Source organism: Trachemys scripta, chromosome 1 (genome assembly GCF_013100865.1).
Source record: "Trachemys scripta elegans isolate TJP31775 chromosome 1, CAS_Tse_1.0, whole genome shotgun sequence".
Classification (NCBI taxonomy): domain Eukaryota; kingdom Metazoa; phylum Chordata; order Testudines; family Emydidae; genus Trachemys; species Trachemys scripta.
This window is the reverse complement of record NC_048298.1, coordinates 265,647,195-265,719,283: the sequence shown is the minus strand read 5'-3', so window position 1 is coordinate 265,719,283 and position 72,089 is coordinate 265,647,195. Positions and strand designations below refer to the sequence as shown.

At 41.4% G+C, this 72,089-nt stretch overlaps 1 long non-coding RNA gene across 1 annotated transcript; it reads left to right on the top strand.

Annotated features, from left to right (window-relative positions):
- The first annotated feature begins 11,904 nt into the window (after window positions 1-11,904).
- LOC117871521 lies at window positions 11,905-29,230 on the top strand. Its single transcript, XR_004644262.1, has 4 exons — window positions 11,905-11,987; window positions 15,330-15,473; window positions 17,080-17,194; window positions 29,067-29,230. It is a non-coding gene; the product is annotated as an uncharacterized LOC117871521 (long non-coding RNA).
- Window positions 29,231-72,089: the final 42,859 nt, after the last annotated feature.

The window sequence follows — 72,089 nt, the reverse complement described above, 5'->3', positions numbered from 1 at the left end:
CTCCTTCTCTCTTCTATCCATTCAAGTGGCACTTGATATTTTACCCAAAAATAGAGAAAGAATAAAAATTCAAGAACTGGGATTCACTTTTTGTCACAAAATGTACAGATCACACACTTTAGTGGAGATCACTCCATTTTAAGAACCAAAAGGGATACCCAATCCCTAGCTAATATGCTCTCCTTTAACCCTCCACCCACCCCATCCCACCCCACCCACTGGATACATCACAAGAAAGCTGTTCTACTGCCAGCACAAGACAAGGGACACTTGCCTGCCAGCACTACTGCTGAGAGGAATGACGGCCAGCTAGAGGAGAATCCTAAAGGAGCCTCTATGACCGGGGTGGGCAAACTTTTTGGCCTGAGGGCCACATTGGGGTTCCAAAACTGTATGGAGGGCCGGGTAGGGAAGGCTGTGCCTCCCCAAACAGCCTGGCCCCTTCCCCCTATCCAGCCCCTCCCACTTCCCACCCTGCCGAGAACCCCCGACCCATCCAACCCCCCTGCTCCTTGTCCCCTGACCGCCCCCTCCTGGGACCCCAACCCCTATCCAGCCCCCCCTGCTCCCAGTCCCCTGACTGCCCCACCCCTTATCCATGCCCCCACCCCCTGACAAGCCCCCCAAGACTCCCATGCCTATCCAACTCCCCCTGTTCCCCACCCCCTGACCACCACCCCCGAACTTCCGCTCCATCCAACCACCCCCTGCTCCCTGTCCCCTGACTGCCCCCCAGAACCCCCTGCCCCTTATCCAACCCCCCACTCCCTTACCATGCCACTCAGAGCAGCATGTCTGGCAGCCATGCCATCTGGCTGGAGCCAGCCACACCGCCATGCTGCCCAGCAGGAGCTCACAGCCCCACTACCCAGAGCACTGGTGGCACAGTGAGTTGAGGCTGCAGGGGAGGGGGGATAGCAGGGGAGGGGCTGGGGGCTAGCCTCCCCAGCCGGGAGCTCAAGGGCCGGGCAGGATGGTCCCCCAGGCCGGATGTGGCCCGCAGGCCGTAGTTTGCCCACCTCTGCTCTATGAGGTAGTGGGGAGAAGGACGCAAGGTGGGTAGAAGGGTTGTCCTGGGCTAGGGATTAATGAATTTTGAAAGGGAATAAGAGTATAGAATTGACAGATATGTGTGTACACAGGGCAGGGGAAACCTTGAGTCTAGGAATGTCCCATCAACTGAGGTGTAATTTTTTTTGAGAGAGAGAACCCCTTTATTAAATTTTGGCTGCACAGCTTTGACAAAGCATCTTTGTTTTCCTTAGCGCCTAAAGAGTAGATCTGTTTGTGCATCACATTTATTTGAATTTCAACTTTCAAACGTTAAAAGAACTCCCACTCCAGATCTAGGTACCTGTGACAGAAAATTAAAAACACAAACCAACAAAGGCAAAATACAGTTGGAGCATAATAACCTTTTTTTGCACAAGAAGCTGTTCCACAGAACCAAAATTTCCCCACCTCAGCTTCTGCAAGACCCTAATTTCTACCTCCATATAAGAATCCATAGGCCAGTCCCAGTTCCACAAATCTTAGCCCTATCCCCAAATGCCTTCCCAGACAAATGGCCTGTACAGCATGTCTGTCAGGTCAACAAATTCATGCTGTTTTAAACCACTCAGGGAGTGAATTCCAAAGCTGAGAGTCTCGTGGAGAATGCTCTGCCAGAAGCTCCCTTTTGTACACAGTGCCAAAAGAATGACAGCTTAAGCTCAACTGTTATTATAAATAGCAATAAGCAAATATCAGCTTGCCTGGTACTTTTGTCATCAATAGGAAGAATATGAAATCTCCAGTCATACACATGGTGTGAGGAAATGGTAGTTCTCAGTGTTTTATGAAACTGAACTGTCGTGTCATATTGTCAAGAAAATCTGCTCTGCAGTAAGTTAGCTGTCAGTCAAAGTTCAACATTTGTCTCCCCACAGTGATTGTGGTGCTGCAGTCTAGGAAGGTACCACAGTTACTGCAGATTCCAGATGAAGTGAACATTGAGTTTTTAATTGTGCCATTATACAAAAAAAAGCATATTTCTTTTTAAATACACCTCTACCTCGATATAACGCTGTCCTCGGGAGCCAAAAAATCTTACCACGTTATAGGTGAAACTGCGTTATATCGAACTTGTTTGATCCACCAGAGTGCGCAGCGCCCCCCCAGAGCACTGCTTTACCACGTTATATCCGAATTCATGTTATATTGGGTCACGTTATATCGGGGTAGAGAGGTATATAAGCAGTATGGAGGATACCTCTCCCTAGTATATCACCTGGTTCTGGAAGCTGACAGATCATGTTTACCTTGATGCAAAGGTCTCCAGCAACATCCAATAAAATTTCACCAATTTAACCAATATGCTGCTATAATTGCCACAGTTCTTGATATATATTTATACCTCCTGGATTCTCACATTGCAGTAGAAACTGAAACATCTCTTAAGAAATTTGCTACCAATATTAATCCTTGCCCATTTCAACATAGACTTTGCCTTCATCTAATATAATTTTATCTGGCTAGCTGAAAAGGATGTTGCCTGGACACACAAATTAACCAAGAATCACTGCTTTTCTTTTAAGAGTGATAGATCAAGTTACACAGTAAAATGGAACAAATGGAAATGGAGCATCCCTAATAGATTCCATTAGACAAGGTGTTCTTTCAAAAATGACTCTGAAATTCTCAATATAGATGCAATTTATTTATTCTACTTTTGCTGACCAGCACAGAGGTAATGAACAGTTGCATATGGAATTCTCTGATTCCATACCATTTATGATAAAAGGCATTGATCTAGTGGTTAGAGCAGGGCATTGGCAAATAAAAATCCTAGTTCTGCCACTGACTTTTTGTGTGAATTTGGGTAAGTCACTTAATATCTTTGGGCCTCAATTTACCCATGTATAAAATTAGTATAACTCTTAATACACCTACCACACAGCGGCATAGCGAGAATAAATCTTTATTATTATAAAGCACATTGTGATCCTCAAATAAGAGGTTATACAAGCACAAGTTCATTATTTTTATCTTTAAAATTTAAAAATGAATAAGACTAATACCCTTCATCAGACTCAAACAGGACCAGTTCTCAAACCAACATAAGAAACAAAGGCATTTCTCAGCTGCAATGCAGAAATATTGATCCTGAATACTTCCTCATTCCAAAGAGAGATTTATTCTTTCTGCCTGTAATAGTCACATTGAGGGAAGAAGCTGCTAAAAGGGGAGTGACTTTTGCTACAAAGAGTTGTTTTCTGGGGGGTGGGATTAGGCTTAACACAGCAAACATTTGGTTTCTTCTGCCCTGACACTTATTGAAAGGGTCTCCTTTTCAGCTGGTTGGAAAATGGGTTCCCCACCCCCATGGAAAATTTACCCTTTTCATCAAAAATAAAAGAAAACTATCCAGAAGCAAATAATTTCAGTCAAAAACTGACAAACAAAATTCAAGGAAGGCATTTTTTGCAAAAATATTTGTTTAGCTGAAAACCCAATTTTCCGCGAAAAAGAGTGTTGACAGAAAATTTTCACCCTGCCCTAGTTAGCAGCCTTCTCAGAGGCAAAGCCACTGTATGGCTATATATATACAGGGATCGGCAACCTTTGGCACGTGGCCCACTAGGGTAAGGCCCCTGGTGGGCCGGGCTGGTTTGTTTACCTGCCGCATCCGCAGGTTTGGCCGATCGCGGCTCCCACTGGCCGTGACTCGCCACTCCAGGCTAATGGGGGCGGCGGGAAGCCGATCCCTGATATACTTTATATCCACATATATTGTAAGCAATTGGAAGCTACTTATACAGAAAGGAAAATGGTGAAAAACCACTTGCATGCATAGTATAGTTATAAGCAAGCAGAATTTAATTTACATAATCCTTCCAATCCAATGTCTTTTGCTATGGAGTGAGATACTGGGGCTAGCCAGGAGAATACTCAGTCCCTCAACACAAATGTGAGATTTCCCGTTATCCAGTAAACTGTTGGAGGGTCAAAGAAGAGAGGATAAAGATTCAGAAGAGCTCTGTACAGAAAGTAGAGCCCTGCCCTCTGAAGATAAGGATGCACCTGGAAAAGTTACTTTAAGTAACTATTTCACATCAGCAAAATCAAATTCTGTCCTACTTCTCAATTGAGTGCCTCTATGCGCCTCCCAACTCTCCCTTCTGTTGAAAGAGAAGCATTGTCTCTTTCTTTGAATCCCTCCAGGGGCTCCCATTTCTCCATTATATAAGATTCAAAGTTCCCTTCCCACCAAACCCCACAATATTTATCTGCCCTATTATTTAGTCTCTCTCACACGCCCTCCACTCTGCCATGATGAAAGCCCCAATGCCTTATTTATCTATTTCTCCCACAACCGAATTTATACTTTCTTCCACACTGCCCCTAAAGGAACCACCTTCCTGAGCTAGTTGAAAAAGAACCTTTGCTCCATCACACTTTATACTAGCCTTCACTGAAGAGCTGCATAATCTTATTGATGTCAGCTCTGTCCTTCACCACCCCCACACAATCACCTTTCTGTTCCTTCTCCCTGTACCTCCAGTTGTGCTATGTCCACATTTAGTTTGTAAGCTCATTAGAGCAGGGATCACATCATCTTATCTGCTCTATTGTGAGGCAGCTATTACATTTTGAGTACTATAAAAAATAAAAATAATCTAAACATTTGTGGCAAGTAGAGCCAGATATAATACTTTCCCCAATATTCTTAAATAACCCTAAAGGGCAACTTAGCTCAGGTCAACCAGAACTTTCAAGAGATAAGAAACACCTCACTATGTGAACACACACAATTTTATAGATGTGTGGGAACATCCATTTGTCATAATCTTTTGAAGTTCTCTAGTTTTAGAGTGGACAAATTGGGCAAAGCTTTATATATATATATATATATATATATATATATACACACATATATATATATATACACACACATATATATATATATACACACACATATATATATATATACACACACACACACACACGGATGGAAATTATTTATTCAGATATGAGAGGCTGACACATTTTGTTACATATGTGTATCAGTGCAATTATAGGCATGCTACACACTTGTTCATTAGCTGTTATATTACACCCATGCCACAAGGCAGCAGCAACAAAAGAAAGCCATCAGGACCTCAACGATCTTGATAAATTCTAGTTGAAAACTTTACACTTGCGTTTTGATCCTGCTGTCCTCACACCAGAGAAAACTCCCATTGATGACAGCCTAAATAGGGACTGCAAAATTGGACCCTAAATAAGACTATTTCCTGCTAAAAAAGAAAATCCCATCTTTTTTGCAAGGGAATTTTGTTCAGAGTCATTGATAAAAGTGAATGCTAGAAGCTTTATTTGAGTTAGTGACTAAAAAATTGGCCTATTTTAATCTGTCACAGAGCAGCCCAAGGCTGTCAATAAATGCCTCCTTGTCTGAAGAGGTAGCCTTAGGATGTCTTTTGTCTGGGCAGTTATTAGGATGTTCTACATGTACGGTACATCCTTATTCCTAATCCTATAGATCCCATGATTAAAGAAAATGCTCGGAGAACTATTGGCAACCTGAATTATCATTCCTTGCCAGGGATAAATAAATCCCTATTTAAATTTGAAACACAGAGGAGTGAAGAGGTTAAGACGACTGAGCATTTCTTTGGACAAAAAAACCAACAACTCATTTTTTAAATTGTTACTCTCAGGCCTTTAGATGGTAGTTGAAAGATTTTGTGTTCAAGACGACATTTAGAGGTTACAAGTTCACCACTGGCTGTAAACCTCCTGAGGCTTTTCAGATTGCAAAGTACTTAGCCATCCCCTGAAGATTCCTTTTTTCTTATATAGTTTTCAAAGCATCTGATATAAAATTCTCTAATATTTCTTTTTCTAAAGTCAAAGTAACCCCTTTGTTTAGAAGAGATGGGTTTGGTAAATTTCTTTGAACTTGATTTTGAAAGACATAGTAAACAGTGGTCTTAGCGCTATTGAAACTCAAATTAAACTGGAAAGAGTCATGTAACTTTCCTACACATCTACAGCCTTCCCTTCTGTTTTAAAGCATCATCTGGTGAGAGCAGAGTTCAGTTCTCATGGTGTAACATCACACAAGCCTGCTTGAAAGGATTCACATTTTCAATCTTTTCCTCAGACTTTCACAAATTTTGGTTTTGCCTTTAGTGACATGGGCCAACACCATCTCTTTCCCTGGGAATTCAGTAAAGGGTTTGTAATTATATAGGACAGTGCCTCTCAACTTTTCCACCACTCTACCCGTTTCAGGAGCCTGATTTATCTTGCATACCCCCAAGTTTCAACTCACTTAAAAACTACTTGCTTACAAAATCAGACATAAACATACAAAAGTATCACAGCACACTATTACTGAAAAATTGCTTACTTTCTCATTTTTATCATATACTTATAAAATAAATCTATTGGAATATAAATATTGTACTTATATTTCAGTGTATAGTAAATAGAGCAGTATAAACAAGTCATTGCCTGTATGAAATTTTAGTTTGTAGCTTGTGCTTTTTATGTAGCTTGTTGTAAAACTTGGCAACTATCTAGATGAATTGATGTACTCCCTGGAAAATCTCTGTGCATTCCCAGGGGTACATGTACCCCTGGTTGAGAACCACTGATATAGGACACAATTATTCTCTCATTTTACATCACTTTCACACCAATGTAACTCCATAAACTTCAGTGGAGCTACTCCTCACTTACACTTATGTAAATGAGAAGAGAATCCGCCCCAACATTATCGAAAAGCCATTTTTCTATCTAGTGTAACTTCAGCACCTGGAATCAGTGGATACTGATCCCTTCCTGTACACAGTATAACTTTGATCCATGTTATCTGACTAGCTCTAGGCAATGAAGATCAGTCTCTTACCAGGTCTTCTGTGACACATCTGGTGATTACTATCCTAGATACTGGGTCTGATAGGTCTCCCTTTTCTTCTACTTCTTAAAGGGTCCTGAAAGGTCTGTTCCATCCATCCTCATTCTCACTCACACTAAGGTCACTTAAAGTGGGAGTAAATTACATTTATGGCTGCTTAAATTCTCCTTTACATTGCTAGAGTGATGTAAACTGGCCTTAGTTTAATAAACATCAGTCCCACTGTTAACCAAAAGTTGCTTATTTTTCTTCCCATACTTAAAAATAAGTCAAGAAAAATAGCACACACATCAAACTGCATATATAATACACATCTAATTAGCAAACCTGAGCATCTAAATACCCATTTTATGCATCTAAGTAATGATTTAGGCACTCAAGTTTGAAAATTGGGCTCCGTGAGATTCCCACAGAAGGAGTTGGTGATGCAAGAAATAATGAGAGTGAAGCTTGAGTGAGTTGTGACATCATCAGAATCGTGAGATGGCCTTTCCATTCTATCAATACCATTTCCCCATACATGTATGTGTATAATAGATGGAGACAAGGTGGGAGAGGTAATATCTTTTATTGGACCAACTTCAAGACGTTACCTCACCCACCTTGTCTCTCTAATATCCTGGGACCAACATGACTACAATAACACTGCAAACAACATATAATGGATGGAAGTAGTCAAAGTGGAAGCTTTCATTTCGCCCAAGTGTAACATCTCACTTTCATGTTCATTACTGCTAGATAATGTTCTAAACCACTCTTACCTAGATTACAAGAGTCAAATAAATATTTTATTTTTAGTCTTACCATTCTCCACTGTCACACTCATTCCTCATGCATTTTTGCATTACAAGATTTCTATTGCTTCTATCACTTGCCCTTTGCTGCTACTAATTCGTCCAACAGTGGATGAGCTGCTCTCCCAATGAATTTCTGTTTCTGATTTCCAGTGTCTGATATATTAGAATGCTTTGACATATACAGTTATATATACACTATATATGCACTTTGACATATTTGAGCCCAATTATAAAATCCATGCATCAGATTATTCGACACGTGTCCTTTTATAAGCTAGTAATCAATCATGAATTACAAGGCATTTATAAGAACACCATGTAATGTATGAGAAGGGGATTAGATAGATACACAGACAGATGGAGATAGGAAGGAGCGCATAGAATTTCTGGTGGAAAAAACCTATGAATTTTGTCCATCTCAGACAAGCAACATTTTAACTAATACTTGTTCAAACATGTTCACTATATAAAATAACATCTCTCATCATCATGCAACTAAATTCAGTTTTCCTTTTTAAAAGTACACTAATGTCTGCTTCTCAGAAACCTCTTTTAGGAAATATTCTGTAAATATTCCAAGGTATAACTTATCTATTGTATCTTTATAAAAATGGTAATACAAGCCTATACAAGTGGACCTATCTTATTGTGCTTGTCATATTCAGATATCCTTCCTTTAACTGATCCACATATTTTTAGTATTTTGAAGCACAGTTAACTTCAAGCTGAAAGTCCACAGACCTATCCTAGGAAGAAACTATCTGTTATATATGAAAGGTAGGTCTGGATTACTGTTAGCAAAAGTTGTACCAAGAACACAAATCCTAAATTTACATACGGTAGGATATGTAATATGTGTGGAGCTATGTTCCAGTAAATGATGAATGTTTCATGTCCTTTAACCTGGCCTTCTAATTCTTGTGTCTGTATAACTCATAAAACAGTCAGTCAATCTCATTACAGCCTATACTGGAAAGAATTATTACCTAAGCAGGATTCAGAAACTTCTATTCCCACATTTTCCTATCAGTTTTGTTTTTCCATAAGGGAAATGTAAATTAATTTCATTTCTGAGGATAATATGTCAACGTTGTACTTCTGTGTGTACAGTATAGCTAGATTATTGTAGAAAAACACCATTAAAAAGTCTGCATTTGCTAGTAGTTATGATAGTTGTTCCCAATCCTATGTATACAGTCTGCATCTATCAGTCCAAGATCTCAGCATAGCTCAAACACATCCTTTTTTAAAACAGGTCTGTAAGTCTGTTGGGGGGAGTGGCTCCTCCCCATCTGGGTCTGTGGGTAGCCAATCCGCCCCACTGTGTCTCTGGGGGTCACCTGACGTGGGGAATCAGTGGGGCGACGAGAGACGCGAGTTCGGGTCTGTGATCAGGGCTGAACAACAAACACAGTTTTGGAGCCCCAGCCCCTGGTCGGGGTGGGACAGCAAAAAGTCTCTGCCGCAGGCCTATACTCAGGCTGAGCAGCAAACAGTCAGTTAGCCCAGGCCCTTGATCAGGGCGGGGCAGTAGAGAGTCTGAGAGCTCAGGTCTGCACTCAGGCTGAGCAGCAAACAGTCGGGCTGCCTAGCTCTCGCAGAGGGGCCGACAAGCGCAAGCTTCTTGCCTAAGAGAGGGGGAGACTGCCACCCACGGATTGGGGTGGCAAGGAGGACGCAGGCCCACCCACTCCACTGTGTCTGGCCCAGGGCCCTAGCATGGCAGAGTGGTCTGCCACTGGGTCAGCAGGGATCCTGACCACAACACGCTGACTCATTTGCTGTCAGACAGGGGTCGGCTATCCCTGGACCACTTCCTAACTCCCCCTCAGGGTGTACCTGGCTCTGTAGAAGGTTGTCCTGGTCATCGGAGAAGCCCACCTCTGTCAGTGCTTGTAGCTCCTCCGTGCTCGGGTCTGTAAATGGCCCTGGAGGTCCTGGCCAGTCTTCGGCTCCCTCAGGGTCTGCAGTGGCCTCCCAGGTCGGGAGCTCACAGGAGGCATCTGGCTTCTCCGGTGGCTGCCTCCCAACTGAGTTTTCCGATCCACCCTTTATACTTCCGGTCACGCCCACTAACATCTGGTGGGAGGGTTGAGCGTGGTGTGACTCCACCCACCAGGGTTCAATGAGGGGCTCCTCCGCCTCTGGGTCTGTGGGCGGCTAATCCACCCCACATAAAAAAGGATTATTTCCCTAAAATAATTTCAGGTACAGTGCTGTTGTAGATTACAAGATGCAAGATCTTTCATTTTCCTTTCATCCCTGTCCCCATTTTTCGTCAAACAACAAAAACAGAAACCTTCCCAGTCATTCCAAACACCTCAGAAAAAAATCTTCCCACACTGATCAGCCTTACAATATGCCATGAAGGTCAACAAATCTAGCCCCTCTTGAGACTGGTCTTGCTGTGACAGACCTGAGGTGCCTGGAAGTCCAAGGAGATTGCTTAGTACCTTGTCTCTTCACTCCCCACTTCATGTTTGTTTTTGGATGAGGAAATAGCCTCTAGTGACTGGGTTGGCTCTCTGGCACACCGAGGGTGAGAAGCATGCATATGCACACCAGACTCACTGTTGTCTAGGATATAAAGACAAAATGGCAAAAGATGAGGCCATTTGTAGTCTCTCACTGTCAGCCTGAAGTCACTCACCTTGCCTCAGTTATACCAAAGAAGAGTCGGTGCCCTTGGGCAGTACAGATCAGAAGGGGGACTCCTATGGTGGAGCCTTCAACTCCCTTCATCCAGATCCTGGTACTGGTTATTCCTAAGTGACAAACTGAATAGCTTCCTGGCAAAGTACTCACTGCCCCTTTACAGAGTGCTGCTCAAACAACTACTGTGGCACGTGTACCAGTGATCACATCTGCTCCATCATTGCAGCCAAGGATGGACATGGAACAAGGTTATTCTGAGCATCAAAATCAGGCCAAATTTGACACATATTGGTACTGGCAGCTGATCTACAAGGGAAACAAATTGCTGTAGGGCCTGTGGTGCTGATGTACAACAGGTCCAACCATGAGAGTCTAGGCCTATTTGGGAACATTCCTATGACCTTTTCTGAGACGCACACATATCCCATACGCCCTCTAGTGGGGCTGTATCATGGATTTTCAGGGGGAATGAATCCATCATCTAGGGGGTGTTTTCCATCTTTGTTTTTTATTATCATACTTTTTACATGCAAATATCCCATGTAAAGGAAGATAAAATATCAGCAGATTTGTTTTCCAATGTTTTCTATGATGCATCAGTGAGTGCTGTATAAATGTAGCACAGTTTCAAACTATTTAGTTCTAATGTGACTATCACCATAAAAATAAAAAAACAAAATACAAGTGAAATCATAAATCAGCACTGTTCTTGGACATAAAAAGACAGACAAGGTCCCTACAAATATGATCTTCCTTTTATTTCTAAGCTACTCTATCTCTAGTTTGGGAAGAAGATGAAGATGCAGTTTAGATCTTCACCTCAGAAACATAAGTCTGTACAACTTAAAACATTACAAAGTGAAATAAATGGATCTGTTCCAAATGAATCCCAGATGATGCCAGGTGAAAGAAGATTTATGTATATATCGTATACATATTTAATGATATGGCCAAAACCCCACTGCCACTTAGCAAAAAGACATATATCACTCTTGTGAAATATGACTTTTTAGCCAATAAGGCTGTAATATGTAAATGACCTTGAGTGAATTGTATTGTTATACATTAAACATTTTCTGTCTTATGATTGGCTGAGTCACCTCTGATATTATAGTCCTACCATCCAGCCATGAGTTATTCCATAACAATCTGGAAATTAGAGCCTTAAGTGTTTTAAAAAAAAATCTACAAAATTTACTGTAATATGTGGAAGGATAAAAGGATATCTTGCATGTGAATTTCATGAGTGCCATTCTCTTGAAATCTTATGCAATACCTAAGATCTGTAAACCATGAAATATAAAGTTATGTGTGCATCATGAGATCCTAGCACCATTACAAATCACTCCAGCTACTGTCTTTCTTAACCAGGACATAAACAATATTACCTGACAAAGTGTGCATATTTCTATATTAAAAACTGCAGCAAGCTTCATGTGCATTTTGAGACACAAGTTTGAAAGCCAGTTCCCTTCGTCCATCTGAAAAGTTTAGCTTTTCCTTTATTGACCTCTCTTCTTCCAATGTGCTGTACTCTTTTCATAAAGGGCTTGGATCCTGTGCGTCTTCAAATCAATGGGAGAATATCCACTGACTTCAATGGATCATGGATCAGGCCCCAAATGAAGGTAATGCAGCTACTGAGTTCTATCCCTACTGTTCCACTGGAGATCTTTAAAGTTGAAACTTGTGCTGGCAACTCAGCTTGCTCCTTAAAAATTATGTAGGGCCAAAGTCCTGGAACCAATGCCCAGTTTGGGTGAGCTGGCTATTTACTGGAGATATCTGGAAGGAGAAGGAATCATCCCTTTCCCCTGCCCATGAAGCAGCAGCAGATTCACTGCAGTCCCAATCCAACAAAGCATCCTTGGGACTAGTAAAATGCTAATAGTTAAGCATGTGTTGAAGCGCTCTGCTGGGTCAAGGCATCTGTGAATGCTAGCATAGCCTTGTGGCTGCAGCAGCTCCTGCAGCTATTGTACTCCTCCCTGCACAGATTCTCCTCCCTACTCAGTTCCGTGGACTCTATGGTACTACTGGGTTGGAGCCATCTGCAGCTTCAGTCGGAAAAGGATTTGGCCCAAAGAAAGCCAAGAGATTAGCTAGAATTTGAATTATACTTACATTGGTTTGGATACTAACCCCAGACCCTGAGTAGGAAAGTTTTTGCTAACTTAGTTTTACACTATGTAAATATTTTTTTTAATTTACTCATTGTTGGTGCCAACTTTACATTTAGTACTTCTTTCCTTGTCATCCCATCATAAAACATCTATTTTTGCCTGTTACCTTTTTAAGTCTATTGCACTTGCACTCTACAGTAACTCACAAGTTGTCTGAAACACATGGGATATTAACAAATCCTAATTGGTTGTGTAATGTGAGCAGACAGCATGTACAGTATTAAACCACTTCTAAACCACCTATTTTCTGTATGCAAATCAGACAGAAACAAATGTTTGGCCCCAGCTGGGCAAAATGTCCCATTTAGAATTCTTTTCCTCTTCTTTGTTCTTTGATGTTCTGCAAATGAGCTTTAGAACTCCGCTCTTCACACAATTCAATTTTACAGGCCCATTATCTGAGATATAATGTGGAGGTTAAATATATCAGGGCAGCCATTATGTGAAAATAATTAACAGTAATGAATAATGCACTAATTCCACTGATGAGAGATGGTTATATGTGTAATGAAGTGTTGGGGCAGCCTTGACAAATGAAATTAAAATATTTAAACACTGTTTTATGATATTACTTTGCTCATATAATTTCCTTTACTTACAATGAGCCACTTCGATTATCGTCATTATCTTGACAGCTCTGAAGGATGAAATAGTGCAGGTTAATGTGACAGCGATTAGTCAGAGAGAAAATCCATCACATAAAGCAGAACACAGTGAGGGAGAAAGGCCCTCTATACTTTCTTGTTTCAAACATGAAAAGAATGATACTATCAACATCACTTCAATATTAAATGGATAGAATTATCTTGTCATTCCTTTAAAGCCTCTGAAGAACTACCTATTTGTACCTGCAAAGGAAAGGTCAGCCCTTCTTAATCATCCATAAAAATATGTTGATGGATTCCTAATATCAATAACAGTGACAGGAACAGAGACAGGAAGCAAGCCAGGAAATTTAAAAGAAAAGTGCTCTAAATTTCAGATTGAAATCCTTGCTGTTTTATATTTTTTAAGCTGTGAACTCTACAAAAGCACAATTAATTTAAAAATGCAAATGTACACAGCTCCAAATTCAAACGGCACATATTTATGTATACTCCATGAAAATTGCTCCAAATTCCGCTTAAAGAGCAAAGTAACAGCATATTTCATGGGTATTCTTTGCATCATTTTTGTATTAACTGACCATCTTTAAACACACAGGGCAATTTTTTTCAGATCTGGATGCCAAAAGTTAGGCTCCTAAAGTCAGATTCAGGTACTTTCAATTACAGTGGCCTGATGTTCAGACATACTGAGCACCTCACCTTTCATGGAAGTCAGAGGGAGCTTCAGCTGCTCAGCACCTTTGACAATCTGACTACTTTTATTCAGATGGCTTTCGGAACTCAACTTCAGACATCAGGTTTGAAAATTGTAGCCTTGGTTCAAAATAAAAGTGTGATTTCGGTGAAAAGGGGTACAGTGGGTTCATGAAAACCCATTGCCAAGATATGTAAACACTGATCAACACCATTTGCTATGGAGGGGAGGCAACCAAATCTTGAATGCATAGCACTACACTGGGACAATGGAGAGGCACAGTGTCTCCTGGGGAGCTCATGAAGGCACTTTGCCTCAGACAAGTGCAATGCATACACCAGAGCTGTTGAGGAGGGCAGCTGCTGCCAGTGGGGAGGGAGGCAGGGCCATAAACAACTCCTCCCTCTTTCTCCACCCTCATATTTGGCAGGAGCAGACCAGTCCTAGCACTCAGTCTGCAACTGTGGCAGTCACTTGTGCAGGGCCCGCAAACAGAGAGGTTCTTTGCATCCATCCTCTATGTGCCCCTAGGTATTTTGAAACGGCAGTTACCTTTTGAATCAAGAAAAAAAAATAGTTCTGAGATGGCCCCTCCCCTCTTTGGACACACATACATCAAGGCGAATTGTGTCCTCAGTTACACCTGTTCCTTTCCACTGAACAGCTGAGGGTTGGTTTGGTTGGAGGTGGGGATTTAATGCATTTAAGATTGCTGTTTTTGTCTATTTTTCACTTTTACTATTTTTATGCAGCATAGAAAACTCCTGATTCTGTTGTTTACTGTAATTTTCTGGCACCCGTGGGGATGAAAACCCATTGCAGGAGGTGGAGTACTAAGACTGGAAAGCTACAAAATCTTGGCACAAGACAGATTCCTTACTCTTTCAGCTATTTGAATGGATAGCTGTCTATTTTATAAGCTTTTCTATGATGCTCATTATGATAGTCCCCAACAGGACTGAATTTATCCTCACAACCTCCCTGCAATGTGAGGCTCGGAGAGATTAAGTGATTAAGATCATATAGGAAGTCTGTGGCAGAGAGGGGAGCAGAACCCAGATCTACTGATCTCAGTCCAGTGCTTTAACTATCTTTCTCTCTATCAAATACCACAGCAGAAGTGTTCAGAAGACTGCTCAGTGGCCATTACCAATCATTTGAAGAGATGTCTCTCTCTTAATTTCAGTAAATCATAGACATTTCCGTACATAGAAGAGCGCTCTCATATGTTTGAGGTTCCAGAAACAAAGTTGTGTTTTTCCTCACATTCCAGGGCCCGCTCTAACAAAAAATAAAAATTATTTTAACAACACACGCAAACTATTGTATCTGAATTGCTGACAGCACATAGCATGGTGAACCTTGTTGTTTTAATCTAGAGCATAATGAAGACTTATGGAGGGAGACCCTCTGTCATCCTGAACTAGAAAGCTGACTTTTAACTACATGTGAAATGTAAAACTAATAACTCATTGTGATTTACAGCTCTCCGGAACATCTGCTATGTCTTTATACTGAGCAATTGAACCAGAGGAGGAGGAGAGGTCTAAAAGATGGGCAAGCCATAACTCCATTTCTCTCTGCTGCTGGCTAGAAACAGAATCAAGAAGTTTAAAAACTGAGAAAAGTGTGAGTAGACGGGGGAGAAGGTCACTACCTTTTGGGTCTGATTTTCATTCACACTGAGTAGCATCCTTTTCTGCTAGCCGTCCCACTGAAGTAACTAGGGCTATTCACAGAGTAGGGTACTACACTAATCAGGAATAAATATGGCAAATCTGGCCCTCTGGGAAAATGGTATCGCTGCAGTACCACTGTTTATAACACTCCTATTCTTTACATGCTACTGTATAATATGGTCTTATGCTTTTAGAAATTTAGAAGGTGCACACGCACAGGCATCCAGGCTCTTCCTACAACTTTTTATGTGCAAACTAGCCCTTACATAAGGAATCCTTTAGCTAATATGCTTTTAAAAACGAATTCAACTAGCAGTAGTTCTCTCATTTTGTTAGCTTTAAAAAATACAATTGAGTTCATTTATCTGACAATGAAGTGCCTCTGTAATAAATCTAACATTAAAAAATCATTTCCGGCAAATTACTCCAATAAAATCAATGAAGGTCAGGCTCAGCTGAAGAAACAAATAAATTACATGCTATTGATAGGCTAGGCAGACTGAATTGTCATTTAGAAAGGCTAAGAGGGATAAAGGAATGTAATGTAAGGAGGGTATTTATACAACCAAAATGGGGGAAAGGCAAAAGTTTAAGCTGACAGCTCCCGTCCATAGGATTCCCTTGACTCAGTCCCTGTGTAGCAATAGCAGTTATTCTATCTTTCAGTAGCATACTGTTGTGTGCTTTGGATCTGTCAATATTGACTTGCTCCAATGCTGCTTCATGATCTTTTTACCTTTCCTATATTGAAGCCCCAAAACAGGATTTCTGCTAATAGAAAATGAAGAATAGATAGAATTGAATCATACCACCCATTGGTTTTTCAGCCAGGTTAAACGCAGTTTGACCCAGTTCAAGTTTTTCAGTACCTGCAACTACTGAAGAAATATAAAGCTTGTCATTCACTCGTGGGACTTGCCATCCTTTGATAACAGCGTAACAGTTTTATAGTTAAACTATTCTAACAACATTCTATTTGTTTATTTAAAAATCTGTCAAACTTTTCCTGTGAGAGGCCTAAGAAATGGCAATACCCTGGTGTATTTCAACTCTAGCAATATAATCCAGTGGCTGAGTTTCCAGCATCTTTGTTTTTAAAATATATAGGTTATTTATTGCCTCTTTTTGCTTTCCTCTTCTCTGTGGGGAAAGCAAAGGAAGTATTGGATTATCCATGTGTACTTGTGAGTACAACATTCAATTTAATCCTTTTGGAAGCTCAGATGCTTTTGTGGATCAACAGCCCAATAATACTATTGTGCACTTAGGATTCAAGCCCACAAAGCATGCCTGTGAGGTTCAGAGAATGTGAACTCATGTTGACTCCAAGTGGAATGGAGGGCATACTGTATCTTACCTTGTAGAATCAAGCTCTTTGACAATCTGGGACCTGTTTAAATTAGGGGATCTCAAATGATCAGATCCCCACGGTATTGGGGCTCCTAAATCCCTCTACCTTTGAGCGCTCTACAAATATCAACCCTCAGTATTAATTCTTAACATTAATTAAGATTCTCAACAATTTCTAATGTGGGAAATGTTAAATCATTTTGCAGATAAGTGAATAATGTGAGTTACCCCTAGGATGCACAGCAAGTCATCCTGATTATACTGGTTGGAGTGAGGTGAGAGGAGCTACAAGGTGGGTGGTTACAGCCCCCTGATCCTGGGGTAAGTACGCTACTAGACCTGGCATACCCAGTCCCAGGCTTCTCTAACCTGTGCTGGCTGGTAATGGCCTCCAAGGAGCCATCGGCTAGCAAGGAAATGCTGAAGTGCAGCAGCACTCTGGTCATGTCCCTGACATAACTTGCCCTTGATACACACCATCTGCAGGGGCCACAGGGAGAGGGTGGGATGTACAAGCTATGAGAACTCTGTGCTTGCTGGGGACTCCCCTACATGAAAGGAATCCTCAGAGGGAAGATCCAGCCAATTTTTGGCCACTTTGCACTGCTGGAGTAGCCCAAATTGGCCAATGCTGGCTAGACAATCTGGTCCACTGACTTCGCATGTTGGTGAGCCATTCATGGACACACATGGCCAATTGTTGAATGGAAGAAGACCTAAAGGCTGAGCTCCATACTTATTCTCTTAGGATTACTTTTTTGTTTTTACTTTATAGAAACAGACCAGTTTCTATAGTGTTAAGATGATGAGCCTCTCACTGCTAGTCTATTATACACCAATCTTTCTTCATACCTTGTAAATTCAATGGAAATTTGCATTTTTTTCTCATGGAACTCCATTAATGCATGCCTATTCCCTGAAGTTGCTATGCTCCATAACATTAAACAATTCTGCCACTATTAACTGATGTCTGCTGTAAGTTTGAAAAATGATTTTGTGTTCATTTGTATTTCCAAAAAGTCAGTGCTCAGACTATAGTTACCATTTGCCTTGTAACCCTCAGGTGAATTAAAATTTGTCTGAGGGTGAGCTTTCTAACCTGCATTCTAAATCTAATGTGATCTGCGGCAGAACAACAGGTGTTGTAAGCAGAGGTTATTAGAACACCTTGAAAGCTACTTCCTCTTGACTAAATGACTTTGACTGGATCAGTTCTTGCATAAGACAAAGCAAAAGATACTGAATAAGGCTTTGGTCTCGCATCAGATCTGCTAGCACAGACACCTGTGAAATCCAGTTGACCTAAATAGGGACAGTGATACTGACCTCCTTTCTATAGTACTTTGAGATCTACAGATGAAAAGTGCTATAAAAGAGCTAGGCATTATTGTTATGAATTATTATTAATAGTAGTGGTAGTAGTATTTATTATTATATGGGTTTCTGTATCAGGAAGGGTTCTGTGGTAGTGGATCCCAGTGTAGGACCAGGGCCTGACCTCACAAAAAAATTAAATACAAATAATGTAATCAGTTCTATCATCAGCCACAAAGTCACCTAGTTGCTCCTTTGTTTCAATCACAGGATTATACCCCACCGTATATTTTCCAGTGCTTTATCCAATCCAGTTTTAAATTAAATTGTGTCAAGCAATGGAGTTTCCACCACTTCACTTGGAAAATTATTCCAACCCTGAAAAGGTCTCACTATTATCAGGTCTTTCCTTATATTCTGCCTATATTTCCCTTTTCTTAACTTCATCCCATCGCTCCAAGTTATGCCCACATAGGCCACCCTAAATCATTTAGCAGCTTCTTTAAGGCCTGATTCTGCATCCCTTCCAGTTGTGACTCTACGATCAACATACCAGATACCCAGCTGGTGTAAATCAGTGTAGTTCAATTGAAGTAAATGGAACTAGGTCCATTGACACCAGCAGAGGAGCTGGCAAAAAGGGCTGCATCCTTCAAATACTTTCAGACAGTTACCATTCCTCCCTTATTGATTTCAACATGGTTATTTTTCTTTCCCTCACTTTCAACGAGTAACTACAAAATAACAACATCAGTGCATCTTTGTCCCCAATGACTGACAAAGGATTTGATCCAAAGCCCACTTAAGTCAATGGAAAAACTCTCACTGACCTCAAAAAGCTTGGACTAAGGCCCTTAGTTGGTGTATCTGTATGATGATATGGGCTCTCTTTGCTTTACTTTTTTCCTCCGTTATATCTCTAAATGCATTGTTTATACAGTGCTCCCAGGACTGAAGATATCTGAGGCATAATTTAGAGAGGTCAAGGGGGATTAGTGAATAAAAATTAGAGCTGTGACTGCTTAAGAAAAGTCAAATTGTGAGGCAACAGGCTCGTTGAAAATAAACTCACACAGTTTATAAGCCTAAGGAGGATTTTGCTGTAGACAATGAAAAAGGTAAAGTAGATTCTTCTTCTGAAATTAGGTCAGCAAGCACTACATTAATAAAATGAAGCACCACATCTAGAATCTAAGCAAAGAAAAACAGAAGAGCCTGATATCAGTCTTCGTTTATACAAGCAACTGGATGTGTCAAGCATAGGAAATGTTATAGAGGTATTAAAACAAGGCAATACTCCAGGCCACCAAACCTCCCTCAGCAGCTACAACAGCTTAATTATTATATGTATTGGACAAGGTTTATCACTTACTCATGGCTTTTCTGGCAAGGATGCCAAAATATTTTAACTCACAGAATTGTACCTCAACCACCCTGACCATACTTCCTCCTGATCTTTCCAGAAACACTTTGAGTCAGAATCCATATGCCAAACTAAAAGTCACATAGGGCCAAATGCTAAGACCCATTTATATTAAGGTCCTTACTGCTGGAAAGGGTATATTTTATATGGGGAAGACACCATCTTTATTCAGTGGCGATATGATGGCTGAGCTATTGACCGAGATAGTCAACACCAGGAGTGATAAGCATGGAAAGAGAAAGGGACTGAAGATCCAATAAGATCTAAGACAATAATCAGTCAAGCTGAAGGAGGAAAAACTTGCCCTGAGAATCAACTTGCCCAGGAGAAAAAAACAACTTTGTGTCAACTGTTTGAAATGGGCCATCCTGATTATCACTATAAAAGGTTTTTTTTTCTCCTGCTGATAATAGCCCACCTTAATTGATTAGTCTCATTAGAGTTGGTATGGCAACACCCATTTTTTCATGTTCTCTGTCTATATACATCTTCCTACTGTATTTTCCGCTGCATGCATCCGACGAAGTGGGTTTTAGCCCACAAAAGCTTATGCCCAAATAAATGTGTTAGTCTCTAAGGTGCCACAAGTACTCTTCAGAGTAGAGTGCAACTGCAACACAATAGTACAATGTTAGTGCAGATCTGGCTAACATCCTGGCTAGTGCATTAGCCCACTGGTTCAATTTCCCATGATTTAGTTCTCTAGCGTACACAAGGATAAAAGCGGGTAGGTATACTGGATCCAGCTTTCAACTAAATTACAGAAAATATTCTACATACATTTTAATTCATATCTAAAGAAATATAGGCAGAATCAGGTTTAACCCTAAGATATTTATATTTGTGGTTCAAATGAGGCTCTGTCTAGTTAAGGTACTTGTATGGCCTACATTACTGTAGTATCTGAATGCCTTATAGTCTTTAATCTCTGTGAAACAGGGAATTACTATTAGCTCCCTTTGACAGATGGAGAACTGAGGCACAGAGAGACTAAGGCCAAGATCTTCAGAGGTAACCAGGCACCTAATTCCCATGGATTTCAATGGGAACTAGGCACCTAAATACCTATGAGGATCTGGGGCTAAGTCACACAGGAGCTCTGTAGTGGAGCAGAGAATTGAAGCCCCACCTAATCATGATCTATAAAGTTTGAAGCAGAAAACCTGTCCTAATTTGTAAGCATGTATATGGGTACTAAATTCTGTGCAAGCTGATTCTGATTCCAGGTGTAACACTCTGCTGCACTGTTTTCTTCTCTTCTGATCTATCACAATTTGCACCTGCAATCCTGAATTCTCTCTCAACTTTGCTATTTCTTTACTCACTATTTGTGTATCTAATATTTTCCCTTTCAATTTTGGGGTTGGAACAGGAGCTCTTGGATTTTACCAAAATCCATTTAATGAACTAATTTCCACCACAACTTGAAGATGTACTTAGGGTGGTGCTTCACAAGTATTTATGCCCCCACAAGTCCACCAGAGGCCAAACACACCAGAAATACTATAAAGCTGCTGTTACGGGCAAGAACATTGCAAGGATTGATTTGCGTGCTCATAGCCAACAGCATGGTATCATCATCAGTAAAAACAATGGACCCTTATTTAGCAACAGTCAAATGTCTTCCACTTATTAAACATAAATAACCAGTACAGCCATATATTACTATGGCTAGCAAAATACCACTGCGTCTGCTGGCTGTGATGGCTTATGGATGCAGCATTAAGGAGATGAGACCTGGTCTGCAAAGTGTCCTCTACAATATTATATATAATCAGTGTGCACACTATATATACTGCTTACTTTAAAAGGGCATTAACTACAGGGATTATTTCAATCAACGATAAGATAATAAGAGACATATAGTCCTTCGTGATAAGAAGGATCTTATATCTAGTGGTGGATTTCATCACTGCCTGATAAGAAAGAAAAGCCACAAGGAAAAACCTTTATTTTTCCAATCCCCATACAGGGAGTCCTCAGCCTTACGACACAATTCATTCCTCAGCCCTGGTCTACTCTACCAGTTTGGGTTGAATTTAGCAGCATTAGATCGATTTAACCCTGCACCCGTCCACACAACAAAGCCATTTTTGTCAACTTAAAGGGCTCTTAAAATGGATTTCTGTATTCCTCCCCGACGAGGGGATTAGCGCTGAAATTGACCTTGCTGGGTCGAATTTGGGGTAGTGTGGATGCAATTCAACGGTATTGGCTTCCGGGAGCTATCCCAGAGTGTTCCATTGTGACCGCTTTGGGCAGCACTCTCAACTCAGATGCACTGGCCAGGTAGACAGGAAAAGCCCCGCAAACTTTTGAATTTCATTTCCTGTTTGGCCAGCGTGGCAAACTGATCAGCACAGGTGACCGTGCAGAGCTCATCAGCAGAGGTGACCATGGAGTCCCAGAATTGCAAAAGAGGTCCAGCAGGGACCGAACGGGAGGTACTGCAGCTGATCGCTGTATGGGGAGAGGAATCCGTACTATCAGAACTCCATTCCAAAAGATGAAATGCCGGAATATTTGAAAAAATCTCCCAGGGCATGAAGGACAGAGGTTATAACAGGGACCCGTAGCAGTGCTGCGTGAAACTTAAGGAGCTCAGGCAAGCCTACCAAAGAACCAGAGAGGCAAACGGCTGCTCTGGGTCAGAGCCCCAGACAAGCCGCTTCTATGATGAGCTGCATGCCATTCTAGGGAGTGCCCCTACAACTATCCCACCCCTGTGCTTCCCTCCTCCCCACCCCTCCCGGGCTACCTTGGCAGTTATCGCCCCATTTGTGTGACGAATTAATAAAGAATGCATGAATTTGAAACAACAATGATTTTATTGCCTCTGCAAGCGAAGATCAAAAGGGGGAGGGGAGGACGGTTGGCTTAAAGAGAAGTAGAGTGAACCAAGGGGGTGGGTTTTCATCAAGGAGAAACTAACAGAACTTTCACACCATAGCCTGGCCAGTCATGAAACTGGTTTACAAAGCTTCTCTGATGCACAGCGTGCCCTGTTGTGCGCTTCTAACCACCCTGGTGTCTGGCAGCAAGTAATCAGCAGCCAGGCGATTTGCCTCAACCTCCCACCCGCCATAAACATCTCCCCCTTACTCTCACAGATATTGTGGAGCACTCAGCAAGCAGTAATAACGATGGGAATATTGGTTTCGCTGAGGTCTGAGTCAGGAAACTGCGCCAGCGAGCTTTTAAACGTCCAAAGGCACATTCTACCACCACTATGCACTTGTTCAGCCTACAGTTGAACTGCTCTTTACTACAGTCCAGGCTTCATGAGCCATGGGAGCAAGGGGTAGGCTGGGAGAGCAGCCTGAGGCAGAAGCCTCCAGCTGGCATGATATTCCAGGCAGGACTGAATCTCCATTAGACAAAACTTAAGGAAGAGAATGACCTGGAGTCATTACCATTTTTGTCCAGGCGCCCCCGACCGACCTCACCGAGGCCGGCCAGAATCACCCATGGGATGACGACGATGGTTAGCAGTCATATTGCACCGTCTGCCATGCGCAAGGCAAAACAAGGAGATGCTGCTGTGTAGCACTGCAATACTGCATCTGCCAGCAGCACCCAGGAGATATACAGTGACAGTGAGCTGAGCGGGCTCCATGCTTGTCATGGTATGTCGTCTGCACGGGTAACCCAGGAAAAAAGGCGAGAAACGATTTTTTGCTGTTGCTTTCACGGAGGGAGGGAGGGAGGGGGGCCTGACGACATGTACCCAGAACCACCCGCGACAATGTTTTTGCCCCATCAGGCATTGGGAGCTCAACCCAGAATTCCAATAGGCGGCAGAGACTGCGGGAACTGTGGGATAGCTACCACAGTGCAATGCTCCAAAAGTCGACGCTAGCTTTGGTACTGTGGACACACACCGCCAACTTAATGCGCTTAGTGGGACACACACAATCGTCTGTGTCAAATCGATTTCTAAAAAATCAACTTCTATGAAATCGACCTAATTTCATAGTGTAGACATACCCTCAGAATTGCCTTGTAAGTCGAAACATTGTAAGTTGAAACCCGTTTTCCCATAGGAATCAATGATATGAAGGGGGGTTGGTTCCTGAACCAAGGCTTGATACACTATTTTCACCACACAAACCCAGATTTTTGCACTAAATGAATTATAGATGACTAATGTTGCAACATGAATGTATTTATTGTACACTGTATTTTGTAAACAGCATTCAAATAAACATATAAACTCACATATGCTGCTCAGAATGCTGGCAACACATGCTCAGAAAGCCAGGGAGAACGGCACACATGCTGAGCCTCAGCCAATCACTGTTCAAGCTTTCTGATTGGCTGAGCCCAGGACTGGGAGCCAATCAAAAACAAGCAGCAACCCTACCTAGCAACAAGCTACCCTGCTGTCTCGAAGCCAATCAGAAGCGACCCCTTCTAGCTCCATACCAGTATAATGCAAACCGGAAGTGATTTCAAGCAAACTTTATGCAAATCGAGTGTCATAAAGGAAAAACAAGCATCACTGGGGGGAAACAGGCAGTCAATTGAAAAGCATTGTAAGTGGCATCCGACGTAAGTCAGGCGTCGTAAGTCCAAGGACTCCTTGTACCTGTATTTTGGGAGAAACTGGCTAATCTTCCTTTCCTCAGTGGAAAGGGAAGTCCCAACAGAAAATGTACAGTCTCACATTTTTTTCCTTGAACGCCCCTTCCCCCCCCCAAAAAAAAACCTTCTGTAACTGACAATTCTTGCCTACCACTGACAAAACAAGAGGACAATTGGACAAGAGGACAAACTGCAACAATTAACCAATAGGAAAATTTTGCTGGGAACCAGTCCTATCTCACTGACTACAACAGGGGTGGGCAAACTACGGCCTGTGGACCACATCCAGCCCAACAGGGCTTTGGATCCGGCCCACAGGATTGCCACCCCCGTGGCACTGTGGGGCTGAGGCAGGCTCCCTGCCTGCCCTGGTCCCGCACTACTCCCAGAAGCGGCCAGCACCACATCCCTGCAGCCCCTGCGGTAGGGAGGGGCACAAGGCTCCGCACGCTGCCCTCACCTGCAGATACCTCCCCCGAAGCTCCCATTGGCTGGGAATGAGGAACCTGCCCCTCCCCCCCCCCTGCAGGGATGTGGAGCCGGCCGCTTCCAAGAGCAGCATGGGGCCAGGGCAGGCAGGGAGCCTGCTTTAGCCCCGCTGCATGCTGCTGCCACCCCGAAGCCGCTCAAGGTAAGAGTCCATACCCTGAACCCCTCCTGCACCCCAACTCCCTACCCTGAGTCCCCGCCACACCCCACATCCCTCCTGCTCCCAAACCTCCTGCCGCACCTCTCCTGCATCTCAACCCCCTGCCCTGAGGCCCTTGCCACACCCTGCACCCCAATCCTGACCTGAGCCTCCTCCCACACTCCGCACCCCTCCTGCACCCCAACCCCCTGCCCTGAGCCCCCTCGTAAACCCCACACCCCTCCAGCACCCCAACCCCTTGCCCTGAGCCCCTTCCTGCGCACCGCACCCCCTCCCACACACCGCACTCCCTCCTGCACCCAACCCCCTGCCCCCGCCCTACATTCATGGCCCTGCATGTAATTTCCCCACCCAGATGTGGCCCTTGGGCCTAAAAGTTTGCCCACCCCTGGACTATAATGTTAATGGGATTTGGATCGTAGCAATAGCTGAGCATAGCGTTGACCTATTCCACATTCTCTCAACACTCACTCATTACTGGGGTACCATGAGCCCAGGGCTCCAATGATCAGAGTGTGAGTTTGAACCTTGTAGCCCCTAACTCTCAACACCTCAGCCAGAGGGGCATATTTCTCCAGTTTTCATGACTGGGCATCACAGAAGGCCAGGGTCCTGTTTTCAAAGGGAACTGTGACATCCACCATGATGATCTTCTTCCATTCCGCGTTGGTGAGGATGATATCTGGTTGCAGTCAGCTGTCCATTCCGCAGATGATGGAGTTCATGGCCACCTTCCCCTAACTAGGCGATCTTGGATGGCATTGTGTCACAACTGCCAGGATCTGTAATGGAGTAGTGTGTCGTTGGCATAGCTGCACTTCCTGCATCGCTTGTCCTGATTCCCATGGTGGATGGCTCCATTCAGCAGGACACAGTTGATCCAGGCCATGTGGATGAACGTCCAGTTGGCAAATTGGGTGAAGCTGCCCCCAGGAAGGAAGTGGTTCCTGTTGTCCCACTTACACATCACCTCGAAGGTCCAGCTTCCGTTTCAGGTTTTCCACGTATTGGCAGCGGATGTCATCCTTCAGGGTTCTCTCCAGCATGGTTTTGGCTCTTGGAGTGATGACTGTGTGCTCTGCAGTCTTCATATGGCACCAGGACTCCCAGCTCCTGACATTCCTCGCACCACATCCTATGGCAGCCAATATGCTTCTCCAGTCATCGCGTAGCACTGCAGGCATGAGTTCAGAGCAAAGCAAAGTCTCCCCCCTCTCTCTTCCAAATTCGCCTTCCAGGGAGATGCTCAGGTAGGTGGTGACATCTTGGTTGGAGAGGGTACTGGTGATTTGCTTCCTCATGACGTCCTGCAGAGCACTCTCCGTGATGTTCCTCACTATGGCATCCAGGCACATCAGAAGGCAGAAGGTGTGGGTGATCACCACGTCACACAGATCACACATTTGAGGGAAGTTGACACTGCCCTGCATGTGAGAAATGTACACCAGTTAGTTGCTGGCCCTCTGGGGAAGAAACCCACTTCTTCACTAGCTGCCTGATGGTGTTGTCCACCTTGTTAAGAGGTACCTTTGCCACAGCAGATCCCCTCAGGATGAATGAAATATGGAGGTCAGAAAGGTGTTCAAGACTGTGATCTTCTGTCATGGTGCCCATAGGAAGGAGTTGATCCTGGCCACATCATGTAGGATCTCCACAACGGTATCCTCAGGTGTCTGCTGGACGCAGAAACCCATGGGCATGCTGAGATGTTGGTATGCTTGCCCATCCTCAAGGAAGATCATAGGTTCACCCTGGATCTGAAATGGCATTACCTGGACTGAGTCCCTTTTACTGCCATCAATATGCAGGGATGTGCACTTCCTGGCTTTGAAACGGAATCCCATCCAGTTGGCAGCTTGGCTTGTGACATGGAGCATTTGTTGGAGACTCTCAGGGTTGTCTGCGATCAGGACCAGATCATCTGTGTAGGCCAGGATATTCACCCTGTTGCCATACAGGTCGAAACTGACGCTCGGATGATCGACTCCATGGCTAAGCTGAAAATGATGGGGCTAAGGGGACAGCCTGCTTCACACCCCTATAGATAGGAATTTCAGGCATCTCTCCTTCCATGGGGTGGATGGTGGTGATCGTGCAGCCTTCATAAAGTTCCTGGACTAGTTGGAGAAAGTTTTCAAGCATCCCGAACTCTCACAGCATGGCAAAAATGTGTTGGTGGGGTAAGGTCCAAGCCCATGGGTTGGCTGGGGGACCTGGATGGAAAATGAAGGGGGACTGATAGAAGCCCTGGGTAGTTATTTGAATGAACATGGATTTGCCTGTCCTATACACTTTTATCTGCCAGGTAGTCCCAGACATCTAATAATAAAGTTGCGGCCTGATTAAATCCATATCAAGTGTCCCCTGTCCTTCTGGTATAGCTGGACAAAAGCCTTTAAATGCTTCTTCCAGATGAGTGAAGAGTTCAGCCTCACCTCCTATTTCAGTACTAAGGAGGAAAAACATAGTGTTCTAGGCAAGGTTGCAATCACATAATTTCTATTTGATATTATTGAATTATTTCCTACTTCTCTGCAATTTCAAGCCTGCATTTGGCAGAACAACATTTTTACTGTTTCTCAAAGGGCTAAAATCATCCATGCCACTTGTAGAGTTCAAACAATGAAAAATAATGGTGAAAAGTAAGGAATGAGTGAATGACTCATTACAAATAATTTAAATGATGAATTTAACCTTTGCTTCTGTTTAAGTAATCCCCTCAAACCTATCACAAATGTTCATGAATGTGTTAATTATTCAGTAATATTTGAGGCTCTATTTTTAACTATATGGCTTAATATTCACAATGGAATGTGTTGTTTAGATGGGTTGGTGAAATAGGTAGCAGGCTGTTTCTGTTCTCAGAATGCATGAATGTAATTTTTAAAGAGCCTCAACCTGCAAGAGACCAGGCAATAGAAAGTCAAAATGAGTCGAGTGGGCTCAGCATTTAAGGAAGTGAGCAGCTCTTTGCAAGACTGGCTGCCAAACAAATTCTGATGTAAACGCTTCACTTTCCAAAAGGATTCAAAGATATGAGTTTAAATTTCAGCTTCTGAGATCACTCATGATAATTCAATTTGATCACACAAATGTACCCAGAGAATAAACACAAAATGCGGTGCATATATGACCGATGTAAATTTGTTCAAAATTGGGAACAAATATCCACCAAATATTCTTTACAGGACTTTGATTTATCTGTACTGCAGCTTTAAATTTCAAAGAGGCCTGCCTACCTTCCTGCTGTGAGGGTCTCCAAACCAGAGAGTAGTTTCAGTTTAAGATGGCTGCTATTATCTTGATCACCCTGATCGATCGACCCTTCAGCCCTCATATAGATTGCGCTGATCACAACACATCTTCCATTCTTCTCATATCCTGGCCTTCCTTCTCCATGTGCAGCCATGTCTTTTCATGATAAAATCTTCCCATCTCTTTGGAGGTTGGACGAGTGGTCATTTCAGTTCCCGGGGGTACCACTTGGTGACAGTTGCGGTCCATCAATTGTCAGTGAGCCTCGCTCTAAGCCCGGCCCGTCGCATTTTACACTGCTATTACAGTGAGTCAAAACTGTGTTCTCTCACTTGTGGATACATTCCATCTTTGTCTAAATCTACAATATCTTCTAAACTAAAGTACATGTCTCCTTGTCTATGGAAATAACTCAACTGTCAGTATTCTGGGATCAGTCCAGTGTTACCAAATATAACCATTTTATTGGGAGTCTCACAAGAGCTGATGTTGTCTTAAAATCCCAAGTCCTGGAGTCATGAGAATCTTGGCTTCCATTTTTAAAAATAAGTTCTTAGCATTTATGGTTGCAGAGAAAAACTTGAGAACATGAACCCTAATGGTTCAAAAGCCAGAAGGCAAAGAAAAAGAAATTAAGTAAAAAGAAACCCAAAAGTACTTAAGATATCATGAATTTTAAAAGGAATCTCAAGATTTGGGGGGGCTTGATTCATGATTTTGGAATACTTGAGGTAATCAGCACCATCCGCATGTGATATTAGCATTTAGCATACTCTATATTGCTGAATTCCCCTCAAAATGGTCATAATTGAAGAGACTGTAATTATCAAAATTTGCCAAGCAGTGGTATCTGGGAAGAATAGTACACTGAAATATCTCAGATACCACCAGTGATTTCCCTTTGCTTGATCTGCTGCTAAATGCTCACTATAGTCTGATCAGTCTCTCTCTCTCTCTTTTTTCTTCAGGTGGACATTAAGGCCTTATCTACGCTGGCAAGTGTGTGCGCAGTAAAGTAGCTTTCTGCGTTGTAACTCCCAAGGTGTACACACTGCCAAGCCACTTAGTGCACAGAAACTGTGCAGTTGTAGCTCTGTAAAAAATCCACCCTGAAGAGAGGTGTACAGCTTTCTGCGCCGGGGCTACAGTGCCAGTGTAGACACCCTGGTTGATTACAGTGCTGCAATTGGCCTCCGGGAGGTGTCCCACAGTGCCTGTTCTCGCCTCTCTGGTCATCGGTTTGAACTCTACTGCCCTGACCTCAGGTGACCAACCATGAGCCCCATCCTTTAAATTCCTTGCGAATTTTGAAAGTCCCCTTCCTGTTTGCTTGGTGATACATGCAGTGGTCTCAGCGCATCTTTCCAGGTGACCAGGCCTGCTCCACACACCAGGCAATCCCCTGCTTGGGGGAATGCCAACCTGCTGGAGCTCATCAGCATTTGAGGAGAGGAGGCTGTCCAGTCCCAGCTGTGCTCTAGCCATAGGAATTATGATACCAATGGACAGATTTCACGATGAATGACAGAAAGTGGCAATGATCGGGACACACTGCAGTGCAGGGTCAAAGTGAAGGAGATGTGGAATGCCTACCACAAGGTGCAGGAGGCAAACTGCCACTCCAGTGCTGCACCCATGAGCTGCCAGTTCTACAAAGAGCTGGACGTGATACTCGATGGTGACCCCGCCACAACTGTGAAGGTCACTGTGGATACTTTGGTGGCTCGCATGCCAGTCGAGAATGGACTGAGCCAGGAGGAGGAAATCTTGGATGAGGATGTGGAGGGGAGAGGGACCCAGAGGCAGACGATGACTCAGAGGTCAGAGATGCATGCAGCCAGGAACTCTTCTCTACCCCGGAGGCCAGCCAGTCACAGTTGTTGGAGCTTGGCAAAGTGCACACAGGAGAGGAGGCCCCTAGTAAGTGGCTTTGATTTTGGGAATCGCTGAAGCGAGTTGTTGGGGGCAGGAGAGTTGCAGAAAGCAGGCTTGTGTCTGTATGATGCACGTACCATCACATGCCTAGTCTGAGCAGAAGAACAGGGTGTTGATTGACTCCCTCACTTCTTGGGAATCTGCCTCAGAGATCTCCATGAAACTCTCATGGAGATATTGGGCAATCCACTGCCCCAGGTTCTTTGGCAGAACTGCTTTGTTTCTTGCCCCATTAAGGGTAAATTTCCCACGCCACTCTGCCATCACAGGGCTGGGGGGGGGACGGGGAAGGAGAGGACCATTGCTGCACACAGGTGAGCCACATAAGGGCCAGGGCAGAAGCCACAGTCTTGGAGAAGACCCTCCCTTGATTCTCTGCTCACCCTCAGCAGCAACTTATCTTCCATATTGAACACAGCCTGTAGAAAATGTGGGGACAGTAATGATTTTAAGGCCCACCCTACAGTGCTGGCTCTCCCTAAGAGCCGTGTGCCCAGTGGACAGTACTGTCCTGGAACACTGATTTCCCCTGCCCTTGCACTTACTCACCATTTTGGGGGTCTTGTGGCTTATGTGTGCTTGCCTGGGGTCAGCCAGTTAGTGGCAGGTATGTGAATAGTGGCTGTGGTTTAAATCACTGAATCGGTGGTCTGTGTGTTGCAAACAATACTGCTTCTGTAAAATGTTGCATTTTGGCTTCACAGATATGATGTTGGGAGCCCAGCCTCCCTCTTTGTTATCTCTGGCTAAACGGCTTTGCAGAATTAGAAAGCGGCCATGAAGAACTAAAGAGGACTTTCTGTGTGATGTCATGATGCACTCTGCGGCTGAAAAACAAGAATTGAAGGAATGGCAGGACAGCGAGAAGAGGAACCCAAAGGAGAAGCAATGGAGCGGCTCTTAAAGGTTATGGAGCGCCAAGCGGACACGCTCCAGGCGCTACTAGCACTGCAAATTGAGCAGCTCCGTGCCCGCCCCTCCCTGAAGCCACTGTCTCAAAACTCTTTCCCATGCGCCTCCCCAGACACCACAAACACACTCTTATCAACATCCTGTCTCTGTCTATACCTGCTGCATTCCACTCCTCCCCATCACAGTTCAGCACTGCAGATTCCCAGTACCCACTGCACTCAACACCCGTCCCTCTGCAGTTTAGCCCTGCTGAAGTACAGTACCCACTGCATAGTACTCCAAAGGAGAAGGTTGGATATGATACCTGGACATACACAAATCTTTAACAGTCCCGGTACCTCATCTCCTCCTGGGACCCTCCCTTCCCCGATTCCCCTGAGTGCTGATGTGTTTTTTTGTTTGTCTCTCTCCTCCAGTTGTTGTTTTTTAATAAAAGAATTGTTTTGGTTTGAAAACAATCTTTATTCCATTAACTGAAAGCAAACAGAGCCCTTCAAAGCAACAGGCAATTTTCTTAAACCTTCATAATGCATCGTCTGCACCAGTCACAATCACCTCCTAGCATTACAAGCACTGCACTCTTGAGCATGGTAACAAATATTAGTGGCTTTCAGCTTCAAATTGCTGCCTCAAGTCATCCCTGATCCTTATTTCCCCATGCTGCGCCCCTCTAATAGCCCAGATCTCTAGTTGTTCAAATTCAGCCTCCAGGCACTGAGGCTCAGCAGTCCAGCCCTGAGTGAAGCTTTCACCCTTCCCTTCACAAATATTATGGAGCATACAGCACATGGATATAAGCATAGGAATATTGTCATCGGCCAGGTCCAGCCTCTCATATGGGCAGCACCAGCGGGCCTTTAAACAGCCAAAAGTACACTCAACAGTCATTCTGAACTTGCTCAGCCTATTGTTGAACCGCTCCTTGTTGCTGTCAAGGTGGCCCGTGTATGGCTTCATAAGCCACAGCATTAAGGGGTAGGCAGGGTCTCCCAGGATCACAATGAGCATTTCGACTTCCCCTATGGTGATCTTCTGGTCTGAGAAGAAAGTCCCTGCTTGTAGCTTCCTGAACAGGCCAGTGTTCCGAAAGATGCGTGTGTCATGCACCTTTCCGGACCAGCCTGTGTTAATGTTTATGAAACACCCACAATGATCCACAAGTGCCTGGAGAACCATTGAGAAATACCAATTCCAATTAATGTACTCGGTGGCTAGGTGATCTGGTGTCAGAATTGGAATATGCGTGCCATCTACAGTTAGGGAAACCCATTTGTGCAAAGCCATCCACAATGTCACACGCGTTGCCCAGAGTCATGGTCTTCTGGAGCAGGATACGATTAATGGCCCTGCACACTTCTGTCAGCATGAGTCCAATGGTCGACTTTCCTACTCTGAACTGCTTAGCGACCAATCTGTAGCAGTCTGGAGTAGACAGCTTCCACAATGCAATCACAATGCGCTTCTCCAATACCAGGGCAGCTCTCAATGCAGGGCTGGAGCGAGCTCATCACACATGCCCATAAATATGGCTTTCCTCATCTGAAAGTTCTGCAGCCACTGCTCATCATCCCAGACGTCCATGACGATGTGATCCCACCACTCAGTGCTTGTTTCCTGAGCCCCAAAACAGCATTCCATTGTGGTCAGCACCTCTATGAATGCCACAAGCAATCTCATGTCATAGCTACTACGCATGGCGAGATCAATGTCAAATTGGTCTTGCCTTTGTAGTTTAAGGAATAACTCCACTGTGACATATTGGTGAGAGCAAACAACATATTGGTCAACAGTGCGGGATCCATTCCTGCAAATCGAAAAGGCAGAGCAGAGCGCGCAGTACACAAACCATGTGATGGCACCAAATGCAGACAGAAGCACAGGGATTGCTGGGATGAGAAGCAATGCATCATGGGGCATTGGGACACGACCCAGGATACCCCGTGACCTCCTCCGCCTTCCCACAAGTCTTAGCGGCAGAAGAGAAAGAGATGCTCTGTGGGATAGCTGCCCAGAGTGCACCACTCTGAATACCGCTGCAAGTGCCGCAAGTGTGAACACACTATTGCGCAGGCAGCTGACAGTGTGAACACACAACAGCGGTTTCCCTTCAGCATTCTCTGAGTGGCGCTGTAACTGCCAGTGCTGTAACTCTGCCACTGTAGACATACTCCAAGAGTTGATGCTGAGATGTCTTAAACTGAGACCAAAACATTCATCCCTGCTCCCACATTTTTCATTAGTCTCTCCAGTGGTTGCAATTTTTTGGTTTCCTTGCATGGGATTAGTCTTGGTCTTAACCCCTTCATTGTCAATACATTGTGCACATTCGGGGTGTCCATGAAGCTTACTGCTGTGTAATGTAATTCATGCCCACAGAATCATACAGGCTGTGCACAGATAGATGAACAGTCATAAGCCAAAAGAAAGTTAGTCAAATGTAAAAAGTTGATTATTTCCTGCCCTTAGTCATATCTCATAATAATTATCACTACCACCATTCCAGCTCACAACATACACCCTATATAAAGACATTAGTCTTGAAATTATGAACCACACTCCACTAGTAAGATTCTAATGCCACTTTACACAATTCGCAAGGAAAATGACCCCCAAATTCCCTGTTTTGGCTCCTTCCATTTGTATTACATCTATAACGTTGTTATAACTTAAAAAAAAATAGAAATCTGCCTCTAAAGTAATTAGTAGGCTTATTTCACCCAAAAAATCAGTAAGATACACAAAGCTGTACCACAGGCAGAATTAAATAGTAGGCAGGATATTAAGAAGCAAAGAATATTATTGATCCCCCAACAACAGCTACGTAAATGACTTACACTGAATCTAATCAGTATTACTAAACATAATTGTTTCCTTGAAAGTAGGAGGAACTTGTAACCAAGAAGTGGAAGAGGAGTTAGGTGAACAGAAGGACAACTGTGACATCTAAAGGCAGACGTATTTCAACATAACCTTGGTTGGAATAAAACAATAACCTGACATGCATGCAGTGCAGACAGCTACAACACATCAAAATCTATGTACTAAATGATCTTTCCTAAACATACAGCTTATTACATTTCTGCTGTCATGTGCAGCAAAGCTTGGGATCTCTTCTCATAAGTAAATGTGACTTTTCATTAGAGCAGCCCTATATCTGTTTTCACCACTTAAATATCATGAAGTCTGAAGCACCGCAATCCTCTCCATAGTATTACCTTGATTAAGGCACAAAACGTTAAAAGCAAATTACTATTAAAGTATGAAACAATTTGCCCTTAATGTTTCAGTCATATCTGTAAAAAATATGACTTAAATATAGTTTTATTAATAATACATATTTTAATTAAACGGCTGGAGGTGCATCTGGCAGGAAAAATTGAATCTTCACTGGATTTCACATACTTGTATGATTCATGGGCAGTAAATATGCAAAGCTTTGTGCCCATAAGGCAATCAAACTGCAATGCTGATATGCATGTTTTTATCTAAAAGAATGAAGTCTAGTAAGAGCAGAAATAATAATAATAAAAAGACTGCAAAAGCAAAAATATCCTAACTAATTAATATGTTTTAACAGACACTATCCTTTTTCTACTTAAAATCATCAATCTTGCACAATTACATCCTCTTGAACTAGTATTTATTATTGCTTCCATTATTCTCATTACATAAGGTTCTCCTGTATGTATACACATGTATAAAAATCATACCACAAAAATTAGCAATAAAACCATAGGATAAGAATTATCATGCTACAGTAGCAGAGTTTGAAATGCTTTTACTGCAAACTGTTTGGGGGCTGAACCATTCTAAAATCTGCTGATTTGCTAACATAGTTTTCTCCTCATTTGCATTAAGACCATTTTTAAAAGTCTAACTCCACATGTTTAGTTTGCTTATCTTTTCTTCATCTATTGCACCATACTTCATCAACCATTCAGCTCAGTTATTTTTAATCACAATAACACTGGGCAAATCAACAGCCCCTGTCATCCAACCAGGTCAAACGACAAAAGAAAACAGTAAGTGATTAAACTTTTCAGAGTAGCAGCCGTGTTAGTCTGTATCCGCAAAAAGAAGAACAGGAGTACTTGTGGCACCTTAGAGACTAACAAATTTATTAGAGCATAAGCTTTCGTGGACTACAGCCCACTTCTTCGGATGCATCAGCCCACTTCTTTGGATGCACATTCTATATGCATTCGAAGAAGTGGGCTGTAGTCCACGAAAGCTTATGCTCTAATAAATTTGTTAGTCTCTAAGGTGCCACAAGTACTCCTGTTCTTCTTTTTTTGATTAAACTTTACAACACTCACTCTTCGATAACTACATTGCAGTGAAATGCAGCCTTCTCTGGGGTGGAATGCAGCTAATGCTTAACAATACACCACAATACTATGAAGTAGTACAGAACATGATGTTGAGAAGGATACTGCATGCTGTTGAAAGCACTTGGTATTTATTATTTTTTTAATTGTTTCTAGGGGGCAGTCTTGGACCAGGACCCCATTGTGCCAGGCATTGCACAAACACAGAACAAAAAGACAGTCCCTGTCCCAAAGAGATTACAATTTAAATAGTTTTAGTTCAGCAAATGTAATGACCTACAGGGCCAGGACACACCTTCTCATTAAAATATGGGAATGGATCTTTAATAACCCCAAGTGATTAAACTTTTATTTTAGGCCCACTTTAAAATAAATGTATAACCAGAAAGTTGCCTTCTGATCTTGGTGATAAGGGTGTGATCCCCTACTCACTTCAGAGCAGAATTTTACCCAAGCACTTGTTTTTAGGACACCCGTTAAATATTAGGATCCCAGTTCTGTTTTGTTACACTTCTACAACCGCTCTGAAGTTAACAAAGTGTACCATTTCTTTAAACTAAAGAAGATAGAGAGGGATTTAAATAATTGGCGATATCATTGTAAATGTTACATGGAATGTGATTGTCATAAAGGATCCCATTACAAAATGTGATACACTCCTCCAAATCATCTGCTAAACTTATTAGTAAACTATAGTATATGACAGAGTATGCAAAAAATGTATATTTCAATTGCACAATAACTGTGGGTTCTGGTATGCCCACACTACTAAGTTATTCCCTGTATAAAGTATTTTGTAAACATTTTCAAATTAAGAAGATTTAAAAGCATTTTTTTATTTTAAGTACACTATGACAACATAGATGTAGTTCCTTTTTATCAAATAAAATTGTACTTATAGCTAGAAGGTACCATTGGCTGGATTAATCTATAGCCATAATACCCAAGCTGTTTTGATTTTTAAGAGCATTGATCACTGCTAAGAAATTGATCCTACATTCCATGCACCCCCAAGACTCCCATCAGATCTTTGGGGCAGGTTTGGCTTTGTATTCCTGGAGCAATATTATAACGTTTGGGGGATATCCTGCATTGTTATCAGGGCCGGCTCCAGGCACCAGCCCAGCAAGCAGGTGCTTGGGGTGGCCAACGGAGAGGGGCCGCAGGTCCGGCTCTTTGGCGGCGGGTCCCTCACTCACTCTGGGAGCGAAGGACCAGCCGCCAAATTGCCGCCGAAGACTGAAGCGGCGGCGGTAGAGCAGCCGCAGATCCCGATTGCGGCTTTTTTTTTCTTTTCTTTTCTTTTCTTTTCTTTCCCCTGGTTGGGGCAGCAAAAACCCTGGAGTCGGCCCTGATTGTCATTGCATCCTGCATGGATGAGCAGATGTTTCAAACTGCATGGCTTCTTGTCCTTTGGTAGATTTTGCTTGTATGGAAGAAAATGAGCTATGTCACTCTGCTTGTTAGTACATCTTGAGTGTAAATTCTTTGAAAGTTGCGGATATTAAAAATCTGACACCAAATGCATTGTGGTTGGCAGCTGGTTCATTTTCTCATTCAGATAGAATGCCCCTGAAAAGCTCCATGTTTCGCTTTAGACTCCTTCTGATTTTGCTTGAACTTACATGGCAGTTACACCAAGATTCCACTGGATGCAAATATCAGAGGCGGGACCTGACACCTCCTGTTATAACAAACAGTTTTGAGTTGCTTATAACTTTGCCAAACTTCAACTGTTTGTACTAAAATTTTCTATACAGCTTATGTGTCTTAAGCTGAATATTTCTGGAAAATTTCAGCCAAAATAGTTCTGCTGTTTCCAAGACCAAGGATAGGGAATAATACTTTCATTTCACTCATGTTAAAAAATTCAGGCAGGAGTCCTGTTGAAAATTAATTAATTAAAGACTGCCTCAGAATACAAATGCACAAGAGGACCAAATTAAGGTTGCACAGGGAACCTTAATTCTGGCATTTCCTAACTTTTGAGTTCTCAACTTTACAATTGTATTAATGTTCTTGTAATATAGTGTGTGTGTGTGTGTGTGTGTGTGTGTGTGTGTGTGTGTGTGTGTGTGTGTGTGTGTGTGTGTGTGAAAATACAATGTACTGTTTGGGAGTTGTACTGTAGTATAACTATATTTGTAGTATCCATTTCAGTATCCATTTCAATTACCTTTATATGTACAGTATTTGTTAATGTTTTATTTGTGTGTGATCTTTGTATCTATTTTTGTAACATTTTAATAAATAAATGAAAAATATCCTTTTTTTCAAATCAAAGTACTACAGGCTTCAAGAGCCTTTTGACCCCAATGGGTGGGTTCTAGAAATTAGCAATCTGAAAGTGAAATCCTAGCCCCATTGAAGTCAATGAGAGTTTTGCTATTGACTTCAATGGGACTAGGATTTCACCATTAGAATTTAGTGTTGAAGAGCATAACTGAAAGTTCTGACTCTCAATGACGAAGTATCTTTCTGTTCCTGTGAAAGATGGAGGTCAGAACTCATGAAGACACAGCAAAGTGACATGAGATATGAAGTTTGGATAAAGTCAAGATTTTAACGTGTTTTCTTTGTTTTCACTGATCCCTCTTTTTCATGAAAACAGGAGCAAATGTGAGTGACAACAGAAGGCAGTCAGAGCTATTGTCAATACGAACTGTTTGCTCAGCTACTGAAAATGCCATCTGCCAAACAACATTCACCATTACAAAGGTCTGTAGTTCTAAAAATAAAATTGAGCCTCTCAATGTAAAAGCAGTAGCCAGAAAACAGTGGATAAAACAGAGATCACATTGAGACTGAATAATGTGTGGATTAGGCATTCCAGAAAATGCCTAGCATGGAGATTTTTCTATTTTCCTGAATAACTGGCCAGATGATCCTTAGGGAAATTCACCTTCATTGTTTCACTGTAGCATCATGCCAGCAAAACTTCCCTCACAGTCTCAGAGCCAGCTCCACCAAGAACTGCATACTTATTGTTTTGTTGTACCCATGTTGGTCCCAGGATATTAGAGAGACAAGGTGGGTAAGGTAATATCTTTTATTGGACCAACTTCTGTTGGTGAGAGAGACAAGCTTTCAAGCTTACATAGAGCTGTTCTTCAGGTCTGGGAAATGTACTGAGTGTGTCACAGCTAAATAGTATGTGGAACAGATTGTTTAGCATAAGTATTTAACAATATTTCAAGGGGCCATTCAAGGTGAAGTAGACCTCTCCAGTCATGGTAGGGGGGGGCAGGAGTTGGGGGGAAAAGTGGGTTAGAGATTGTTGTAATAAGCCATAAATCCATTGTCTCTATTCAGTCCGTGATTTTTAGTGTCTAGCAAAGTTATGAAGTTAAATTCATAGGCTTGTCTTTCTGACCAACAAAAGTTGTTCCAATAAAAGATATTACCTCGCCCACTTTGTCTCTCTAGTTAAAGTTTGTAAATATCTGAATCAGAGATATGAGAGATATGGCTCTAAAAACTCATGGACCAATGCTGTTTTGGAACTGGATGCAGCTCATAGCAACGCCTGTCTTCCTGACTGTACTGTGATTGTGTTAGAAAGGTACAAACACAGGTCAATGAAAACAGAGAAATGAAAAACCTAAATCTACTTCATCTCCAGGAGAGTCTCACAAGAACAGAGTGGATTAAACTTTGAACCTTCCACCTCCCCATGGACTGTGTGACATTTGTGCAGTCCAGAAGGCTGGACAGATAGGCAGCCTGTGTAGTGCTCTCCACTGGAGCAGGGAAATGACTCACTGAATTATGCCTAATTAAAAATTATTTCTCTACTCCAGTTTGGCAGGTGGGCCTTGAACGCAGCTCAGGAGCTCTTCTTCCCAAGAGAAAGAAGCCTCTCTCTTCTGGGAAGATTAGTGGCTCCACATAAGGATGCAGGTAGACTCCATCTCTCCCTCCCACTTCAATGTTTAGGAGCTTTATAGGCAAAAGGAGCCGCTTTCACCAACTCCAAACCCCCTAAGGTGCACTAATGGCAAGAAGGGTACATTTTCCAGTTGGTGACCTGCTGGATGATTTTTCAAGGGGTCAAGTATCGGGGGTAGCCATGTTAGTCTGTATCTACAAAAACAACAAAGAGTCTGGTGGCACCTTAAAGACTAACAGATTTATTTGGGCATAAGCTTTCGTGGGTAAAAACCTCACTTCTTCGGATGCATAGAGTGAAAGTTACAGATGCAGGCATTATATATTGACACATGGAGAACACTGTCAACACTGGTTCTCCACTTGCGAAGTAACTCCCTGATCTCCATGTGTCAGTATATAATGCCTGCATCTGTAACTTTCACTCTATGCATCCGAAGAAGTGAGGTTTTTACCCACGAAAGCTTATGCCCAAATAAATCTGTTAGTCTTTAAGGTGCCACCAGACTCCTTGTTGTTTTTATCAAGGGGTGTTATATTTATGTGCATGTGATTCCTGTTGATATCCACAAGCTCTGTGCATACAGACTGAGGGGAGAATAGAGAATATGGAATAGTAATTTATATGGCATGGACAGAATATAAATAGTCTTGTAGTATGTTTAAATATTGTTGAACAAGGTATCCATTGACTTATAAAACAGTCAATCGGTCTAAAACTCTTAAAGGCAATGGCCCAATTTGGCTCTGGTGTAAGTGCACTCAAGAGGTGAATTTGACACTGTTTACATTTTTAAATTATACTTTTAATTGTTTCATTAAAAGGAAGTGGCTAATGTAGTTCCCATGGTTTACGCAGTGTGATTCTCTACATGCATGTAGAATTCTGAGAATAGTTGCAGTACTGCTAATACTTTATCCAATATTATATTTTGTGTTTTGTGATCTTTGACCCACCCTCTTTATATTACCAAAACCCTCAAACATTGCTCATGGCAATGACCCTTGGAGCAGGAGCTGGGATTGAAATGGAAGTTAAGTCTTCTATGGCTAGATTCAGTTAAAGGATGGTTTAGGTCAGCAGTCAGTTTTTTCCTCCATTTGTTTCTTTGCTTAAAGAATGTTTCTTAAATATTTGATTCATCGAGGTTGAATATATATCATTTCCAAATATATCACTAGTAAGCACTCTACAGCGTGGAGTTCATTATATCAATATATATCCTTACAAACTCCAGGGACCAACAAAATGGAACAACAGCATGGAAGAAAATTATGAGACAATACAGCTTTTAAGAGATACCAAAGGTAATTTATAGACTGAAGCAGAGGTAAAAAAAGGAAAGGCCATTATCTTTTTAAACACCTTTTCTCTTAATGTTTACTAAGGATGTTAGATATTCTTTTCCCAGTGGAGAAAGAAGTAATATCAAGGGAAATCAGATTAATGTCAGAACAATCAATCAAGAAATTAAAAACATATAAGGTGGGATTTTCAAAAGCGCTCAGCTTTGGCATGAACTCTGTTCCCCCTGTAGTCAATTGACTTTAATGGGTGCAGTCAAGACAACACTGAGGACTTCTGAAAATTCCATCTGCAAAGTCTAAAATATATTTGGGGCCAGATGAGTTACATCCAGTGGTTCTGGTCCAAGGGGAAACATGGGTTAAGCATCTGTTACATATATAAAAAGTCATTGGAAAAAGAGGTATGAATGAAATAGAGAGAAGCTAAAGGCAACATCTCTTATGAAGATGGGATCTACTGCATAGAAGATACAAGAAACTAAGGCTAGGTCTATACTACCCGCCTGAATCGGCAGGTAGAAATCGACCTCTCAACAATCGATCCCCGAATCGGCGCTCTAACTCCACCAGCGGAGGTGGTAGTAAGCGCCGCCGACAAAAAGCCCCAGAAGTCGATTTTGCCGCCGTCCTCACAACGGGGTAAGTCGGCTGCTATACGTCGAATTCAGCTACACTATTCACGTAGCTGAATTTGCGTATCTTAAATCGACTCCCCCCGGTAGTGTAGATGTACCCTAAGGATGTAAGATATCCAGACATTGGAAATGTTAATCAAGGACACAGAGAAAGTGGTGATTTTCTCCTATGGTTTTACTGGATAGCCAGACCATATCCAGTCATGTGCAGTTGGAACCTATTTCCAATGCCTGGATTTCAGTTTCAGGCCAGAACTGGTTCTAAAATCTCCAGATCACTATAGGGTACATTTTCTAAATTCTAGAATGCTCTAAATGTTTATCTGGAAATGTTCTTTTCTTCTCCATTCACAGAATGAACAGGAGAGGTGAAAGGTGCTAAAGCAGGCACTTTTAGAATCTGGCCCTACTATTGACGACCTTCCAAATTGTCCAAAATCCATTTAAGCAGTAGGCTCACAGTCTGTCTTGCTTAGAACACTTTGTGTACAAAATACATTATATTTAATGTATACTGGCAAATAGGTATAGAAATACATATATAAAGCTAAGTTTCGTTTTTATTTATATCTTCCTGCTATGATGCGGTCTCCGATGATCAAGGATTTATGTCCACAAATCAAGAGAGGCTGCAGTCTGTTTGCTTTTAGTATTTTCACTGACACTGGGCTCATATATTCAAAAGAAATTCCAACTTGGAATCCCAAGCTTCCTGACGATGACCTGGCTTGCTTATTGTAATACAATTTATTTGGCCTTGAAAGCACCAGGCTTGAAAAAGATTACAATTGGTGGAAAATGCAGCAGCAAGCAACCTCCCAGCACTGAGATCACACTCTCCTCATACTCCACTGACTCCCCCTAGAATTTCAAATTTAAACTTTGTTTAATGTCTCAGTGCCCAGTTTCAAGGCTCTAAATGGTCTGAGCTTAGGATACCTAAATGACTGCCTCATGTGACAGCTTGACTACCCTTGACAGCTCCACTCCTCAGAAGAACAGAACTGGCTCCCTTAAGGGTGAAGCTCATGTATGTAGCAACCACGACTTTCTCCAGTGCCCAAAGCTGTGGCATTCACCCTGGCAGGATATAAAAAAGACCACAAACCTCAGCACTTCCTGTTGCAAATGCAAAACTCACTTTTTTCTCCTTGATTTCCCACTAAAGTGTTTCATATAAGTCTTAAATATGATAAATAAAAACAAAACCCATCCGAACCCCCTTTTCTCCAGGAAGGGAGAGGAAAGGAAACATAATTCCCATATGTCACCTAACCTAGCTTATTTTTAACCTGAAAGGTGCTCTGATACTCCAGTAAGGGGTGTAGTATGAGAACCTAGACACGAAAGTACTCAGTGAAACTACTTACTTAATGCCAATCAGAAATTATGAAGCAGGGCGAGTTGGCTGAGGCTCAGACCAGATCATATTAATGTGAGAAGTCTTGTTTCTAGAACATACTATCCCTCACCCTCTTCCTGGACCAGAGCCTAGATTTAAGGACTTCTGTGGCATTCTGCAAGGCTCCCCTGTTTCCCTCTTTGTGGCATGTATATTTACATGCAAGTAATTTTATTATTACTATGCATTTGTCTCCTGTGTATAAAAAATAGTTTTAAAACATTTATCTGATCTCATGCATCACAGAACCCAGTCCAAGTTTTAGATAGATAATTTTTTACTTGTTTTAGTGAACAACAAACCGGAGGCGGCTTGGTTTGGGATAAGCATTTGAAAGTTAGGATAATTTTGCATTTTTTTTCCTGAATGTTGAGAGTCCCTTTCTTCACATCCCCAAACAGCCACTTCTATCCCTCAGTTGGGCTTTGACACGCTTTGTAGCAATGCTTGGTACCTTTCAGATTATCTAGCTCTTGCTGTGCCACAATGACCCAGGTCTTCAGGAGAAATGTACACAGTGATTTTCACACCCTGCAAATGAATCATAGAATCATAGAATATTAGGGTTGGAAGAGACCTCAGGAGGTCAACTAGTCCAATCCCATGCTCAAAGTAGGACCAACACCAACTAAAATCATTCCAGCCAGGCCTTAAAAACCTCTAAGGATGGAGATTCCACCAACTCCCTAGGTAACCCATTCCAGTGCTTCACCACCGTCCTAGTGAAATAGTGTTTCCTAATAGCCAACCTAGACCTCCCCCACTGCAACTTGAGACTCTTGCTTCTTGTTCTGTCATCTGCCACCACTGAGAACAGCCCAGCTCCATCCTCTTTAGAACCCCCTTTCAGGTAGTTGAAGGCTGCTATCAAATCCCCCCTCACTCTTCTCAGTTCCCTCAGCCTCTCCTCATAAGTCATGTGCCCCCGCCCCCTAATCATTTTCATTGCCCCCTGCTGGACTCTCTCCAATTTGTCCATTTCCCTTTTCGGGGGGTGGGGGTGGGAGGAGGCAAAACCAAAACTGGACGCAATATTCCAGGTATGGCCTCACCAGTGCCAAATAAAGGGGAATAATCCCTTCCCTCGATCTGCTGGCAATGCTCCTACTAATACAGCCCAATATGCCGTTGTGCTTCTTGGCAATGAGGGCCAACTGCTGACTCATACCCAGCTTCTCGTCCACTGTAATCCCCAGGTCCTTTTCTCCAGAACTGCTGCTCAGCCAGTCGGTCCCCAGCCTGTAACGGTACATGAGATTCTTCCTTCCTAAGTGTAGGACTCTGCACTTGTCCTTGTTGAATCTCATAAGATTTCTTTTGGCCCAATCCTCCAATTTGTCTAGGTCACTCTGGACCCTATCCCTACACTCCAGCGTATCTACCTCTCCCCACAGCTTAATGTCATCTGCAAATTTGAGGAGGGTGCAATTAATCCCATCATCCAGATCATTAATATGGCAGCAAGAGAGTCCAGGAGATCTGACAGGCTTTTTGTTGGGCTCTGTTTCCACTACATTTAAAACTCACATTGCTTTTGGGGCTACTTTGACCCCAGCATGCTTGGCTCACTTGTAAAGCCCTATAGCTACTGAGATTTGAATGCGTCTGGGGCTTGTCAAAGGTTGCATACTCTGGGATTAGATAGGAGGAGAAGCAAGCAGGGCTCAGCATCTCAGTTCAGCCTCTCTGCTGTGCAACCTATCAGACCAGCAGCTGAGCCCTCCAAAAGATGAAGTGAAAGAGCAGTTTCAAGGGGGAGGACTAGAAGCCTATTTGGAGATGGTGTTTAATATTATCCTTTTCAAACCTTAAAACAGTGTGGATTCCTTTTTGTTTTGGAGGATGGTGAATGTTCACAAGGGGTTCTAGGTTTGTCTGGTCCACTTTGGAAAGGGCTTTCATGGTTGCAATTCGATGGTGCAGAAACAGATGCAAGTTTTACTAAATCTGGTCTATATTAAGTAGCCTGGTCTGCAAAATACCTGTGTAATATCAAATATGGTAACTATCACTTACCTTTTCCTTAGATTGTGAGGTCTTCATAGGAGGAACGGTCTCTCTGTTCTTTGTTTTTACATCACCTAGTACAACAGGGTCCTGGTCCTTAACTGGAGCTCCTATGCACTACAGTAATACAAATAAATATCAGCAACTGAGCATGAAGCTTTTATCTTGATAACAGCTCCACTGCTCACCAGATTTTATTGTTATAGGTAGATAAATGCCAAAAAAAAGTATTTAGAAAGATTTCTTCTCATCTTGTCTTCATTTTTATTTTACAGATGTGTGACTTAGCCTTGGGTCCTATTCTCTCCAGGAACATCCACTAAGTAACATCTGATGGAGTCAACATGTTCCACTCCTGATGCCAGAGTGACTCTGCATGCCCCAGGTTCAGAACATTGAGGAAAAGGGACAGTCTAAGCTGTGGTGCTCAGCATAGCATCCTCTTACCTTGACATAAAATAACCAAAGTAAAGCAATGGCCATTTCAAATTTGATGTCACCTGGGAGTTTAGCCATTGTGTCTTACTACTCTGAGAGATCTGGCTTTTGCCCCCTGATGACAGTGGAATAAATTCTGTTTCTTGTACCAAGTCACAGCACAGGAGTATAAAGAAAGGAACTCTACAAGGGCTGGAGGGGAAGAATCTTCCTTCCCCAATGGCAGCACTCCCTGCATGGATGGAGAGAAGGCCTGGTAGATTCATTTGGTATTCACTGATCCCTTGGTCCCACCCCATTCCAACCTCCCTATCACATGGAAATAGGTTGGCAACATAGAGTGCAGGAGAGCCAACACATGGCAGGCTTCCTGAAACTGCTTTCACACACACCCATAGTGGAACCACATGAGTTCCACAAGGCATGGCACTCCCTCTGCTTCTGGGATGGGATGCTTTTGGCCCACTGGGACCTACTGAGAATACAGCACTGAGAAGTCCATATTATAATGGTTTAAGCGACACGTAAGATAAGGATTTTCCCTAAGACATTTTTGTATCTTGTAATTCAACCATATTAAAATGAAGATTTAGGGAAAACACATTAACTTTTTAAAATACTTATCGACTAATTTAGCATTTAACAAGTAACATTTAACATGTATCAAATCAAATTTTAAAAAATAGAAACAAACATCTTTAAAGAGTCAAAAAATAGTTACCAGATGCAACCAAACAGAATGCAATGAAATGCTGTTTTAGTTGATAATGACTATATTGTTTTGTTAAATAGAAGGAAAGAAAAAAGAAGAGTGAAGGATATTTTATAAAAAGGAGCGGGGGGGGGGATGAGAATCGCTAAATGCATGTGTTACATAAATTTGTCATATATTGAATACAAAGCACCAAATATTGAATGATCTTTTGTTTCTTTTAATTAAAGTAATTATTCAATGGACTTTGGAAGCTAAGGAAAGACCACGTCTTGCTATGTTTGAAAGCACAACTCCTCATGTCTGTACATCATAACAATGGTCTGTACCTCATGATCAATGTCTAGCGGCAAAGAAGAGTCTTTGACTATCATTGAAATGGGTGTTCCTAACCAAAGAGCTATGTTGCCAAGTGTTCATTGCAATTCTCTCTTTCCAACAAAAATTTTTAAAAGTGTATGCAAAGTTTTATTCATTTTGAGGATGAACTGTAGCTTTCACTTAATAACACGGAGCAAATGGATGAAAGGGTATAGGATGCACAAATGTGCCCAGTGGTATGGAATCCATCCAGAAAATTCCAATTCTGAGAAACCTAGGACACATTTAAACTGGTGTCTACATAGATCCATGAATTAAGAAATTAGAGGCGTAAATAACTGTTGAAGTAGTGAAGCTTCTCCCACTTTCTCCCAGGTAGGACATGACAGACATGGCTGTGTGTTCACCTCCCAGGTCATTTGTAAGCCTCATAATGTTGATAAATTCCAGAGCTTATGTGGAGATTTGATAGGTTAGAGCTAGAATGCGGCAACCTACATGGTGATCACTTACACAACTGGTCCTGTTGAATTAAAAATATTTTAAAGAAAAAAGGATTGGAGATGGATTTAAAGTTGCTCACAGTTGGCTCTGTGCAATCTATAAAAGAAAACTACATCCATAAAGGCTCCTTAACACACTGCTCTCTCTCTCTGAGGTATGCTGCAGAAAAGAAATGCAAATGACCATGTGAACTTGAAGTATGTCCACATTATAAGAATCTGAGCTGCAGTATAATAATACCAAGGAGTAAAGAAATGGCTGCAAGTTTATAGATTTTAAAACATTCTCCACACAAGATTTTTTGTGTCAATGTTATAATAAATTATTTACATTGACTACGAAAGTCTTTAAATCTACTTGGTCTAATTTTTTTTTCTCAAGGACCAATGTGATGGCTACCAGTATTTTTTTCAAAGCCTTTTTTATTATAAAAACTTAAAAAAAATACTGGTAGCCAGCCACATTGGTTATTATCACATTGATTCTTGAGAAAAATTAGACCACGTAGACTTTAAGAGTTTCATAGTCAAACCTAAAAGTTGGCAAAACTTACCCAGTATCAGGTTTCATTATAAACCCAAAACTGAGACCAAGTGCAAAATCCTGACTCTACTGAAGTTGGCAAAATTTTCAGCAACCAGTCCATGCTTCAGTACTACAAACCAAACAGATGGGGATGCTTTGGCTAATTTTATGCTGGATTCAGACAAAACCTGGTGATTTCCCTTGTTTTATTTTGTGCTTCATTTGAAAGCAAAGTCACACAGAGACTGTAAACCTGACACAAACTGAAATCAAAGTTGCACGGTCCCCAGGGAACAAAAATTGCTGTGTTTCAGACAGCTCTATGTTCACTGGCTCATTCAAAATATCACATACACTCCGTTCTCTACTGCTCTTGATAATTCTTATCTCACCGTGAGCAGAGTTTATGACATGGCTTCATGGTAAGTTTGGCCATGCCACACACTCAGTTCTCACAAAGGTAAAAACAAATCCATAATCCTTTTGCAGAAACTGACAGAGCACTGCCCACAATAATCAAATTTACACCAAGTTTACAGGCAGCTTATTAACTACCCAAATCAAGTGCATAATTTAAATAATGCATAACGATGTGATCAAGATGAGAAGGTTGGTGAATTGATGCCATTTGTTTGCTTCATACAAAAATTGGGTTCCATCAACTTAATGCCTTTTTTCCCCATCTAAATTTAATATGTTTAATTTCGGAGAGAGTTTTGATCAATGTGTCCAAATGACTTTTAAATGCTTAGATAAGGCTTTATCAGTCTTCATTTTTGTCATTGGAACTTGGGTAATAAGTTTAGCAATATATAAAAGCTGTAGCTCATTTCTAGATATATTATATATAAAGATGAAGATGATTTTATTTAAGTTATCTGTGCTTTGGAGATTAAAAAAGGATCCTAAAAATAATATTACATGCATGTTTTCCCTCATCAGACTTATAACATGCTATTATCGGTTGTGTGGCATATTCCACTTTATTATGCATTTTCCTTATTGAATGGCTCTTTGCCATTAAATTTTTTAATATTGTTAGTGTTGAGAGATAAACGCTTTGGTACATATTGGAGAGTAATAAATTGTGTTGAACATTGATAAACTAACGCAATTACCAGCAAGGTCACAGAGTCAGCTAATTTAGAAATATCAGTACTAGGATTTTGAGTTGTCCCCTGGAGAACTGTGGCCACTTTATTAAAGCAGGAGAGTGAGGATAAAATGGTACATTAGGATTGATCTTTTGATCTAATTGTGAAACTCTGCCATTCCTCGTTTGACCAAAAGTGCTTAGCAAGCAAGAGGAAACACAACTCAACTAACTGAGGAATGTCCCTTACAAACTAAAGGGATTGTGGGAAATAAAAACATATAGCAGTTTGTACAGTTTTATGGTGTTTGTTATCAATAAAAGTTGTAAATACAGTGCAATTAATCTTTGTTTCACTGCACTGAAACTTCGGAGGTATGCAGTCGTATATAACAGCCTTACTTTTCCTATCTTCCAGTAATTGAATTTCTGAAAATGCTTAAGTCACAATTAAGCAATGCTATTAGCATAATGTAACTAAAGGATATATTTTAGAAAATCATAACTGGAAGATGTGCTTATAATTTTAAACCTTTTATTTTATAAACTAATTTGTAACTGTTTAAAGTGACCACTCTGCAATAAGTCAACCTCAAAAAAAGTAATGTTAACCTAGTGGTTGACAATATGATACAAAACAATTTCATAACATGTTATTCTTATATCGCTCTGTGCAGAGCACCAAAACAAGACCCATGTACTACTTAAATGCATTCCATTCTGTGAGAGATCCTTCCATTCAGCTTCCTTGAAATCTCCACAGAGTCCAACTGATATCTATAAGCCTATCATGTCATATGGCATATAGCACATGGCCACTAGGGTGATGTGGCTTTAAAGGCTGTACACTTATAAGTGGAATAGAATGCAAGAACTCAAGGGAGTGTTAATGGGAGATGGAACCAATTATCTTTGTCATTTGTTTTAATCTGACCCTCATCAATAGCAAATAGAAGTCATTGCCCCCTAAAAGCTATTTAGTAGCCTACATGAAACGAGTTGGTACACTCAGTCTAGTTGTTAAAGGATGTATCCATTTCACCAAAATACCACCATCATCATTTATCATTTCAGCAAGGAAGCTAAGGACTCAGTGGACTTGGCAGTGGTTCTTCCTGAACAGGGCACAGGAAGTTTTGTTCTAGGGTCCATGTTGTATTTCTTCTGTGGATTTCAGTTTCTGGGGCTGTCAATCTAACACCTTTCAAGAACTCAAAACTCACTTTAAAAATCCCCTTATTAAAAATGAAGTTTTATATGAAAATACTGAGAAATCCTTCAGGATATTACTGATGTAACTGATGCTACTAGCTCAATGAGTCCTCTTAGTCATTGCCACGGGCATGCACTGAGGTATCAGCTGCAAGGGTTTAATCTGCCTTCACACAGAAATGTCTCCCCTTTTGGTTCCCATGAGAAATACTTTCTGTCCTTCTGAAATTTACCAAAAAAAAAAAAAAAATGCTAATTAACAAATGTAAATTGGGAAGATTTAATCTAAATAGGTTAATTAATTACAACCACATTTACATTTAAAATTTTTAAGTGATTATTTTAGAAGATTTTGCAGACTTCTAATTACAAGTGTTGTTATTCTCATTAGGATTTCAGCTATTGTCCCAAATGAGGATGGCAATTGATCTGTTAAACTCCACAGAGTCATCCACTTTAACTTGTTCTACGTACAGACTACACGTATGTGCACATACACACTTGAAGAGCCATGTGCCATCACACATTCCAATGCCAATTAACTGCCAAAGAACTGCCACATTTCCTTTTCTATGATTAACAGCGGAATCCATAAAGACCATTCAAATTCTTGCAAAAAGAGAAGTGCCTCAGAGAATGGATTTATTTGCCCTATTTTCCAGATAGAGTTTGATAACAAATAATGATTGCTTTAAAAAGGAGCTATGGCCGAGGAATCAGGCATATGAAAAATATATCAGGACTCTGATCCTGCACCTCTTACTCCTATAAGCAATCATTATTTGTGAGCACAGTGAGCAGTGGTTTGATTTTTTTTATGTGAAGAAGAGTTGCTGGAGTTATCCCAAAGTAATGGAAAATTATCTAACTGTGTCAATGTTTATAGGAAACTTCGATAGTTTATATTACTACTGAAAGCTCATTTCTAAAATATTATTCTGTAAGTAACTGTAACAATAAAAAATAATAATCAAAGGACAGATGCAGTGTAATGAAACATTTTAACCAATCATTTTTACGGATCCAGGAAGTCATAATGTTGTGTCTAACACTAAGCAGACCTCCATGTAACGCATTTTTTAGTTATACCAGGAAAACTTTTGTATTTACAATTCTAACCAGCATAATGAATCTAAGACAATTGGCTATAATCCTGGGTTAGATCATCCCCTACATGGGAAAAACCTCAATAAGACACAGGAAAGTCCTCCACATTTTTCTGACAAGAGGGCAGAGGAGAATGGGCAGCAGGTTTGCTTCTTCCCCTTGGAACTCAGTTATGTACAGATTTTTGGACACTCATGGAGAACAAGTGTCTCGATATTGTTTCCCATCCTGATGACTGCACACAGTGTTCTGGAACAATGCTCCCTGGCAGCCCCATACCAGCTGCTGTGCCCTGAACTCTTCTATGAGGGGAGTCATGCAGCAGAGGAGAGAAATGCAGTAAAATAATATGGGCAGGGCAGAACCATGTTACCCTGCATAACCCTCACTGGGGAAAGGGAGGATGAAACATCAAAGTGCAGATTTACTTTCAGTGCACTCCCTGATGCCTCTGGAAGAAGTTCATCTCCAAACTCAAGGGAATAGAGTCTAATACTTTCCCTGTTTCTATACTCCACAGTGTGGTTCTACTAATAAACCAGAAAGGACCTATTTAGGCTTTTGTATGGCTCTGAGAGATTGTCTTCACTGCAAAGTTAACTCAAGTGTTGGCCCCAAACTCAAATGACATGCACACAAAAAAACCCTTCACTCGAACGTGATGGTGCTTTTACCTCAAGATCGCTAGTCCATTGGGGGAACAGACTAAAGTTCAAGTTAGCCCAACCTTGCTGCTAACACAATAACCCTGTGCTGCAAACCCCATCACATTGTGCAGCCCCAGTGTTGTTTCACTGCAGCCACTCTCACTCAAGCTACGCTAACTCAAGTTAACTCTGCAATGAAGAAGTAGCCTGATTATGCTCACTTGGAATTTAGAATTGTGCTAAAGGATCTACAAATCTGGGGACTGACCCTACAGTCTTGCTACATTAGTAAACTCCCACTGAAATCAGTTGGCGCTTTGCATGTGAAATTACTTTGGGTACGACCACATGCAATTAAAAACCCACGGCTGGCCTGTGCCAGCTGACTCAGGCTCAGGCTAAGAGGCTGTTCAATTGCGGTGTAGACACTGGGGCTTGGGCCAGTCACAGGTGTCTAAGGGCAGGGTAGACATACCCTTCAGGGCTGGGTCATTACGTTTCTTGCCTGAGAAATTAATTAAATACATTCAGTAATCATATTGCTGATGATTATGCTTATTGTGTGGCCCAGAGGCCTCAGTCAGGATCAGGGCTCTTTTATACTAGGTGCTGTACAAACACACAAGAAATCACAATCCCTTTCTCAAAACAACTTACAATCGAATTTGTTAGATGTTTTAATCAAGAATAAGTTGTAATATTATTCACAACTATTGCCCCAAAAGTCATAGATCTATGTTAAATTATCATTTCAAAACTCCCTCGGTATGTGTGAGAAAACATATTAAAGGGTAAGGCAAAAAAACAAAAAATCTTCAACCACACAACCATTTCTAACACATCAAAATATTTTGTCCTACCAAGAAACTAACGATGACACTTCATGCTAGACGTGATGGCTTTTTACTTGGTTTTATTTACTGTTTAATGAAGCTGGTATTCTATTTTCTTTCATCAGCCCAATGATGATTTGCAGCAAATTATACTGGCAAATTACTAAATAATCCTTGTGCGTTGTACAAGGAGACAGAGAATCCATCCTACATTATCAAGAAGTACAAAGTGATAATAAGAGAGGGTTTGATGGAGGTCATGTCTCATAGCTCTTCAGGTCAGATAATAATGTGCTAAGTCATTAAGCTGTGATACCACTTTCCTGACTATTGTAATTGATGGTTCATGATATGGGTACATTATAAAGCAAGTAATGTTTTTGAAATCTCCATCTATAAAATTAAGAAGTGATTCTCACTCCCCCCACCCCCCTACAGCTCTCTTTGCTCTTCCTTAGGCCATTTCTTTGTCTTTTTTATTCTGGGAGGAGGCAGTTACGAATAATAAGCACACATGGCCTTACCTGACACCTCAAAATAGACACACAAAATGATACACACACACGCACACACTTATTAAGAAACTTTTTTTAGTATACAGAGTCAAATTAAGAGCCAATGACTTCCATTAGACCTGTGTCCTGAATTTCAGATATGCAACTTAATAGAAGTATTCATTTTTGGCACATTAAGGCTAGGTCTACTCTAAGAGCACTTTGTCGCTGTGGCTATATCAACAAAGCATTTCTAGTGTGGACTCAGCTTATATAGGCAAAACTGAGCTTTTGCTGGCATGATTTATTCCAGCCCACCCAAGTGACATGAGTGATTCTGGCAAAAGTGCAGTTTTGCCAATATAACTGTGTCTACGCTACACAGGAGCTTTGTCGGCACAGTTGTGTTGGTCATGGATCAACCTGATCACACTCCAGACTGACACAGTTGTGCCCACAAAAGTTTGTAGTGTAGACCATTTGAAAGATGACAAAGTGACAGCCCTAGAACCAACATGCCAAGACTGCCCCACTAATATATTCTGGAATGACCACTGGAAGGACTCTCTCTATTGGTAAAACAGCAATTCGTGCTCCATTTCCAATTCAATCCTTGGCTTTTCCACCAAACCTGCCAATAAGGGGACCAGAATACAAATATTATATAAAAAATACAGTTGTAACTCCAGACAAATCCTATCTTAACCATTTAATAGCTCTCTGTCTCAGGTATTTCTAAGGCTCCTATCAACTGACTGGGGTTATGGTTAACAAAGGTGTATTCCTTACTCCTATGGTGGTGGGCAGACAAATAATGTGTCATTTTAGTAAGACTAACTTAGCACATTTTTCTAATACTGGATGGAATGTTATGTGCTATTCATATGTTCTGGGAACTAAATATTACATCCAAACTCTGGATCACGTCTTTCTCATTGACACAAGTTACATATTGTCGGTATTGTCAAGCTCCAGCCTTCAAAAATTATGAAAGACCCCCCCCCAAAATCACGCGATTCGCTTAAAAATAATTAATTTTTTAAAATAATAAATGTTAGATTCTTTTTATTTGCCTTCTGGATTTTGATCCCAAAGGTTCATGTTTGCAAGCAGGAAAAAAAAAAAAATACTTTAAAAAAAAAAAAAAAAAAAAAAAGGCTGAGATTCTCACACAACAACATGGCTTCAGTGACTGGTGCTTTAAAAAAGTATTGTTCGACTCCTGATAAAATCATGAGAGATGGCAATGCCATATTCTATGCAATTTTTTCAGTGTTATCTTCTCAAAATATAAATATAAATAAAATCCTGGCACTTCAACATTGACAGCTTCAGACAAATTATTTATAATCTGTTTTCATCGTTTTCCTGCTGTTTATGTGGTGCAAATATTGAAAATACTAAAAAAAAATTGGCACACAAAAATAGCTCACTTAAATCATTAGGATGATCATATAGGCTACAGCAATCTTACAAAACTGCTACATTTCAAAGGGAAGAAATTTTCATTTACAGTGCACCCTTGATCAATTCATTCAAAATTAGTTAAGTAAATTGGATTTACTTTACTACTTTATGTTTTCATCAAAAGTCTTCCTCATCACTTGAGTTTAATTAACTCATTTTGAGTGAATGGGTCAAGAGTGCACCATAACTCAGAATTTCTTCCATGCTATCTTAATAGAAAGTGCTTATTCTCCTCAGGCCACCACAGTGACATTTCCAAAGCATGATTCAGGGGGGAAATTCAGTCAAGCCACATAAAGGTGAAGTATTTGGGCTCCATGCAGCTGACTCTGGAGCAGTTGGGGATGTTCCACCCCACTCAGGGCAAAAATATAGGGCTTCTGTGCAGTCTCCTGTAGTAGCATCTGAAACCCCTTTGTGCCAGTTGTGCAGGCCATTGTGGGCAATGGATCCATACAACTGCAGATCCATGGCCTCTCCCCCAGCCTGCCACCAGCTTGATAATCTGTGTAAAACCCATATGGCTTAGTAAGGAAACCAGTTTCATAGCACAGAAGCAATATGCAGGTTCTTATGTATGGCTGTTTAGCCCACCCCATGGAAACATCTGTGAGCAGTTTCAGTGATGCAGAATAACTTGTGCTGGCCCTTCACTGGCTGGGTAAATTGGGCCCAATATGAATACACTCAGCAATAAATAAGGAACTTAATATATTTTTAAATTTCATGTGCAAGGGAACACAACAGAATGGTAACTATTTACCCTACGTGTGAGAATAGTTGCAGCATTACAAGACACATTACATCACACCAGGAAAACATAACACACATTGTAGTTCTAGTTTTCGTTGTGACATGTCAGAAGGTAGCAGCGGTATTGTTCCTGCAGAAAAGCAAGTTTACAACATGTCACTCACTTGAACGAAATGCGTGCAACGTTCCATAAAACTCTTGTTGTCCCTACTCCTTCTGCAATCTAACCACACAAGGACAGGAAATCCTAGCAGGAGGTGTTCAGCACAGAACGTTCTATCATATTCTGCCTTTTTGTGAAATGTCTTTTCAGAAAAAACATTATCTGTGAGATAATCCACTGCAGAACAAGTATTAAGACTGGCCAATAACCTCAGAGCAGCTTGTACTTCAGGATCACCCGGCAAGATAGCGGAGGTGATCCTGGCCTATTTTCTCTTTTTTGACTATTTAAACCTTGTCTACTTTTTGGTTTCGCTTTTTAACCTTTGCTTCTCCTCTGTTTTATTAACCCCTGCTTGTTTTTTCTTCTTTTTTTAAAAAAAATCCAGAGCCCTCGGCCATTAAGTCCATTGGGGGGAGGGATAACTCAGTGGTTTGAGCATTGGCCTGCTAAACCCAGGGTTGTGAGTTCAATCCTTGAGGGGACCACTTAGGGATCTGGGGCAAAATCAGTTCTTGGCCCTGCTAGTGAAGGCAGGGGGCTGGACTTGATGACCTTTCAGGGTCCCTTCCAGCTCTATGAGATAGGCATATCTCCATATATTAAAAGCCCAAGTACAAAGGCAGCTGTAGGTTCCTCAACCACTAATAAAAATGTAACCATATCTATGAAGTAAAATCTGGCCTAGAATCATAAGAAAAACAGACATAAATATAAGCGTTATCTAAAAAGATTATTAATGTATTTACAGACACCAATGGGAGGGTAAATCTAAAGTTGGTCACGTGAACAGACTACATTTAACTTCCAAACCCACTGGAAAAAGCAGTCCAGTTGCTATTTCATTGCCTTTTTTTCTTCTTTGTGCTTTACACCACTTTCCCACTATCTGGGGCACACCAAAGAAGTCACATGATTCTTTTATGCCACAGAGTCAAAACAAGAAGAAATGTTTCTGATTTCTAACCATACTATTTTTTAAAATGTCAGTTCCATTTCGTATGTTCTGTGAATCCCAAACTTGATTTAAAAATATGAATTGCCTTCTAGAAGTATAGCTGAACATAGTTGTGACATTCTATGCCTTGCAGGAACACCCTGTAACACCCATATTCCTCATTTACATATAATTGTGATATAGCATATAAAGCATGCCATGTAAGGTATCAGGGAAAGGTTATGATCTGCTGAAAATCACTGTTCTATCTAAATATGTATATCATTAATGCATATGAAGTTATAAGATTGTGTTGTATGGTTGTAACTAAAATATGCTGTGGGTTTGGGAAGCGCCCAGATACTATCTCTCCAGAGACAATGCCAAGGAAAGTAACCAACACCCAGGCGGGTGTTAACCAACCATTAACAGCCATTGTCCAGCAAGGGAGTTACAATTCAATAACTCACCTGCATAAGGACAAACCAGGGGAATTGCTCAACCTTGCCTGGGGACTCAGCCATGCCCACCAGACATGCCTGGACTTGTGTTCTCCAAGCACATGGGACTGAGAGTATAAAACAGAACACAGGAGCCACATGCTGGGCCTTTCTCACGCCCCCACCTATGCTGCAAGCAACAAAGACACTGAGAAGACTGAAGACTCCAACCGAGGAGACTGGCCCAGGTTTAAGGACAAACCTGTATATTAAGGACTGCAATATCCAGTGGGGTGAGAAAAACTGCTTAATCTAGATGTTGCCCAGTCTAATAGGGTTGAGAGTTTAGACTGCGTGCTTGTATTTTCTTTTCTTTTGGTAATCACTCTTTTTGCCTATCCCTAATAATCACTTAAAATCTATCTTTTGTAGTCAATAAATTTGTTTTACTCTTCATACAAACTCACTGGTAAAGATAAAGTATGAGGCAAAACTGCTCAGATTTGCAAAGGCTGGTGTACATCCACTTTCCACCGATGAAGTGGTGAACCAATTAATATATTTGCACTGACCATCTTGCGTAGTGCAAGATGGTATATTCCTGAGGTACAGTGCTGGGGTGGTATTCAACTGGTGCCTGTCTCTATGTGATTCATGAGTGGCTCTAGGAGCATTCATGCAATCTAGCTGGGTGTGGGGCTCCACATGCTGTTGTTCTGAGTGATAACAGGGCCGGGAGGGGTTTGCTGCTTGTCATTAGAAAAGCACTGAGAGAGACAGCCCAGGCTGGAGAGATTTAAGGGGGCACAGTGGTCCCACAGTCTCAGGCTGCACCCTGGGGAACCCGTCACAATAGTCATCTCAGTTTATCTTCTCAGAGTATTATCATGTGTTATGTGGACCAGCTGAAAGACTTCACTGTCTCTTGAATAGTGCTCAGCACACTATAAATACTAGACAAATGCACTTCTACTCTCATGCATACTTTCCATACTTAGGGCGCTGTTCTGTAAGGTGCCAAGGGTTCTCAAGTCACAATGAAAGCAGTGTAGGGTTAAGGGCTCACAGGAGGCACTCTAGGATCAGGATTGCTGAAATTAAATATCGTGGGCCCAATGCTGCAAATTTTATTTACATGAGGAATCCTTGCCCACACAAACAGGCCTCCTGAAGTCACTGGAAATAGTCACAGGGTTACTTTCATAAGTGTTCGGGATCAGGCCCTCTTTGATCAAATAGAATGCACAGATATGTAAACTACTACCCAAGTCTGGCTCGACATCAAGTCACTAAACCTGTGATGTTTACATGTTATTATTCCCAGTGCAGTAATGCCTACCAGGACCAGAGCCCAGTTGTGCTAAGCACCACACATACATACATACATAAACTCTATGAATGTGAAATAGTCCCTGCCCTTACTATTTAAGAGACAACAGAGGCAAAGCATTGTAGAAAAAGTACTGTTGACTTGCATTTTACAAAGGGGAAACTGAAGCACAGATATATTAAGTTTGTGTACAACCAGGAATTGAAACCAGAGCCTTATATACCACGTAAGTCCCATATAAACTCCAATTTTACCCTAAGAGAGAATATATTCATATTTATACATTTCCAAATCCATTTACATTTTAGAACAAAATATCTGACAATCCTGTTCTCCTATCTGCAAAGATCCAAGTCCAAGATTTCCTGTTTCCCCTGCGTCAGCTACTAACACAATCATCACTCCCTGTAAGGCTCTACATGGATAATTTCAAGTTCATAAAACACAGAATCATGAACTCAAAACCCATACATACATACATCCCATCAGCTTCAGTGACTGAGCATGTCATTAAGCACGAGTTTCAGCACTTTGATGAATGTCAGTCTCAATCAGGAAACACTTTAGGTAAAATTTTAAAATTAACAGGCACTTAGCTAAGTCCCATTGACTTTCAAAGAGATTTGGCTCCTCAAAACCAAAGTCACTTTTGAAAATGGTTTCAGAGTAGCAGCCGTGTTAGTCTGTATCCGCAGACTAAATTTGTTAGTCTCTAAGGTGCCACAAGTACTCCTGTTTTTTTTTTTTTGTTTGTTTGTTTTAAATGGGACTCATTCACTTAGCAGCATTTGAAAATGTTATCCTTTATTCCGTTTTTTTAAATGTTGGCTACATCACTTATTTTCATTATTTGTCCACCGGAGATAACCCTGGAGTATATTCTTGTCCATTAAATACAAATATACTGGTATAAAATTATGACATGAATAAGAGGATGAAGAGTAGAAAGGCTACAGTTAGTGGAGAGCAATTCATGTCATACCACTGCCACAAATTATCTGCCACCATTCTCTCACCAATGCTCACATTAGGTGGTATGTTCTCATCTTCATACACATCACCCCTAATGGGAGTTAAATGCATAATTCTATGAATCAAAGAGAAGGCTAGAACTTGGCTGTATATAATTTCCATGTGGATTATTATTTTCAGTGTAATTTTCACATACTAAAAAACAATTGCAACAATCATCCATATGAGACCCCTTATTTTAGGTTAATCCTCCTTTTTACCCATTTTTTTGAGAAAGATTCACAGTGAATAAAGCAGAATCAATTGTGAGGGGAAAAAAATCTTAGATCTATAAGAATTCCTGCACATCATTTATTAAGATGGAAATTCAAGGTCTTACATTTCAGGGAGGTTAAAAGGTAACAAGATTAAATGTTCAAATTATATTACATTTGTTGCATTTTTTTATTTGTATAAAACTAATGCTAAAGCATAGTCCTCTTGAGACTCTTGCAAGAGTGGTCTCCAAGCTCTTCTGCTGAAATCAATCTAAAAATATTTAGCATTGTGTAAATCCTGTAATAGCAGCATGCATCTTTGTTAGAGCTTGCCAATATTAAAAAGATTTACAAAATTCCAGTGTTCGGTACAGTATATCTCTCACACACATCATCAGCATTATTAAATTATTGCCAGTGCAGAAAATTAATGAGGACAGCAAATCAACTGTTACACGGTGTTACTCGTTTACATGATTTGAACTGGATTTACAAGGTCTCTGCATTTTTATCACTTTTTAAAATTATATATTAAAAAAATAAAACTGAAGTGCTTCCTTCACTTCAACCCCAAACAGCAATAAAAACCCTGTCATAGAATCTCAGGAGATCATCTAGTCCAACCCACTGCTCAAAGCAGGACCAATCCCCAGACAGATTTTCGCCCCAGATCCCTAAATGGCCCCCTCAAGGATTGAGCTCACAATGCCGGATTTTGCAGGCCAATGCTCAAACCACTGAGCTAGCCTTCCCCTCATCTTCCTGCCTGTCTTTTCATATATTTCAGAAATGGTTGCTTTAACATATTTCTGTGTATTTTCATAAATATTTTATTCCATTATGTGACAAACCCACTTCAAGTCACAAACAGTAAGAGTGAGTTAGGCCTATTTTCTGTAACTCCCAAACACTTGGAGATTTCGTTCAGTAAGGCACCACACCTGAATGATAAAAGAATTCTGAACTGAACAGGACCACAGCACTTCACTGCTCAATAGGCAAAATGTCTATGAATCCTGGTGCTGTAATGTTGGCTTTCAGCTGAAATAAAAGTAACATTTCCACTTTTCTTTCACAAACGGGGGCACTATGTTGACATAGTCTCTGCTTGCATTTTTGATTTGAGATTGCAGTTGTAATATTAGTTCTCACTGGCTTCCAGGGATCTGACCAAGAGAACCAAATTCTCATCTCGCTGTTCCACACCTCTCTCCTCACCCCACCATGACTCCGCATTCTAAATTTCAGTTCCGCTTACCCAGATCAGATCCCACTCCCAAATAAGCCTTACAGTCATACACCACCACATTCCAGAATGATAGCTTGCACGACCCAAAACATGTTTGAAATCACAGTGTGAGGGACTAAAATCTCTTCAAGTTGGGCTGGCTCAAATTGGAGTGATTCACTAACACTAGCAATTCACCAGCAATGTGAGCTTCTGAAAACGCCCTCATTCCTGGAGTAGACACCCTGAGTGTAGGGATTTAGGTTGCCTAGGTACTAACAAAGTATCAGAGCATTGTTATTTATAACATTAAAATGGATTCTAGTCAACAAAAGGTATAATGATTATATTGAAAGTTTTGCCAGTGTTGCCTTATGTACTCAAACTGCACTGAGTGCAGTTCTTCTGTCCTCTTTCACTTGTGGAGGTTTTTGGTCTTCTATGTGTAAAAAGATGTAGTTTCTGTCACTGAATATTTCTCAGTGATCCTGAGAAAATTCTCTGCTTTCATCTCCTTTGCTGTAACAAATGAAAAACTAAATTACCATTGATGGCATTACTTTCCATTGGAATTTTCTCTCCTTGCAGCCATACATATTCATAAAACTAACCAGGTTATACAGATTAAAATCAATTGGTGATTTTTAAAACTTCGCAGCAAATCAATTCACATTAGAAATTTGACTGTAAAAATACCCAGGTGTCTCCATGCTCAACCACACAAAAGGGAGCCAAGGTCTCATTTTCATTACTTTTCTACTTTACATTGATTTTGATTCACATTTAGAACTGCACAATAAGGAAAATGCCTCAAGCCGATTCTGTTCACATTTACTAGATTGCAGAAATTTCTCACGAAACCCTGTATTACTTGATTCATTTCTTCACCACCACCACCCCAAATACCTAAAATCATCCGATAGTAAACATGGACTCAAAGTCACAACAAGAAAGCAGCATTATTACTTCCTTCACAAATGGCAGCAATGGGAACTGCAAGTGCTGAGCAACTTTCAGGATGTAGCTTTATATGCCTCTTCAAGTACATCATGAGGTAATTCACACACTTCTTTGCAAAGAAGAGAAGCTACTGACATTTCCCTTTGCCAGAATCTGTATCAACTTGAAACAAGAAAGAGACCGCTAAAATTAAGAAGCCATTAAATTGCAGGTTGGTAAGCACAATAGTAACATTTTCCCTTTGTTTCATCCCACTTATGAGGTGGCCAGCCCCAGGACGATCCAACTTCAGTTCTTGTGACCTTCTCATCCAGATCCAACTAGAATTAATTACAATACTTCAGCCTGAAGGCAACAAATTCATGAACCAATGGGAACAGGTTACTATCTAAGAGGAAGGACAACCTTCTTCCTACCTGGAGGTGAAAGAAGGCACTTCTTGTTACTGGCACTATTTGAATAGCAGGTGCTCTGATACTATGGCGATGGGTAACAGTATAAAGCCCTAGATAAGATCCACCTACAATCCCAAGACTGTGTCCTATCTTGATTTCTGGAGTACAAATGCCCTTGAAAGAGGGCAAAGTTGTGGTGCCTCCTAGCTCCTCACAGTGCCACCTTCTTGCAATCAGTAATCATCCCAGTTTAAGGCGTGGTAGTTTACATACTGGCATATCTATTTTGGCTAGGGCTGTAATTTTACTAGTTATACAGGTACAAACTCTAGTAGGGATGCAGTCCTACTGACATAATGGTGCCAGAGAGTAAGCTATAAGGCACCTTTGTACTGGTATGACTGCATCCACACCACATGGATATGTGTATGTGAGTGTGTTATATTGCTTTAACTTTGCTGGTACAGTTAAAGTGGCACAACTTTTGTGTGTAGACAAGCCTGAGGAACACACTAGCTTTTTGCAATGCTGGTTAACTCCTGCTCTCAATTGTGTCCCAGATGCAGCCATTTTCTGACAATAAAACATAGTGTTAGTCATTTCAGTCCTTGCAGAAGGTGCAGCTCATCTGTAGTCTGGAAAAGGAAAAGGTAGGCTCCATAGGTGTGCTTCTGCATTTAAAATGTAAGTCATGTTTGTCTTTTAAAAGAGATAGGTGTGGGATAGTGCAAAGGAGTTAGGGTTTTTAGCTAATCAAGGATATTTTTTGTACGGACTATATAACTTGATAACTTTATGAACTGAAAATATTTTGGGGGAAGGGAAGGTAGGGGGGATTTGCATTTGTGCTGACACCTTTTGAATCAAGCTTAGCCCAATGGGATTTGAAACCGCTGAGATATTAAACCTTGAAAAGAGAGATTTATAATGGAAAGGCTGACAGAACTTTAATTATAGCCAGTGGCACTTTAAGCATACTTAAATGTACTACATTTTCATAAGGACATTATAAAAACCAAAGGGATAGAGGTCACAGATTAGATTGTGCTGGAGTAACTGTTGGACCATCTAAACCTTTATTTAGGCTGATGTTGGCCTAACTAGAGATAAAAAAAAGTCAAATATCTTAGATTCTAGATAATATCGAAGTATTGAAAAGACTCCCTCACTTTTTTTTCCAGGCTTATCATCCTCATGTACATATTTTTTAAAGTTATGTGAATTTGGTATTCTTGTTTTGGGATGCACTGGACCATTGTTTCACAAAAATATTAACAGCACTCTGTAAAATGGGGGAATTAGAACCCATTATCTTCTGACTCCTCGTCCAGCACACCTTTTGCTAGGCCAAAGGGCATTTCACAGGGAAAGGCTGGTTGGATGGACACAGATACCCTACCTACATCTGTGATAGGCTACCAAATGGAGAAGTGTTACATGAGAAGTATGACCTTTAGCAGGGCTGCATACTGGCTTTCCACTTGACATTTTTGGTTATATTCTGTCAAATATGGTTTCCCAAAAGTTACACATAGGAAACAGACTCAAGTAGGCAGTGGGTCTAGTGATTAAGCATGAGAATGGGAGTCAGGAGACCAGAGATCTAGTTCTAACTCTGCCACTGACGCATTGTGAAGCTGTGGGCAGGTTGTGTACGGCTGTATAGGCACAAAAGGAAAGGAAAGTGTGGCAGGAGCTCTTTCAGTGCTAAGATGCAAATTTTGGGTTAACCATATGCTAGGATTTGGAACGGCATTCTATGCATCTAAATTTTAGGCTCTGCATGTCCCAGCAAAGATTCTGTGCATCCCCTAGCATACTGCATAAGGCAATGCAGAATCACCTTCTTTACAAACTGGAAAACAGAGGCACAGAGCTTAATTTATTTGCTCATGGTCCCACCATGAGTGGCAGAACGAGGAATAAAATTCAGGTCTCCCTGGTTCCTAGTTCCATGCTCTAACCCAACTGTGGCTCTCTTCCTACTACACCAACATTTCTCAGCCTTTTCAGGTTGGTTACCCCTTATTCAAAAATCGCAAATGTTCACAACCCCCTTTACATTTACTGTAAAAGTCATCATTAAAAATTGCATTTGTACTAGCAATAATAAACGTATCTTATTTGTTTTTTGAAAGGATGTGTGTTTTGAAAGGATGACAGAATACATGACCTTGAGGGGTAAGAGTGTGTGGGGAGTAGGGGAGAGATTTCCTGTAATAAAATTGTCAGCACCTCATGACCTCATCCCACCGAGATTGCCATCTACCAATTGAGGAACACTGATCTAACCATTAGACCACACTCTGTAAAATCATGCATCTTTTTTACTGTTCTTGGGCAAGTTTGTGAATGAGTCTTGGGCATTTAAGTGTGGGACTCTGTAAAGGAGTGGAAAGCAGGGGGAAATCTTGAAGCCTTGTTAACTCATATAAGAAAGAATTCCTATAGGTAATTATGGGGAAATCACTGTGGTTGAAAACAACAACCAGCTGGGCTCCACTTCAGCAGCAGATTGGGAGGAGCCCTAATGATCTCACAAACTTTTAAAGGAAAATGTGAGCGTCTAGTTTGGGGTGTATCCAAAAGAATCACCTCACTATTCCCCCCCTCCTCAAAACCCTTTGGTTGGCCCACCCATTTATAAGGGTGGACAGACAGGAATTGATTGTTTGTGGGAGGATAAGAACACAGAAAGTTACTGTACAAGCCTCTCTAAAATGTTGTTTCCCAGATCCTCTCCTCTTTCCAAACAAAACACTCTGTAAACAGCACTGCATTTGAAGTAATAAAAAACTTTTTTTTAATTTCCATTGATTCACTTTGCATATTTCAAATAACATTTTACAGCACACTGTTGTGCTGATGTAGATACTAGAAAAGCATTAAGCATAATGTATAGGCTATGCAGAGTGATTTATTGAACTGGTTGGTTGGTGAAAAAAATAAGCAAAGGGCTAATCTGATTTATGGTTCTAATTTTGTTTGGTCACAGTGTTACTTGCCTTTTTGTAGTACAAAAGGATTACCATGAACGATAAACTTCAAAGAATCATTACCTCTAGCTTTTGTAAGTGCGCTCAAATCAAGTACTTAATTACAAAATTTTAAATCTATGATTTCCATAAATGTTATCATTTACTGTATAGACCTTATTAAGAAGAGTTTTCTGAAAATCTACATAATAAAAATAAATATCACAATGCAGGAAGCAAAAATAGAAAATCAATGTGCCCTCCCCCCCAAAAAGGAAAAACACATTTACATACTTTGTTATGTACCTTATACCTTCATCAATCTGTGATGCCCAGTAATGCAAACATGTATGTTCTGTCCACAATAGGTAGCATTCTCTGCGAGTTAACTTAGATAAGGTGAGAACAGCATTTTTTCTCCAAAAGTTCATGACATAGTTTAAGAATGAGATTTTCTAGTTACCTACGATAATAACCCTAACATTTCTATTAAGGAGACGAGCATAACACCTCAACTTTTTACAGCTACAAATCTCATGGGTTTTGTTATATACGTAATTGAAATTGTAACGGAGGTGTAGTGGATTCACAGTTCAACAACAGGTATTCAGTCACTATTTAAAGACTAATATCTATACTTAACTTCTACTCCTAGGGTATTCAATCTACAGTATGAACAAGAAAGTATACAGAATAAACACAGCTTCTAAGGAATCTTCTCTCTACAAATAATAAATGGATAACTTACTTAACAATACTAACCACCTCCCTCACTTCTGCATGTGTGTTTTAACTTTTTCATAATTCTGTATTCTACTAAGCCAAAATGGCATTTTAGGGGATTTATTTTTTTCAATGCAATTAGCTGCAATTATGTATCCATCAGTAATAAATAAGTCAAATACCACATCCCTGCTTTCCCATGTCTGTCATTTTACACATAAACCCAAACAAGAAGACCAATAGGTTTAAGGGCTACTCTATCCCAGGGCATACGGGGCTGATCCAAAGTCCACCGAAGTCAATTGAAAGATTTCCATTAACTTCAGTGAGCTTTGGCTCACTCTCAAAGCGCTCTTATAGAAGTGCTGTGCCCATTGCTGCAGAGTTCTGTGACGATCCAGGTGTGATGTTTTATGCAAATAAAATGAGCTAATTTGCATATGAACAAGCTTCAGCCTAAAAAAATTGGGTCATTTAGTGTTGGTGAAAAGTATCAACTTTGTTGCCAACACTCAGGATTTCTTCATGAGTGACAATTTTGGCTAGGGCTGTAGCTAATCTTGAGAGGACAAGAGAAGCTCCAGTCCTCTCATGAATTTCGACCCTGCTTGGGGAAAAAGCCCTTTTGATTGGCTGCTTTCCCCAACTGGAGAAGAGCAGCCAATCAGGGCTGCTGCAGAGGCAGGCAGAGCTCTTCCCTCCTACCATCAGGAGCCGAGGAATTTTTGGGAGGGGAGGGGGGGCAAGGCGCAGTCAGCTTCCTTCTCACAGAAGGGGAGGAAGGAGCAAAAAGAGCCTTGCAGCTCAGGGCAGTGCTCTCCCATCACCCACTCCCCTCCTGTGAGCAATGGGTCCTCCCCCCTGCCCTGAAACACTAGGGTTGGGAAGGGAAGGAGGTGAAGAACTGCAGGAGCAGGGGGAGAAGCAGAGGCAGGGCCTGGGGGGGAGGCAGGTGTGGGGCTGAGGAGGACACAGCATTAATTATAATTTGGGTGTCAGGAGAGAAGCTGGAGGCTCAGGCCCATCCAGCAACCAGCGAAAGCCCTTGCAGCAGGGCCCAAAGTCACCGTACTCCATAAATTTGGGAGAGTGGGCAGCGCTGTAATTGTTAAGCGCACACAGAGCAGTGGGCAGGGTGAGTTCAAAAAAATCAAAGGACAGACCAAAAAACCCGCAGTAGGATCCTTTTAGGCCCCAAAATAAAGATTGTTTTTACAATCTCAGAGGGCGCTTTGGCAGCCTGACTCGCAATTCCTAATGCCCAGGGCTGGCAATAGTGTGTCAGAGAGCCCCGGGAATGAAATCCTCTCTTTAGCTACAGGGCAGCAGTAGGACAAGCTTCCCATGCACACTGCCTTGTCAGCATGCCTTGGACCTGATCAGGGTGGGGTAGGCTGGGGGCAGACAATTCCCACTGGGGATAATAAGGTAGTTGGAGTGGCCCCACTTCTCTTTCCCCACTCTCCAGCTGCCTCTCCCTAGTTCTCCCCCTTTTCAGACCCTACCCCCTTCATATTCCACCACTCCTTGACACCTAGCTTTACCCCTCTACTACTAACCGCCACTGCCTCCTTCTCCCTAGTGCTCTCCCCAGGTGCCAGCAGAAGGAGCAGAGGAAGGAGAAACAGGCCTTCAGAGCAGTACCAGTGTGGCTAAGAGGGGCTACTCTATCTCTTCCCCACAGCCTTTCTGCATGTGTGAGGATCCACCTGGGCTTAGACTGCAGAAACATACAAATTGCCATAGCGGATCAGCCCTGAGGGTCACCTGGTCCAGTAAACTGTATGGAACCATATCTATCACCAGATGCTTTAGAACAGGGATCGGCAACCTTTGGCATGTGGCTCGCCAGGGTAAGCACCCTGGCGGGCCAGGCCAGTTTGTTTACCTGCCACATCTGCAGGTTCGGCTGATCGTGGCTCCCACTGGCCGCAGTTCGCTGCTCCAGGCCAATGGAGGCTGCAGGAAGTGGCGCAGGCCGAGGGATTGGCCAAACTGTTTCAATGAGTTCCACTTTAGTTACCTGTCGTGTGAAAAGGTATTTTTTTTATCAGTTTTGAGAATCCCCTTGTTCTTGAGTTATGAGATAGGGAGAAGAGAAGCTTCCATTCTACCTTCTCTAGACCTTTCATTATTTTATTTATTTCATCAGCTCACCTCTTATTTGCCTCCTATCTAAGGTAAACAATCCCAGTCTCTTCAATCTCTCTTTTATCTTTGTAGCCATTCACTGAACACCCTCTAATTCTGCAATATCCTGGGAATGTGTGACATGGCTGGCAAACGTGAGTGTCATGGGAAATGCAAGATATCTGACATCTCTGTGCCTCTGTCGTTGCCTGGCAATGGAATTGCATTGGTCCAGGAGAAAATGCAAGTGACCTTTTTTCACAAAACTGTACAATGGTGTTTGTTGGTTGGTTGGCTTTAAAAAAAGTAACAATTTCTTGCAGTTCTCCATTCCTTACATTTTTGCTTTTCAGGAAATTTTGCCAATACAATTTTTTTCAAAGTTTATTTTTTGAGATGTACTACCATGCAAGCTTTGAAACTGTGAAATTTCAAGCCAGAGATAGAAATAACCTAGCAATCAGCTCTAGCAATTTGGAGTTGTGAATGGAAGACAGAAAAGTAAAGAGCACTACAGAAAATCACACTTTACATATAGATGTTAGAGTACTATATGGTAGGATATATACTGTATACAAATCTCTGTCTTTAAGAGAACTTTTGAGCTTAGACTCAGTCTACTTTAGAGGAATTTGCACCAGTTTAGCTACCTAAATGTAATTACACTCATGCAAATACCTAATTTGCAGACATGTTGCACCATTTAATGCAGGGTTTATACCAACACTTCTTGCTCTGGTAATTTACTGGGTTAACTCACATTCGATAGCCCTGCTCTAAATTAATACAGCATACCAGAGAGACAAGGTGGGTGAGGTAATATCTTTGATTGGCCCAACTTCTGTTGATGAGAGAGACACCACACAGAAGAACACTTCTTCAGATCTGGGAAACACCCACCTTGTCTCTCTAATATCCATGGCTACAACTACACTGCATACATTAATATAGCATATCTACATTAGGGGCTTGCATTGCTGTAACTATGTCAATACACCCCCAACTCCTCACAGAGTTCAATCCCTCAAGGCACTGAACAACTCCTAAAGGTTCAGAGCACCCTCAACTCCCAACAGTAACAAGAGTTGAGGACACTCAGAACCTTGCCAGATTGGGTCCCCGAAGCACTCCTTCAAATTTAGACATGTCACAACCACTGTGCCAGCAACCAAGCACATCCTCAAAACCAGAGAAGTTGCCTATTTTCATTATTTAATTATGAGACTCTCAGTATTTGAGGGATTGTGTTAGGTTTTCCATGATCTTACAACTGTTAGCAAGAAACTTGTGAATTTTCATATTCTGAGTGGCTGCCATCAACCATTATTTCTAGAGGGGATGAAGCCAAGCCGCTCTTCAGTCAATATGGTGACTATTTTTCTACAGCTTTTGCATGTGGAACTGAGATTATCCCTAGAAAAGATAGCAGCCGATTCCCATTGTTTTCAAGAAGACTGAAGGCAGGCTGCCTTCAAAGAATATGGCTGTCACTTTATGGTAGGGGTTTGGACAGGAAACCAAGGAGAAGCAGGGAAATGTGGGGAGGATTGATGGTGAAGAAGTGCAAGAGAATGAGGAGGCAGGAGGGAGAGGACTGGTATATAAGGATATAAGTAAGGGACAGACTGGAGGAATACAGGAGCACAGAGGGTGCGTGGAGAGACTGGAAGGGTGCAGCATAAAACCATAAAAACAAAGTCCATAATATTCACTGCTCACACCTCAGTACATTGCAAAGTGTATCTTCTTTCCTTGTGGCATTTTAATGAACATCCTCCTGTAGGATTGCTTTTTAACGACTTCCTCATCATAGGAAGCAAGACAGTGCAATAAATGTAGCTAGCTAAGCCTGTCCTCTTTGTTATTATAAACTGTTGGTTAGACTAGATAAAAGCCTTATATGGTAGAGAGTTCTTTGTCCCACTTAACAGTAGCATACTATTTGACTTACAACACTTCTCTCTAAAAACGTGACACTAATAGATACACCAAGTACAATACATCCATACACAGTGTCTTTCTGTTCATAGTCCTCTATGGCTTTAGGAGCCCTCGTGCTAAAAGTCTTATTTGACGTATTGTTGTACATTTCCTCATTTCTTTAATGTAAATGTCAATATGCAATTTACAATTCTATTTTTGCATTTCAACATAGTTCATCAAAGTAATTATTCCTTAACCCTTTTAAAATTTTTCTTAGTTTGCATATTAAGTATTTGTCTAATTTCAAAGAACTCCTTGAAACTTGTTCATAAAAATAAAGACATCCTTTATATTTACTGTTCACACCTTGGTACATTTCAGAGTACCATCTTCCATTGTGGTGTCTGAACATACATCCTCCCTTTAGGATTGCTTTTTCACATGTTAATGACTTCCTCTGAGATGTCTGTGTCTTGGCAGATTTGTCAATCAGTATTATATTTATATAGATACAACATCAAACATTACAAATTTACATGGCAAATACAACTCATATCTAGCAGTTATGGCAGTCAGACTTCTCAATCATCAGTCCTTATATTACAATGGAAAAAAGTTCTACGAATATTCATTCAAATGCAAATGAGAATTTCAAATCAACCTTACTCATGACCCATTTGTATTTGATTTCCTGGAACATTAAAACACGCAAGCAAAGATTCATGAAATACATATTCCCAAATACACAAATATTCACCAAGAGCAAATTTCCACATGAATATAAGATTACACACTATATTGGTTACATACATGATCATCCAATCAGTGACCAGAAACAATACCTAATCACTACTGTAACTAAAAACACAGCATGAATTTTGAACTATATATTCAGTTGTAACATTTGCAGTTCCTGCTGTGTAGGCTAGCTACCTAAATCATCCAATCAGAAAACAGAAACAGTAGCATGGGACTTAGCTAATAAGACTACAGTGCAATTTTGGAATTGCAAATGATCACAATGAACTGTCAGCAAACAATCTCTATAGACTAAATTATTAACTGAAGAAATTTGTGATCTGTTCACTGACAATTCATGAAAAAAGTAAAAAAGGAGAAATTCACCAGATAATTAATTCTCGTTGTAACCCTTCTGCTAGTTGGAGTTGGCAGCAACAAGGGACAGGTTCAATATCTAGAGGTTTCTTTTCAACAATACACACAAAATTGGCTCAAGCCCCAGTCCTGTAACCTGGGGCAATTACATACTGCCTCCCCTCCCTCCTGGTGCCTCTAAGACTGTAGAAAAAAATCCTTTTAATAAAAGGAGGGAGATAATCTGGCATTAATTTGGGAAAACGCCACTAGCAAGATTCATAAACATGAAACCATGAGCTAAAGACCCGACCCAGAGTATGTTGGGCAGTGTCCTTTTGCTTCAGGTTCTTAAGTCCAGCAACCAAAAGTTCCTTTAACATGCCCCTCCCATCTCCCTCCAGTGCATCCCACTCACAGTTGTTGTCCTTGGTCAGTGAAGACCCAGAGTTTAGAGGTGCATCTATGCATCTTGCTCTGCTGTCCAGGCACTTGCCCTCCGCTCCACTGGCCGCTCTTCCCTCCACTCTGCCAGCTGCTCAGCACTCTGCTGGTTGCTCTGCACCTTCTGGGGATGTCTTGAGGTCCCACCACTTAACACAGCTTTCAGAGATTTGAGCTGTTAGTGGGGGAGCCTCACTACTAGTGCAGTCTGGGCAGCCTCTTGCATCAGAGACACTGTCCCAAAGCAGGCCTAATGCTCAGGCTTTATCATCAGTGATTTCAGCTTTATTGGTGTGCAACAAGACTCTCAATTGAGTCTTAATCAGCTCTGTTATACACAATAGAGAGAGGAAGGGTCAAATGGTGTCTAGGACCCTTAGGTACAGCCCACACCACCAGGTACAAGTACCTGTGCCCACCCTCTCTCAACTCCACTGGGCTTTGACACCCACGTTCCCTGCCTAGGGAGTACAGTTTAGTTGAGGGTGAGTCCCTCAGTCAGGGTATGCCAAGGACAGTTCTGCTGCCCTTGATTCACACAACAAGGACAACAACCTTTTATTACTCCTATCCCAATAACAAAGAAACTTGTGATCCATCACCAGCCAAAAGTGATGATTTTGGCAAAGCAGTCCCATCATGCTGAGCACATAGGCTGCGTGAGTGTGCCCATGCAAAGGTGATCAGCTCCTGAAGTCCTCTTCCCCAGCTCATCACTAGATGTCAGGGGAGAGCTCATTCAGACCCTGCTTATAGTTATAGGTATGGGGATGGACCTGAACAAAAATCCCATATCAGAACATCCTGTGCTTTGGGAAAGTTCTGATATGGATCCCAACTCTTCCTTTAACCTCTTCTTTTCCCTACAGGAAATAGTCATGTCTCCTTGAGAGCTACTCAACTGATTTAGGGGACAGAGTTAGTAAAATAAGACTATCTAGCTGTGAAAAGATATCTACATTTACTTACTCCAGTGCAGGAAATACAAAATGTCAACACTGTTGTATTAATTTACATGGAATATGAGGGCACAACGAGTCTACGGACAACATAACCCAGTCACTGTCCAACATAAAATAGCTTTAAACAAGGCTCAGAGTTTGGTATACAGAGACCTCAGCCTCCTTAATATCATGGCAAACACACTACTAAAAATCCTTTTAATCTTTTATTAAAGATACAGAAAAGAAGGGGAACAGTTTAAAGCAATTAAAATGTAAAGTATTAAATAAGTATTATAAACATTATTTAATAATAAAGTATTTTTTAATAACAACCCTTGTTACCCTTTTCTTTAGCTATAGAGAGGTTTTAAAAGAGAAAAAAAAAACCTTGTTTGACAGACTCTAAGGGCATGTCTAAACTGCCCCACAGTTCGGACTACAGGGGTGTGAATAACAGTGTGAACCCAAGTGCTCTGCAGTAACTCCCCCATGTAGATGCTAACGGTGGGAACTTGAAGGTCCCTAGTTTGCGCTAATGTAGTCTTACTAGATAC